The sequence below is a fragment of the Carex rostrata genome, chromosome 33 (genome assembly GCF_964058835.1).
Source record: "Carex rostrata chromosome 33, lpCarRost1.2, whole genome shotgun sequence".
NCBI classification, from domain to species: Eukaryota; Viridiplantae; Streptophyta; class Magnoliopsida; order Poales; family Cyperaceae; genus Carex; species Carex rostrata.
Genome location: NC_135950.1, coordinates 464,771 through 536,859, shown reverse-complemented (window position 1 = coordinate 536,859; position 72,089 = coordinate 464,771). Strand labels below are relative to the sequence as shown.

Genomic DNA, 72,089 nt, shown 5'->3' with positions numbered 1-72,089 from the left:
TTTATTTTGTGAGGTTTAAAAATTAAAAGTATTAATAAAAATGATAAAAGATATAGAATAAAGATGCTAAGTTTTAATTTATATACCCGTCTCTAAAGCTCAATAAATAGACTTTACAACCGTTCCTGAAGCTACATGCAATCAAGTTTCTTTTTACGTGATATTGTTAAGTTTTTAGATAAACATGAAATCTTTAAATATTAATCAGAATTTTTTAATCACATTTCGAATATACGATCTTCCTTGTGGAAGAACATTATTTTAATCACCAGAATAAAAATTAGTTTTCAAGATATTAATATTTTAGCAATAACTTATAATTATATACTTTTAATTATGATCAAGGAGAACTTTAATTAGTTTAAAATTAACGCTAATACTCAAGCCTAAGCCACAAGCAACAGTACCCAAATGGTCCATAAAATAAAATAAAAAAAAATGCAAAATGACATTTAGTTTGAGGATTTGTCAATTTGTGAAAATAAATTCGAAAGAAACCGAAAACAAATTTGAAACTTGATAAATTAGATCTAATATTTCCACATTTTACTCAATAAAAAATAATTTCTTTTTAATTCAAGATAGATTCAAGATTGTCCAAAGATCAGTTAAATAATTTATTCTATGTTAACATTACATAGTATTGGATCATAAGTACTTAAAAGAAAATTAAACTAAAATTTAAACTAGGACCAAATTTATTGTTTTTTCTCTTTTATTCTTACTAATTTAATAGTTGATAAATTTCACATGAAAAAACTCAGCTAGCATGAATAATGTGGTACTGTCAAATTTTTGTATCTAATATTACTTTATTTAAATTCTAATTAGTAGTTGATTTACTCTAATATCTAATATTAAAAATTATAGATTAATATATCAATTATGGCTAACAATAAAACATGCACATTTTATTTTTCACATACATTTCATTTAAAAAACTAAAAGATATAAATAGTAGTCTTTTTCGTACACAATTGAGTTTATTTTTCAAATGCATTTCATTTTAAAGACTAAAAGATATAAATACTACTCTTTTCATACATGATTCATTTTTATTCATGACATTAGTGTTGCATTGATTCTAAGATTCACATTAAAATCACGAGATGAATCTAATAATTAAAAACTTACATGAAAAAGAGTAATTACAAAAATAAACATGACTTGTACAAGTAATTTTTATTTGCAAGTTGCAACTTATAATGACATGATATATTATAACTGAATCAAAGATTAACACCATCTTATGCTTTGTTTTCCCTCATACTTAAGTTTTCGATGAAAGATCTTGCAAACAAAAAGATGAGCTCGGATCCCGATATGAGACAAAAATACTAAGAGCAAAATCAAGTTCGATTCTAAACCAAAAATATAACAAAATGAAGTACAAATTCTTATCAACCCTAAACACAACATAAATTCAAACTAAACCAAAAAAAACATTGTTCCAGCTTTCTAACTCTCGGTCTGTTCTCTCAGACGACGAATTGTGCTCCTCACTGTCACGGCACTAGCAGTGCTGCAAATGCAGAAATTACATTATATAAATGCATTGAAGAAATCAGAGCAGTACATAGATTGCAATTTTAAGTATGGGTCAATATGTAAAAGAATTGGGTAGAATATATAAAAAAAAGCACATATAACCCTTGTTAATCTCAAAAGATCACATTCAACCCTGTAGATGGAGAATATCATTACAAAATTATCTTATTAAACTAGTGAATTTGATATCTTATGAAGTGGTCAGACAAGAAAAGATAATCCCAAATTTTCACAAGTAGAACAAGTCGTGAATTTGATATCAATGAAAAGGGTTGAACAAGAAAAAAAAAACATACTTCAAGGTATAAGCACCACCGGCCTTGATTTTGCCACAATCCTTGCATCCCCATATTCCTACTGCCTTTCTCTTGACAGCATACTATACAAATTTAAAAAATATAAAAATAAATATATATAACTGACATGCACTTAAGACTGCCACTAAGAAAAGTAAGAACGCAGTAAGACATGATTTCTCTGTATTAATCCAAAACAACAAACAAGAACATTTATACTTACAATACAAAAACATATGTGTGTATTTTTTTACCTTTTTGTTCTTTATATTTAATCAGAAGAATCCACCTTTACATAATTTTGTGGAAAAGTACAAATGATTGAGAAAATCAGGTACCTTCCCGCAAAACTCGCAGAAATATTTGGCATGTTGAGAGACTTCCATCTTCTTGATTTGCTTCCTCAAACTTGCACCATACCTGGTACCTTTTTTGTTAAAACAAAAAATAAAATTCAATAAATAAAGTTTGACAAATAAACAGTAAAATGGGAAAAGGCATGACAGTAAATATTCTTCTCAAATTACATACCATATTTGCCAACAATTCCAGCCTTCTTGGTGCGCTTCGTCTGGAATAAAAAAGAATTGTAATTTAGAAATTGCCATAGAACAGAAAAAAAAAAGAGATAGTCATATATATATATATATAAAAAGTTGTACGTAAAAAACAGTTGACATCTGTCCAAGAAGTACAGCTAGAATTGATATCAAGCAACATATTGTATACCAGTAGGTACTAAATTTCATTTTGATACCACAAAAGTGCAAATAATTCTGACTAAACAACTGTTCTGGATAGTTATCTGATGTTTAAATTTGCAACACTATATTACAGATAACAGTACAAAATATATATAACATAGCTAAATACCCAAATCAAAAATCTGATAAAACTATCTTAATTATGTAAATACTTTTGAAATCTACACAACCCATAATTTACAACAACAACAAATGCACTTTCGTGCATTTTTGCCACATTTTTTTATTGCATTACGAACTTCACGACAAGCTCCTCCCACATCCAATTAGTACTACCGATAGCATATTGAAACAACATGAAACACTAAAAGGGGAGAAATTTCGAGAGAAATACCATGTCGTAGATCTGCGATTAGCAACGCCTGACACGAGAGGAAGAGAGACGGAGAAGAAAGAGTGATATTTCGGCGCTCGTTTTTATTTGCTTTAGGGTTTCGAGCAGATGCAAAAATTACTAGGTCTGAATGTTGGTCAGATGGGCATCGGACATAATTTGGTGTGGTACCTATAAGAACCGTTTGATCGGACTCAATATTCGTGTAACTTTGATCCATCCGGGTCTTAAAGCCGTACGTGCAAATCTTGTCGCGTATTGAATGGCTTTGCATGAGCATCTGACCGAATTTAGCATGATACCCATCGGATCACTCACGATTTCTTAAAATAGAGTTTAGGGCCCAAAATGAAGGAAAGATGGGCTTCTGGGATTGACATATTTGGGCTTTTCTTGTTTGAAAAGAAAGCCGGAAAAGCCAGTGTTTGGAAATGAAACTTGTAGTGGGCCTGGGCCTAAAATTGTAATTGGATTATAATCAAATTGTTTTGGATCAGTTACCAACTTCAACATTAGATAATAAAGATTGTATTTAAAATGGTTTCAACCTCCTCCTATTTTGAATTCATCCCTCAGATGTCAGATAACTCAAACTTTGAGTTGATCTGTAGAAAATCTGGACTGTTCAAATTTGTTATGTACGAATCTCAAAGCACAATGAATAGCCACCTAAAAAAGTTTGACTTGCCTTTAGATAAATTGAAAATAAATAATATAATTTCTAAAAATTAGCTCCTCAGATTCTTTATTATTGGTCAACTAAGAAGTGTTATTTTTCTTTCTTATGGTCACAAATATATCATTTTTATTTTGGAACAAAGAAACATGTGTACTTGAAATTTCGTGAATGCATTAGATATTTGAAACATTTTGCCGAGTTTTTATTGCAAATTGAAATTAAGAAATGCTTTGAATGCGTATGGCGTGTGAGAGATGTTTTTGTATGATACATCATGCATATTTTATGATCTATGTATTTTTCGATTATATAAATTGAACAAATTATCATATGGATATATGTATTTTCTAAATTATATAAATTATACGAAAAATAATTTGTTTGTATGCAGAATATTTCAAAAATCATTAGTCTAGAAGTTTATATTTAATTTTAAATAAATAATTGATAAAAATGCCTTTAGCAATTGTATTCAAGATGTTGTATTCAACTCTGAATTTTTGCAATAAGATATTATAAAATATCAACAAATCTCTTCTGGTAGATGGAAAGTAAAGTATGTAACGTATGCATACAATTACTTTGTGTGAACCAGCCAGCAGGTGAAAACCACCAATTTTGTGAGAGATATATATACTATATATATATATTCAAGATGTTAACATTATTGTATTATCAACTAAAGTTTATCATGAAAAAAATTTTGTGCCCTTCTGAGATATTAAAGCAAGTTAACATTGTTCAGATAGGGCCAAATCTAAATTATGGTAAGGTTTCAGATCCAATGATTGATTAATTTTCAATTGTTTTTAAGTTTGTTTTGAATTCTGTGTTGTAACAATGTGTTTGTTGATTTATTTTTCTATAGGTACTTAAGGAAGCTGAAGGAGGTGATTGGATATTGTGCGGAAAAGTAAATTCTAAGTGAAATTTTCTCAAAGTACATAATCATATGTTTTAAAAATCTCTAATTGACAATGTGTTGTTGTGTAACAATTTAATAAACCTTTAAGAAAATATTAATTAAAATAAATATTTTTCTTTTTGTTGCTATGTTTTTCAAAATTAATTTTGATTTCTCTAGATTAAATATATGTTGAACAATTAACAAAATTTGAAAGAAAAAACCCCAAAACACGTACATGAGGTGATAAAACTAGTTTATACTAAGCTGAAATAATTATAGTCAGATATTTGTCTTGTAGGAAAAAAAATCTAAATTTTAGATACCAACAAAGCTAGTCTACGATGTAGAACGATGAATGTATTTTACATTTTAATTAATAAAAATTATACTTGACAGTCACTGTCAAGGTTTGAGAAAAAAAAAAGCTAGTCTACTATTATTCCACTACCGTTTCACTTTTAACTTCTATTTCATAAATCTTTTCAATGTGACATGAAGTTTGTAGGGAAATATCACCGACTGTTATTATGTTGATTAAAGTTATCTGTGTTCTTTTTTCAATTAACATAATCATTTCTAAGAAAGCATTTTTCATGATATTTTCTCGGAACTCATTATATAATTATTACTTTTTAAAAAGGTTAATATCATGATTATTACTAATGCACATTGACTGATGGAATCTTTTGGTTGAACTTGTATTAACAATAGAAACAACAAAGCAAAAGAAACAAAATATATAAGGGAAGCATGATTTCTTGAAAAAATGAATTCCGAGAAGAAATTAAAAAAAAAACAAAAGAAAAAAATTTAGAAAATATAAATGAAACAACGCAATCCAAGTATTTTGAGAAAATGAGATTAATAAAATTATATATATAGATATATATTTTTGTATAGAGATGATGCATAATACAATAATATTTGTACTTTACTAAATTTTCATAATATAAATTAGTTGCATTAATTATTAATTTTTTCTTCTTTTTTCTTTTTTCTTTTTTCTTTTTTTTTTTGAATTTTTTTTATCAAAACACAAATTAGGATGTTAACGACACATTTTTACCAATTTATCTGATCCGTGCTGTATTTGAAAAAATAGATAAGGTAAGTTTTTTTTTCGTTAACTTATCATATATAGGTAAAGGTAAAAAATGTTTGTAATCATGATGGAGACAGATATGAAAATGCTTCCACCAATCGATATCATATACGTTGACACCCTTACTCAAATATCTCAAACTTTGAGTTGATATGTGAAAAATCCAGACCGTTCAAATTCTTTCACTACAAATCTCAAAGTACAATAATACTAATCCCTGCATTCTGAATACAGACTCTAATATTATTTCCCTTCATTTTAGGAAGAATTTTCTTTTCACGGAAGCCAAGCTTTCAATGTCATGTGTGTTTGTGTGTGTGGGGTTAATTCAAGCTACCTTTAGTTTTAAATATGAAATATTAAAATAAATGATTGCATATATTTTGGAGCAACAAAAGCACCGAGGAATCAACGACCTTTTTGTAGATATCATTTAGAACACAAACCAGGGGGAAAATTTTTAGAGTGGAACAAAATTAAATAAAAAAAGTATAATTAATTAATCAAACATTTTTAACATATTTTACCTACATAAAAATATAAGAATTCTCATAAAAATAAAAATATTATTTTGCAATGTATTTTTTTTTTATCTATTATTTGAACCGTCATAGTAAAAACAAAAATCTGTATTTTTTTTTAATCTTATTCTAATCCCATATAATCCCCCTTCTATTTTAGAAGAAAACATGAAAAATACTTTGCTGATCTACTTACCACAAATTTTGTACATTGTAGTTATAAGTACTCTCACGTTTTAGTTATAACTTATAATGAATATGATGTCATTATGAGTCATTTCACTGGATCTCAATTTATGATTAATAATTGATTAGAATAATAATGCATTATTTTTGGAAGTGGTCAATGGTAAAAAATTTATAGAATTTGAGCATATATAATACTCCTGATTAATTATTAAAAGTAATGCTATGCATAATTAAAAATAAATAAATTGGAAGACTACAAAGTAGCTTTGAAATTGTACTTAACTATTTCTTTATAGTTTATATTAATCTCCTTTTGCTATTTATTTATGATCTTTGTCTTTGTCTTTGTCTTGGTCTCTAGTTTTTAAAACCTCTCAATTCTTACTACTCTTGTATTTTTCTTTAATAATCAAATTTTACTAAGTCCTCCTTCCAATTAAAAGAAAAAAAAGAGATTGGAATATTTTATTTGGATAATGTACAGAAGTTTTGAAAGCAATTGAGCTGTTTGTAGAAATGTTCATCTCAAAGCCACTAATCTTAAAAAAGAAAAGAAAAAATAAATGTTCTTCTTCTCTATTATATTTTATATGTGAGGCTTAAATAGTTGTTCATGGAAATGCAGAGTAAAATGGTCACAAATTAGAAAGCAGTTGCTGAAGTAAAATGCTTGTATTCAAGGTACAAATCTGGTTGTCTCCTAAATTATATAAACAATTTCAGTATATTTCAAAAATATTGTGATTTTTCTTTTTTGGCAAAAGTGGGTGGAGAAAATTGAGATAATGGTGCAATTACAAGTTAACACAATAATTCTCATTCGTTTTCATAGTTGTGTTGTGTAATTGTAGAATTATAAGATTATAACAAATAATATGCAACAATTACAACTATCACCGTAGATATAGACAATGGAAACACAAATATCTTATTATCTAAAAATTAAGTGCTACTAACATGTTATTAATTGTTGTAATTAACATATTATAATATAGAGTAAAGCTAGGATGTGACATGCTCACCAAGAAAGTTTGGTGAGCATAACTCCAAAAGTATATCGGATCGACGTCAAATGCCGAATCCAAACTGTTGAAATCCATGTACTTCATGAGTGATCCATATACATGCAAAATTTTGGAAGTTTCGAGTTTATTTGCTACACGGTCAAGTGGTTAATGAAATAATAAAAATTGAATATATAAAATAACTTATAATAAAATGTTCATTTCTTTGACCACTTAATCGTGTAGCAAATAAACTCGAAACTTTCAAAATTTTGCATGTATATGCATCACTCATGAAGTACATGGATTTCAACGGTTTGGATTCAACATTTGACGTCGATCCGATATACTTTGGGAGTTATGCTCACCAAACTTTCTTGGTGAGCATGTCACACCCTAGCTTTACTCTATAATATAATATGACAGGTTCCATTATGAAATTGAAAATTTTGCTTACTTGATGGGGGTCCAAACGGATCAGATACATATTGGATATTAGACAGATACTGATACAAATACGGATATCTATTTTTTATAATGATGAATAACATTAATTTTTTCATAATATATATTAAACTATATGATATTTATCAACTATTTAGATATGGATAGTTAAAATCTAAAATTATATCCGTATTTGTATCTACACAGATATTCAGATATCAAATATCCATATGTAATTTTCGAATACGGACATATAATATCCGACCCATTTGCACCCCTATTTCTTGACAAATTTTTTCTTGTCTAGAAAAAGGAATGAGAAATTTAGATTTCTAGGACGATTTTGAACGTAGATGCGATTTAAGATTTGTTCACAATTTTCTTTGTGAAGATTTACACCACACATTATCATTTAAAAAATAGTATTGCATGGTGATAAGGATCTTGCTTCTTCATATGTACCTTCTAGATTATATTTCAATTGTTATTATTATTACTATTTTTTATGTTCAATGTCACTAGACCCACCTTTTATTATTTTCATATTTGCATCTTAGGCGGCCTCAAATTGGGTTTTATTTAATTGAAAATCGTTTTCCAGATAACTTCTTAGAAATTGACAGAGTCGTTGATATTTAATAAAAATCGTTTTTCATATAAAATAATAGCAACTTTGAAGAAAATTTGCGGATGATTAGGAGATTATAAATGGATGCAAATGCAAGTGGGGTATTTGTTGTTACACACAATTTGCTGGCTGTTTTCTATTAATTCAAGGGAAAAGATTTATGTCACCAAGTGTTCAATTTCTCAAATCAAGCCTCAAATTATTATTTCTGTTTTTTTTGTATATCAACCTTGGATTTATGTCACCAAGTTTTTATTTTTATTTTAAAAAATATATTATTTTGTTGGAAAGGAGATAGATGGAAAAAAAAAAATTTGATTCCATGAAAGGAACCAAACATTTAAACATATATAATTCGGTTCCTTTATATATTAATACATGTAGGTAAATTTGATCACAAACAATTCGAAAATTGAAGAAACCTAAACATTATATCAATACATAATGCATAAAGAAATCAAATTATTGATTTGGTACCTTTAGAAATGCTACTTTCTCTTCCCATTCACCTCCCTCAAGAGACCACCTTGGTCCATTTAGTAATAAATAGAAGATTTATATATAGAGTGAGGTTGTGGTACTTTGCAAAGCATAGACCGGTCAGTGTTGTAGATAAATATCTCCATTAACAGAGTTTAAATAATTGTTTTTAATATGATATTCATATAAAAATGTACTTAGAGATCAAAATTTACATTATTTTTAGAATTTTTTTACTATTTTTTTAAATAGATAGAAAATCACATGATCTAAAAATTTTGAACCATCCAAAATTAATGATATATACCGTGCAAGCATAAGGGTTGCCGATTAGAATTCAGCAGAGGACATTGTTTCTAAATAAATTAAATTAATGATTTGGTTCTTCAATATTTCATCATTCTTCCTCCCGATAAAATATTTAATATATTTCTAAGAATAAAAGTTTTTCAAAATTTGAATAGAGATCTCTTGTGAATACTAAATAGTTTAATAGTATAACCTCCAATTTTTTTTTTTTTTTTTTTTTTAAAAAACATTGTATTGTATATGTAGTGTCATTATTTTGTTCTTTTTGTAACTTATTATAATTAACAATCACGTCATGGCATAGGTGGAGCTCAATTTCCATGTAGTTTGACTACAACTACTGATTTGTTTTTTTTTTCTAAGAAACAGTTGGTGTGTACATTGGTAGACGACAAGTGTATATTATTAATTAAAATTTAAGCAATTTTGGCAGCTAGCTGGGGAAATTCTAGGTGATTTCCAACTTGGGAACAGATGGCAAACCCATCATACGAAATTGCAACTTAATTTATTAATGTATGATGTCAGTAATATACGTATCATATTGTCATGCTAAAAGGAAAATACATATCATATTATTTTTTAGTTTAGTAATTTAGATTATGTTATTGTCACTGTGACTTATATTTAGAGAAAAAAAACATGCCCTTTTACCCTTTATGAATCAATGAATTAGCATTAATTTTTCATTAATATTTAAAAAATCAAAATAATAAGACAATCGGAACCATTAATTTGATTTTTTTTTCATGAGACATGGTCCATGCAAAAATTTGATGCATATATATATATATATATTTTTTTACTTTGTTTCGTATAGACCATTAATTTATAATAAATAACATAATTTAATGACAAAATAAAAGTTTCAATTTACAGGGCATGTCTTCTCCTGTGTTTGGTGGCTCATTGGCTCATTGCTAGGATTATTAAAAATGTACAAAATTGACCATAAATAAATATTACATTTCGTCGTTTGAATTTTAAAATTTAAAATAATAATAACAATATGAGAATTTACATTTTGTGACACTGAAATCCTCCTTGTTTAATAAAATATAAAAGAGCTAGTAGTATATTACCTCTTGAAATTTAAGTGTCCTTTCAGTACCTTTCAATTGTCCATCTGTGGTAGGTAGAAAATATTTGTACTTTGAAGCTTTTGCAAGTAATGTTTCATTTAACATATAGAGTGAGTCTATGGTACTATGCATATCACGGGTTGTTACCATGCTACGGCTCTATATTCGAGTTTTCAAATCCTAACGGTCGATCCGAACCGTTCATCTTGTTCTCCATATTAATATGTGTTTGGAGACCAAATTTTACATTTTTTGAAATTTTTTTACTATTTTTTTAGATTTATTGAAAATCACTGTTTTTGGATAGTCCAGAATTTTCAGATCAAGTGATTTTCTAAATATCTAAAAAAATAGCAAAAAAATTTAAAAAAAATGTAAAATTTGGTCTTCAAACACATATTAATATGGAGAACAAGATGAACGGTTTGGATCGACCGTTAGGATTTGAAAACTCGAATATAGAGCCGTAGTACGGTAACAACCCGTGATATGCATAGTACCATAGACTCACTCTAACATATAAGCTAGTTGATTGATTGGAAAGAGAAAATCAGCATTTTCTATGCAGGAACGGATTAAAGATTAGCTAAGAATATTTACCCACCTTTATAATTTTAAAATTTTAATTATGTATGTGTAAATTTAATTCAATTTTATTCTTTTTTTATATAGTCTAGTCCCCGTAAAGCATCTCGATATATTTTAGTTACCACCTCTATGTCTTGAAATTTGTACATTATCATTAATTTCTCAAAAATTAAAATTTTAGCATGTGTGCAGATCGCAATAGCACGCACATGTACGTGGTAACATTTAAAATTTTCAAAAATCAATAGTAAGATCAGAATTTTGATAACTAAAAAAAATTCATTAAAACATCAAATGTTTATTTGTAGTTAAGTAATCAGAGCTCTATTTTGTGGTTGTTGAGACTTGAATTCAAGTCATGCTTATCACAAAAATTAATATAATATTTCAGATCCAAGAACACAAAATATCAACATTAGATGTTAAAACACAAAATATCAATATTAGATATTAAAACACAAAATATCAACATTAGATATTAAAATTTATACGCATCGATCAATCGTTATCTATCTCCGCTCAAGTTTGCATATAGGCATATAGCTAGTTATCTAAACTAACATGGTTCACAGGAAAAATATATTTTTTAAATTGCATAAAGTCGTGTCATTTTATCTAAAAAAATTGGGAATAAAGTTCTAGGTTCGCTTGAGAAAATAAATAATAGGGGTTATAAAATAACATTTTCTCCAACAAAATGGTTTTAAGATCAACGGTTAATTAGAACTGACTTACAAGATAAGGAGATAAAAAAAAGAAAGCCAATTTTTTTAGGTGAAATTTGGCTATTTGTATGTATAAGTTTCCAATTAACCTTAAAAATATTTTTTTTCCTAGTTATCCAGAGAAAACCGTTTTTGCTTCTTCTCCTAGATTCAACAGCTAGACAGTAGCTAAGTTGTTGATTGGTAAGTTGTTGATTGGTACGGTTTTTAACTATTTAATCAAATAACTGAGTGGTTTTATTTTTGAAAGGTTGTAATATACCGTGTTTTAAAATGCGGTATTGTTCATGCATGCGAAAGGCCACTGCATACTGCATATGCAGCATGCAGTTGCATATGCGAATTTGTATGCAAAAGTATATATGCAGTTTTACTATGCTTTGTTAAAGAAATATAGAAAATATAAAACTAATTTACATCTAAATACTTGTGAGTCTAGTGATTTGTGCTCTTTACCATATTATAAAGGTTATATATTCTAATTTTCTCCATCGCAAATTAACTTTTAGGTTTTTTTTCAAGTCCGCATAGACTGTATATTGCTCGTATATTCAAAATCGCATGAACTTGACTGCATGAGATTATGTATGCCGAAGACCACTACATAAGCATATGTCGACGCATATGCGGTCCATGCGACCGCATTTTAAAACACTGGTAATATAATAAGGATGGTTCACAAGGATAACACAATGATTGCCACAGACAATCGGTTGACTCAACCAAGTCACACTTTAATACCTAGATAATAAGTCAAGTTGATATTATTAACCAATAGTATAGCTAGGAGGCATTCTGACTGATTTCCCACTTATCCAACTTTAGAATTTAAATAGACACAATTCTAAATTTTAAATTGCATCTACCAACTGGTACATGACCTTTCAAAAGTTTATTTAATAATTTAAATAAAAAGCACCTATTTCTTTAAATATTAGTAAAAATATAATATATATTAAGATTCACATTCTCCGTAAAAATATTAGTAACTTGTGTGTGAATTGTGACATAAAGTTCAAATTTTAAGATAAAACAATATGACTTATCAGTTTACTGCAGTGCATAAATAAATTTCTTCAATAATTCAAACTACAATCATGTCCTAATCATACCCCACATCTTTATCTTCAATTTCAAAATCTAAACAAACAATCCAAATATCTTAATATGATATTTACATATGTTTGAAGATCAAATTTTATATTTTTTAGATATTTTTTAAGAGAAGTACAAAATCATTGTTTTTAAGAAAATTTTGGACCATAAAAAAACAGTAATTTTGTACCTATCTTAAAAAATAGTAAAAAAAATTCAGAAAAATATAAGATTTGATCTCCAAGCATATTTTAATGTGGATATCATGTTGAGCGGTTCAGATCATCTGTTTGAATTTTAAAATTGGAGATAAAGATGTAGGATATGATTGGAGCATGAAAGTAATGGAGCATTTAAGCCCGATTTTTTTTAAAAATACCCAAAACAAAAAATAAATTATTAAAAATAACCAGGTTTTGGACAAAATTTTAAAAATGCCCAAACCGCCTCAAAATTCGGCGGTCCGAAATTTTAATTCCTAATCGCCCCAAAATTCGGCGGTCCGGAATTTTAATTCCTAACTGCCCCAAAATTCAGCGGTCCGAAATTTTTTTTTTTTTTTTTTTTTTGCAAATCAAATTGTTTTATATATTCAGATTTTTTTGCAATAAAATGTACCTCTGATTTTCTTAGCAAAACAGCTTCAAAAATCATGAAAATGTACCGACATGTAGTCTCGACATCCTAGAACAGCACTGCCAAGTTTCATGTAGAATCTTTGAACAGAACGTGAGATATAAGCTCGTAAAAATAGCCCCAACCGATTAATGTTTCATCCGGGGTCCAACTTTGCACTTCTGGTTTCCTTGGTAAAAAATCTCCAAAAATCATGAAAATTTACCGACATATAATTTCGACATCCTAGAACAGCACTGCCAAGTTTCATATAGAATTTCTGAACAAAACATGAGATATAAACTCGCAAAAATAGCCCCAACCGATGAATGTTTCTTCCGGGGTCCAACTTTGCACCTCTGGTTTTCTTAGCAAAACATCTCCACAAATCATGAAAATTTACCGACATATAGTCTCGACATCTTAGAATAGCACTGCCAAGTTTCATGCAGAATTTCTAAACAAAACGTGAGATATAAGCTCGCAAAAATAGCCCCAACCGATGAATGTTTCTTCCGGGGTCCAACTTTGCACCTCTGGTTTTCTTAGCAAAACATCTCCAAAAATCATGAAAATTTACCGACATACAGTATCAACATCCTAGAACAGCACTGCCAAGTTTTATTCAGAATCTCTAAACAAAACGTGAGATATAAGCTCGCAAAAATAGCCCTAACCGATAAAATTTTCTTCCGGGGTTTAACTTTGTGGTTATTTTTATTAGTGTTTTTTTGTTCTTATTTTTGTTGTTGTTATTTTATTTACTATTTTATTTGAGTGTTATTTTTGAAGTATTTTTGTGTTCTTATTTTTTTAGTGTTTTTTTTTTCAAAATTGTTTAATATTTTTTTATTGTACGAATACTAAATAAAACTATAAAAAAAACCCACGAGCTCTAAAACATAATAAAACTAACTAAAAATAAAACAAAAAAAACTAAGTGCTCAACGATACTACGAAGGTGTATATCGGTCAGCTGGTTGGCCCCTGTTCTCTTTGGTGAAAACCCGAGCCTCATGCCAATCATTCCACTGTACTTCTCCTTTTTGCGCCACGCGAGCTGGTGTGATCTCCTCCATGGGCTCAGCCTCTCTGCTCATCATGAGTGCTGATATTGCTATATCCGACCTATTGTTTTGACCAATTTCAGTACCAAAACACGAATTCTGAGTCATCAAATAACATCTATTATAATGATTACGTGTAGAATTTGGTACTGCTGTGCTTTCATTCTTATCTTGCAGGAAAATTGGTGAAATCAAGCGAATTGCTGAAGTTGAGAGACCTTGATGCGACCCTTATCAGGCTTGACGCGAGGCGCATCAACCACTCAGAGCCGCACCAGCAGGTCGCAACACCATTACATGCGAGGCGCATCCATCATACTCCAATGCGGGTCGCAGCAATGGTGATGCGGGTCGCATCGCGAGCTTCCAGAGCAGACAGCAAAGGCCCAATAAGGGCCCAGAATTGAAGCAACCGTTTTGAAAGGTCTATAAATAGACCACCTCTGTCACCAGAGAGGGAGTTCCGAATTTGAAGATTAAAAACCTCAAGAATTGGAGTGTTGATCAAGAAAGAAGGGAAGATCCTTGCTAGATTGCTACATTGGGTTCTATCATGATCTCTTCTCTTCTCTCTTCTTTTATGATATTGTTTGAGTAGATCTTTCTTGTTTCTAGGGTTGATGTAGTCTAAAGCTTTGATTGTATATATTGCATTTGAATTTGAGTTGTTCTTGTGATCAATTGATTGAGTATTATTCTTTCATTGCTTGATTTTGATTGTTTGAATCTTGATTGTCTATTGTTGAATGTTTCTTGCATCTCTTCTAATTTCTTGACTTTGATCCTTCTTGCAACTTAATCAAGCACATGAGGTAGGTTAGAAATCTGAAAAGATAGATCAATTGAACCGAAAGGTGAGATTTCCATTTATTGAGAGATAGTGGATACCTTTAGCAAACCGATCAATTGACTTAGATTGAACACGAATAAACGAGAGTTGAAAGTTATAGATCTAAGAAGGTGAAATTGCAATTCCTTACTAGGTTTCTGGTGCTAATAAACGAGAGTTGAGGCTCAGGAATCGTAGGTAGGGTTAGTAGAACCTTGCACAATCGAATAACTCAGAAACAGGTGCAATGCTGCATTCACTCGAGGGCCATGCGAGTCGCATGGGAGACCATGCGGGTCGCATCACTAGGGTCGCATCAGAGATGATGCGAGTCGAGTGAGGGTCCAGAGAGGCAAAGCTGAGGATGAAATCTGAAACCCTGGAAACATCCTTCTAAACTTGACTGAAACGAACATTTATTTTCTTTTGCAATCTTTTGTTATTGAATTTAGAAATTGAAACCAATTCAACCAAAATTTGTCACTTCTAGTACCTAACTCGGATTTGTAGGAATTTAGAATCGAATTATACCGTCCCTGAGGATCGATACCTTATTATACTATACGGATAGGATTGTGCACTTGCAATCTTAGACGAGAGTTGATTCAAGGTTTAAACTGGTACAACTAGCTGTACCTGAAACTTTGTAGCATACCTTTGTAAGCGAACAAGTGCTGTACCCCATGGATCATCGGCGGTGTGGGTAGCTGGCGGTGGCGGGGGGGGTATGGAACAAGGATGCCGCAAGCTGGGAACCGTAGTCAGGCTGAGTCCCGCTACCAGAGGCCTCCCAATCATGAGACCTCTCCGGATATGGCTGACGCGGTGTCGGGGAGGCGGCTGTGTCCAACTGATACTCTGGAACAAAATCTGGAAGGCTGAAAGTTAAGCTCTCATCCTGCGTAGGGTGGATCTCAGGAGACTCCCGCATAGGCTGGATCTCCGGAGACCCAGCCTGGTGCTCAGCCGGTGTCGGCATGTAGGCAGGACCCTGCAAAGATACCAATAATTTAATAAATTTTACCTAACTTACTTTACCGAAGGAGAAAAGTGTAACTAATTTGACATAAAATATAAAATGCCATACCTGGGGAAGAACTGCACGTCCATGCTCATCCCAGAAGCCGTGCCAATTGGACATGCCCAATACTCAACGATGGTAGTCCCACTCTGGCTGGGATGTGGGCTCCGGTGGCATCTGACTAGCATGAACAGCGGGCTCATCCCTCTGTACTCTGCGCCAATCGATGTCCTCTCCAGCGTCTCTGAGCATCGCGACTAGCTTGGCCTCATGGCCGTGGCCCTCAATGCAAGGGGCAACCAAGTTCAACATCGTGTGCCCAAAAGCCCTATAGCCATGCCTTCCAAGACAAACGATTGAATGCCCGGCACCTTTAATTGCCAGTAGTAGCTAAAAAAAATAAAACAAAAGTTAGACGAAAAAAATACATTAGGAAAAAAATGAATTGTTTGAGGTGCATTACTTACATCGCGAGCAACTTTTCGGCCTGTAGGGGTATAACCATCATCCTCGAAGATCTTCGCGCGAAGATAATTGCCGTAATCTCCCTCAAGATACACAGATGCCGTGCCGAACCGCATGTACCAAGCCTGATATCGCAGTAGGGGAGGCCCCTGCAACTGCATCTCACCAACCTCCGACATCTGCCACAAGTTCTCACTCATGCTCGCTGCTCTGTTGTAGTGGTCCAGGTAATACGTACTCCAATCTCTATCGTTATGATTACCGTGGGTCATCCTGTAATTATTATGTTAGATTCAATTTAAATGCAACAACTAATATTAAGTACAAAATGCAAGAAAAACATAACTTGTACTTACCCGTATAGTCCCATGATGATAGATCTCGGGATGTCTGGATCTGCTGGGATGAGTGGAGGAAGTCCAAACTGACGGAGCACCCGGTCTGGATAGTGGTGCTCCACTATCCAGAAGCAAACCAACGGACCCCTGTAGAGCCACATCCCCTCACCATCCGATACAATCTGCGGCAGCCTCCCCTCATGGTATAACTCACTGTACGGAGTTCAGCTCACCTGCGTGTCACCCAAACTCTGCAACTGACCTTGGACTAGCCTGATACCTACTGTCTTTCCATGAGGCTGGTTAACATAGCGGTGATCTCCGTACCATTTCTTGCCAAATGCCGGGCGATATGCATCATCGGGCTCATTCGGCACGGGAACAACCACTGGTATACGTGACCATGACCAATGCTGCAGTAGAAGTGTCGGTCCATAAATCTGCTTACTTTTAGGCTGTATTTTGAAGAATATTAGTCATCAGGAAAAAGTTAAATAATTAAAATAAGAAAATAATTACATGACAAGTTAAATAATCAAAATAACACAGCAATAACATACTCACTTTGCAAGCACGGCACAAGTTGGAGTAAAGATGTGTTAGGACAGCCCCACCCCAGTTGTACCTTCTTGATGTCCCAAGGTCTCGCAACAGCTCCAGATACATAATCGGGATGGAATCACCGCTCGAATCAGTGAACATGACAGAACCAAATAGATCCATCACGAAAGCCCGTGTGTATCTATAATGTCGAAATTACGGAGCACCTCATTTTTTAGTATGAAATATAGTACAAAATAACTATATATAATGGTTTATATGAGTACCTCTCAATGTCCTGCTCCGTGGATCGCCAATGCAGACCTCGATTGGCGAATAGAGCTTGCAGTGCTGTCTTCTTCACATGAAACCTCGACTTCCCGCCATTATCGCGTATAGCTGGCTCCGCTCCCAACAGCTCTGCGAGGCTGGCATTAATCGTGTTCTCATCAGTGGAGTCTAATATGCCACCGACGGGCACGCCCTGGATGGGCAAACCCCAAAGGACACTCACATCCTGGAGAGTCACTGTCATCTCTCCAAACTAGAAGTGGAATGTGTGCGTCTCGGGGCGCCATCGCTCCACTAGTGCCTGGATGAGGGATGCATTGGTAGCCTTGCTCTCCGTCTCCAAAATATCGACCAAATGGTACAACCCCAAATTTCGTAGATACGGGTCCATCAGAGAGTAGTACTGCATGCCATATGCCCGATTCTTACATTCTAGGGGGTCCTGATTCTGTGTTGAAAAAAAAAAAACAACATAAAAACCTAAAAAAAATGAGCAATTAGCAAAAATTTAAACTTTAAAAAAAGAAAGGAAAAAGTAATCAAGTACCTCTCGGGATGCCAGTGAGACTCGATGCTCACTATGAGGTATCCATAATAATGGACTAAAATGCTCCGTGTTGTCCACGGAAATGGGATCATCAGTATGGTCGGGTGGTGGTGGTCTCCTAGGCCGTCCCCTAGCCATCCTACGTTTGGAAAAAAAATTAGACATTAATATGAAAAAAAAATTGTTCTTTGGGCAAAATATATTAAAAAAACATGTTATTCGGGCAAAATATATTAAAATATGCTAAAATACGCTTATCACGGTAAAATATGCTAAAATACATTAATTACGACAAAAATATACTTAAATATGCTAAAATATACTCAAATATACTCAAATATACTCAACTATCACTAATTATAACTAATTTTGTACCTACATTAACACTAATTACCACTAAATTGGTACCGTAATTAATTAATCCTAATTATAACTAATTAACACTAATTACTATCAAATTTTGGACTAAATAATCCAAAATAAAATTACGACTAACTTTGGCCTCCTCAATTATCACTAATTAAAACTAATTTTGTACCTACATTAACACTAATTATCACTAAATTCAGTACTTTAATTAATTAACACTAATTACCACTAATTAACACTAATTACGATCATAGCTTGGACTAAATAATCCAAAATAAAATTAAAACTAACTTTGGTACCATAATTATCACTAATTACAAATATTTTAGTAACTACATTGACACTAATAACCACTAAATTGGTACCGTAATTAATTAACCCTAATTATAACTAATTAGCACTAATTACGATCAAATTTTGGACTAAATAATTTAAGTTAAAATTAAAACTAACTTTGGTATCATAATTATCACTAATTATAAATATTTTGGTACCTACATTGATACTAATTACCACTAAATTGGTACCGTAATTATTTAATCCTAATTATAACTAATTAGCACTAACTCAACTAACTAAAAAAATAAATACTAATTTTGGTACCTTACTAACATAATTGGACTAATCTACAACTTTTTTACACTACAAATGAAATTTCAAAAAAATATAGGGACTTACTTGCAAATTGGAAGAAGAGAGAAGAAGAGGGTAGAAAAGAGAGGAGAAATTCGGGTGGGGAGGAGAGAGAGTGAGATTTTGAGAAAATGAATTGTGAGGAGAGAGAAACAGCCATTTGGGGGTATATATAGGCCTGGACCGCCGAATTTATTGGCGGTTTAGAATTAAAATTTTGGACCGCCGAATTTATTGGCGGCTAGGAATTAAAATTCCGGACCGCCGAATTTTGAGGCGGCTTGGGCATTTTTTAAATTTTGTCTAAAAATTTTAGCGGTGATTATTTTGAAATTATTAAAATTTAACATCATTTGATATGTTGCCAAATCACTTTTAAATTGAGCAAAATTCGGTCAATATTAATCTTGCATCTAGAGAATATTCTCACGAGTTAATACATAGCTCCTTTAAAAATTGACCATGAAGCTTAATCATAGAAAACTTGATCTCAGAATCATCACCACAAAAAAAATTTGATATTGAGGCTCCACCATATTATAAGAGAATGTCATATATATTATCAGCTTTAATTTCAGATATATTTCTTCAAAGTTCAATTAGAGATTATTTTTTTTGTACATACACAGTTAAAATTTCTTTTTATTTGCACAATTCATGCTGCCGAACATTGAGACCTTAATTTTTACAATTGATGTATCTTTGAACTGCTTTTAATTCAAAGAAATTAACTAGTAATTATTTTATGAATTTTTTTGTATAAAATTAATGCATCATGAGTGAGTTATTCTTAAAGGTTTAATTAAAACTTACTATGAAGAACTTGCCTTTGATCTGAGTCTGCATCGTCTGCATTAACTCAAAAGAGCATCTTTTGAGTTAACGCATCTCGGTTGTCTGATTTTAAACGGAGCTAACAATTTGGCTACAACCTATAATTCAAGAGCCTTTTAACATTAGTGTGGATCTAGTCCGCACGATCTTAAAGCAGATTGAACGGTCCAAATGCATTAACTCCAAACATTTTTTTTGAGTTAATGCAGACTCCAAAGATTCTTTTTTGAGTTAATGCAGAGGATACGAATTCCTTTGATATAATGACAAATGCACATAACTCTCATGTAAGAAGATGTTATGAGTTCAAAATTCACAAAGTGGAGAAATCCTTTGTAATATATACAAGAGTTTGAAAGTGTGTTAAATGGTTTGACCTCTAAATCATGATTTCAAAAAAAAAAAAAACTTACTATGATGCCTGACTACACAGAAGACCACACAACAAGTTCGACTTCTAAATCCTTTAATTTTATGTAGACTTGTGAACCACTATCACATAAAATCCGAATAACTAAAGAAACTGAATATACAATTTAGTTTCTTTAAAAATACCTAAATTTATTCGGTTCTTTTTAAAAAAATATGGATACAATCTATATAATATCCGATACTGATTTTTACTAATTCCTACAAATAAAAAAAAAATTCAGAGCTCTTGATGTGGTGTGGTCACATTCTGTCATGCACAGAAGATCTGAATGCATGACATTGACCATTTCCCTTTAATCACATCCAACCTGCATTTGACTATTGCGGCACACAATTAATTACGGCCATTTTTATTAATAACCCACAAAAAAAAGTTTTTTACAAAAATAACCTCAAAATCTAATTTTTTTCAAATATAACCAAACCGCCAGGGTTGCTGGCGGTCCACTTCTATAGCAGACCGCCACTATTCCTGGCGGTCCACTTTTTTTTTTTTTTTTTTTTTTTTTTTTTTTTTTTAATATTTTCATTTGTGAAGTTTTAGTTTTTTTTTGTTTAGGGTATTTGTCAAAAAATTAAGGACTTGGCATTTATTAAAATTTTAAATTTCAAGTTCTGACAGCTTGGGCGGTCCACTAGGGACCAGACCGCCAGTATCCCTGGCGGTCCGCTAGCTGTCTTATAAGCACGCTTTCTCTCTTTCTCCAGCACACAGTCTCATTTGTTAAACCACAGAGAAGAAAGAGAGAGCGATTTTGGCGATTTTGAAGCGATTTTAGGCGATTTAGAGGCGATTGCTACAGGTATTTTATTTTTTATTTAATTATTTTCTGTTTAATTTTTAATTAATAATTATTATACCCGCAGTATGTAAATACTATAAATTAGTCTTTAATTAATATTATAATTAACTTTTAAATTGCAAAAAATAATGAATCTATTATACTGTAATTCTTATGAATTTTTTTTTTAAATGTAGTTTGTTAAGGAAAAAATGCTGGTTGCACTGTACGTGGGCGGTAAGCTAACTAAGGGTGTAGAGGGCGTGTATTACTCGAAAGATGCCTCATTCGGCTTGCAGGTTAATGAAAGAACCACATTTATTGAACTTAAGCAACTAGTATACGAAAAGACTGGTGTAAACCCCAACCGGTATGACTTAGAATTGGCTACCCGAATTGACACACAACGGGCTGGGGCGGGTAAACCTTACTTTGTGAGTTTTCCTATAACAGATGAGGAGTTGTGGAAGGCTGTGTACCAACAATTTGAGTCTAGGGGGGTCGCGATGATAGACTTATATTCCAGGAGGGTTCCCCAGGCCGGGGCTAGACCTTTTAGTGCGGCTGGAGCTGGACCTTCTAGGGCTCCCCCTGTTGGACCTTCAGGTTATGACAATTCGGCTTATGACAGCCAGGGGTACCACCACTCCCCTCATGACAGCCAGGGGTACCACCACTCCCCTCATGACAACCAGGGGTACCACAGTCCCTGTTATGACAACCCGGGGTACCAAAACTCCTGTGAGTTTACTGAAGTTGTACCACCACCACCACCACCCAGACAGGCACCCATAATCCCTACATTTCCAGCTATACCAGAGTCAGTACCGATACAGTTATCCGTTAATCGAAATGATACTAATATTGATGTTGATGCTATTGATGCCATACCGGAAAGAGAAATGGAAACTGGAGATGAATACCAAGGAATTTGGGAATCTGATGACTTATCAGATGGTGATGCAAATGTACCAGGTTTGTCCAGGGAAGAAAAATTCCCAATCAGGGGTCGGGGGAATAGGCATCCTGTCGCCACATTCAACGATACCACAGCTTTTGAAGAGGCTGACATTAGTTTCTTTGGTCCTCGTGTTGTATACAATCGTGAACTTGCCCCAGGGCAAGTCTATACCAACATAGATGAACTTGTAAAGAAAATTCACGAGACTCACGTTCACGGCAACTGGGAATGTATATTAGAAAAAAGGGAATAAAAAAGATTGGTTGTGATATGCAAAAATGCCCCTTGTTGCGAGTTTCGCCTTTATGCAACCCCTGCGGGTTCGGGGGAAGCATGGATAATTAAAAAGTGTGAACCACCTCATACATGCAAGTCTGCGTCCACAAGGACAGACCATTCAAACCTGACAGCATCACTAATTGCCGATGCAATTGAGGCAGACATTAAGTTGGATCCATCGATGAGCATCAAGGCGGTGGCTATGGCCGTCAGACACAAATACATACATGTAATCCCAAAATATAACAGGTTGTGGAGAGGTCGTGAACTTGCGATTTGCAGAGTATTCGGTAGTTGGAAGGATTCATACAACTATCTGACACCATTGCTCCAGGCTATGGCAAGTACAAATCCTGGCACCGTATTTCAGCGGTGGCATGGCCCCATTTATGACAAGAATGGAGTACTAATAGAGGGAGTTCAACAATTCAAGGGCATAGCATGGGCTTTTGGTCCTTGTATCCAAGCTGTGCCATTCATCAGACCCGTTATCAGCATTGATGCATGCTTCATGTCTGGCCGTTACGAGGGGAGGCTACTGATAGCATGTGCATATGATGCTGAGAACCAGTTGTTGCCTTTGGCGTTTGCAATTGTTCGGAAAGAGGATGGTGAGAACTGGGGATTCTTTATGCAGTTTTTAAGAAGACGGGTGGTTGGGCCAACAAAGTTTTTCTCTGTAATATCAGACCAGCACAAAGGAATAAAATATGTTTTTGATCGTGAAGAATACGGTTGGTCAACACATACTGGCGAGTGTGTGCACAGGTTGTGTATGCAACACGTTGCGGAGAACCTTAGCAAGGCAACCGGAAACGATAGCTGGGTCCTAGAAACATTCAGACGTAATTGCAAAAAGAAGAAGCCGAGAAGGGTGGAAGAGATGAGTAGAGAATTTGCAAAGGTATGTGTTTGTTGATTGTTTACATGTCTTATTGTACTTTGTTAACATATTTTTATTTTAATTGTTTACTTATATTATTTTATTTCCTTATTTATATGTAGTATATGCCGAAAGCAAATCTCTACTTAATGAAGGTGGGCAAAAATAACCCCAGAGATGTCGAAGAGCCACCAGCATACGAGAAAATATTTCAAGCATGTGATGGAGGTTACCGTTGGGGAATTATGACCACCAACAGTTCTGAATCGCTGAATGCAGTCTTCAAGGAGAGCCGGACGTTGCCTGTGGCTGCAGTTGTAGAAGACACTTTCTACAAGTTAAATACCTGGTTTCAGGAACGGCGTGCTAAGGCCGCAGAATTAATAAGGATGAACCAGTCATTTTCAATAAGGGTGGAGGAGAAACTAAAAAAACACAGGAACAAAGGTGCAACTATGACCGTGATCCCGATGGGTAATGATGGTACAGAATTCGAAGTGCACAATCCAAATGAGTACGTTCCTTCCAGCCGTAGAGCAGATGGCACTATGGAGTTTGTGAAGAGGGCTTTCAAGTACGTAGTGCAATTCCGAGAGGCAAGAGAGGTGACCTGTACATGCCAAGGACCCCAACTATCTGGAATTCCTTGTAGTCACGTGATGGCGGTATGCCGAGTGAGAAACTTCTGCGAGGATCACTATGTCGCTGACATGTATCGTACCGATTACCTTGCTTCTACTTGGGGTGGATCTTTCCATTCTTATCCTAACCAGCATGAGTGGCCTGCGTATGTCGGTGATAGAATACTCCCTTCAGAAGGATGGATAAGGAAGGGGAGGAGGAGACACAAACGTGCTATAATGACCATGGACGAGATGGGTGGTAGGAGGCCATCGGGAAATCAGGCTCGCCGTTCCGTTTCTGACAGGCGTAGGGCAGGTATGTAGCATTTTTCGGAATTAATTTATGATTTTATTATATTAATAACTGAATTCTGTTGTTATGTTCAGATGCCATAAACGAACACAATGAAAGAGAAAATGCGAGAGTTGTTGCTGAAGCAACTGGTAGAACACAACCACCTCTTGCGACCCAATCATCTAGTAGCCAAGGGTCTACAAGTACTGCTGCTCCTGCAGCTGACACCAGAAAATCTTCTCGTCTATTGGGTCTATTCCGACGTCGTGAAAGATGAACTTATTATTTTGCTTAGGTGAACTAAGTTATGAATATTTGTGAACTTCAGTTGTATCGTTGAACTTTAATTGTATTTGTGAACTTATTATTCCGACGTCGTGAAAGATACGTTGTAATTTCAGAAGACCATTTCGATGTAAAGCAGAAAAAACATAAAAACCAACATGAAATATAAAATAAAACTGCAATCATAATAAAGAGCTACAGTCCAAAATACATCATAAAAAAACTGCAATCATAATAAATACATCATAAAAAAACTGTATATGTATATATGTATGTGTATGTGTATGTGTATATGTATATATGTATGTATGTATGTATGTATGTATGTTTGTATATATGTATATATTATACATATATTATAAAAACCGAAAAAAAAAAGACCAACAAGCTGTCAGAACTTGAAATTTAAAATTTTAATAAAGGCCAAGTCTTTAATTTTTTGACAAATACCCTAAACAAAAAAAAACTAAAACTTCACAAATGAAAATATTAAGAAAAAAAATTAGATCTCTCTAAAAAAAAAAAAAAAAAAAAAAAAAAAAAAAAAGTGGACCGCCAGGAATAGTGGCGGTCCGCTATAGAAGTGGACCGCCAGCAACCCTGGCGGTTTGGTTATATTTGAAAAAAAATTAGATTTTGAGGTTATTTTTGTAAAAAACTTTTTTTTTTGGGTTATTAATAAAAATGGCCGCAATTAATTATCTGCCTTATTTCTTTTATGAGAAAATATTTTTCTCACCCTTCATCTCCCAATTCTATTAATCCTTGATGCAATTATTTTCTTATAGTGATTTTTCATGTCTCAATTTTGTTTGTTTTAACATAATTTCGAACTTCCACACTCTATTTCTTTTTTTTTAGGGGCAAAATTATTTTTGCCAACGCTATCCATATACATAACAAAACACATGAAGTTTGAATATAAATACTATAGGGACAAAATTGGCACTGTGAATACCAATTTGCACAAATATAAACCCATAATTATATTTTAATATTTTATTAACATTTAAAGAGTTTTATGTTCTAATTATGAAAATAACGAGAATATAAATTCCAAATCTTAAGTATCTGAGAGTGCAAATATACCTAATAAAAATATTCATAACATATAGTAGAGTTTCAGATGTTAATGCCTAAAGTTACAGAATATGATAACTAAAATTTCAATGAGTGAGACTATGGCAATATGCATATTACGGGTTGAACCGTGCTAAGAATCTATATCTCGATTTTTAAAATTTAAAAATTCAGAATGAACTGTTAAACATGATCGTCATATGAAAGAAAACTTGGAGACCGAATTTTACATTTTTTAGAATTTGTTACTAATTTTTTTAAATGAGTAGAAAATAATTTGATATGAAAATTTTGGATCATCTAAAAGTAGTAATTTTCTACCTATCTAAAAGATAGTAAAATAAAATCTAAAATATGTAAAATTTTATCTATAAATATATTTTTATATGAAAAATATGTTTAATGGTTCAAATTGACTGTTTAAATTTTAAAATAAGAAATTTGAATCTATAGTATATATAGGTCGATTTGTAATTATGCATATTACCATAGTCTTACTCAATTTCAATTATGAACATTTGAAAGTGTAAGAAATCGATTCATTCTTAACACCAAAAGTTTATGATCTTAATCCATATAATTCTAAACTTAATTCAAACAATTCAAAATATATATATACTTAATTTCTTAATTGGTAGCTTTGTGATGTCGCTCGGCATGAATCTTTTTACGCCATGCAATTAGAAAAAAGAAAAAGAATACAAAATTACTGCAAACCCAAATGACTTTCTTACTGAAATTGGAATAGATTAGGACAACAAAAAGGCAGGGAGATGCTTAATTTATTTCTGTTGCATAATTTGCATTCTTTATTCAACAGAGAACACTGATCACTAGTCACCAATAAAAAAAGAGAGAAAAAAACAACAGCACTTGCTGAGTGTCAGACAAATAACTATTAAAAAACAAAAACAAATTAACTGTATAAGATTCTATTAATTGGTGCTCATGTCAGCATCCAATCCTTAGTTATATTTTATGTATCATGTCTTAGCTCAATGTTTCTCTAAAGTCATAATAATGTCCATATATAGTTCATATCTTTCAAATAATAAGCCAAATTAGACAGCTAGCTAAGCAGCCAGTGCTATAATAAATTAAACAGAAAGAACTTTCAATCACCATCACACAAATGAGCAATTAGTGATTAGTACTTCAGTCATTTTCATGATTCTTTCATTTACACAGTTACATACATGCACTACTATCTTTTGAACAAAACCCTGTATTTAATTTAGTTGCTCTCATAAGTACATCCATCCTTTTCTTTCTTTCCTACTCCTCTCCCACTAAAACTAACTGCCACAAGCTACAAACCACCACTAACCAACCCCTTTAGTTAATTTTTTTTTATTTACTTGCATCTAACCAAATAGTATATATATATATATATATATATATACTTTTGTACAATACTGCTATATATATATGTTGAAAAGACCCCACCCCCCTCATACACTGGTATATACAAGGAACATTCTCTTATGCTCTTATCTTCTTGTTTTGAAGACACTTTATTAATTCTAACATATGATATGTGGTGCTTAATTTTTTTCCCCTAAATTAATCTATCTATTAATTAAACATTCTCAATAGCTCCTTCAACACTGCCATACTTTGTTTCAATTACTACTGCTCCATTGCTCTCCTCATCTCCTTCAATGGCAACATCTTCTTTCTTTTTAGATTCACCATATACGTAAGAAGAGAACCCCCATACACATAAGACCATGGCAATAAATTTCTCGGGCCCGAGATCATCACCAAAAATTGCAACACCTGCCATTACATTAATAGGTAGAAGTGCTGTCATGCAAATACCGCTATGTAGAGAGGTGGTTAAAAATATCATCCCGGCCGTGCCTATGAAACAAAGTTGCCACGTCAGCACGGTCGCTCCTAAGACTACCCAGTAGGTGGTGGGGCCAAGGTCCCAGTTCTCTTGCCAGTCGTCACTCACCATCCCCATGCCAGTAGCTGCTAAAGCAGTGGCAACAGCCTCCATGACTATCTGCAATTTGTTAATGAAAAATCAGATTAATTGTTTTTCTCTTGCTAATCACTTGCTTAATGTTTTATTTATTTATTAAAGGACGGCATGATATTATATATATTGCCAATGAATGAAAAAATAATAGAGGAAATTTAGCACAAAACATGGCATGGCTTAGGTCAGGTTGGTCGAGTGATTTTGACCAATCCAATGTTTTGTAAGGAAAAACATTCCTCAAAGAGATCATAGTTAAAAGATATAGAGAAGGAAATAAAATGTAAAAATAAAAAAATGAGCAGGCGAATAGGTCATTAATTCCCACTTAATATATGTGCATTAATTCAACAAGTTAAAATTAGAAAAAAAAAAGGGGTAAAAGAAGTTCATAGAATAGTTCTTTTCAAATTTTTAAAGTTGAAACTGATTAACCAAAATTAGTTCTTCAGGGTCTTAAAACTTCAATAAAAAAGACAATAAAACCAAGCAAAGTTTTAAATGCATGCCAATATTATCTTAAGGTCATATATATATATCCAACAACCAAACATATATAGTAATCTTATTTTGTTCCCAATTTGAACATAGTAAGTAGGTATATATCCTAAAAGGGCAAAAAATCAATGATACTATCAATTGAGTTTAACAAAAGTATTCCACTAATTATGAGAATTCCCCTTCCCAATTTAATTGCCCCTCTCTCTTTCATCATGTACTAATTAAATTCGTAAAGGAAGGAACCTTTATCAATAACTTTAACAATACGTGTAGAGCACTATATATATCTACCAAATGCTAATGAGAGGCGCATATCATAGCATGAAATAACAGACATACAACTATAAAATAAATGCATATATAGACAAAAAAAAACCATTTAAAATGATCATTTACCTGCACTTCCATCACCATGCGAAAGCCGGTGACGCCTCGGTACACAATCTCCATTATGGGAAGATACAAGGCAAACAAGAAAGCGGCACCAAGCGTAGCAAGAAACCCCAGGTAATACTCAACCTGACTCTCTCCAGGCAATTTATCACCACCGGACGACTTCTGAAATGCGAGGAGCATTGAACTAATCGTGAGCAAAATAACCGTGTTGAGATTCGTAAAAGTCAGCGGCGTTTTAACTAGAACCGCCGTGAACACAAGCGTGAATGCTAACTGAGTGGAGAGGAGAAGAGACGACGTAGACACCGGGAGGTACGATGCTCCGCAAGCATAGAGTAAATTATTGACACCCAACAGGAGGCCGAGGAAGAGAGAGCAGATGAATAGACGGGGAGAGATGTTAGCGAAAGGCCGGGATGTAGAGGTAGAGGAAGGAGAGAGACAAATCGGCAAGAGGAGAAGAGGGAATCCGACAGATTGAACGAGAGTTGCTAGCCACCGGTTTGACCCACCATGTTTGAAGTAGAATCGAGATAGTACACTTGACCCGACGGTCCCCACAAAGAGACATATGTAGTTTAAAATTCGGAGGAGGCGGAGATATTGATTTTTTTCAGATGCTGGGGAGGTGTTCTTGCACCTCTCCTCTGGACGGAGGAGGTCGGTGGTGGTGTTTGGTTGCTCTTGGAAGGGGATTGCCATGGTTGTAGAGAATAGAGGTAGAGGTAGAGAGAGAGAGAGAGAGAGAGAGAGAGGGAAGAGAGGTTGGATTAGTGGTAGTTAGATGTGATTTGGGGGGGATAATAATGAATTAAGTAAAGGGGTTAGTGGATATTTTATAGTTTATAAGGAGATCTTTTCTTCTCTCTATTGATATAATATATATTCGATGTCGTCTTGTTTGCTATTTTATTAATTGGTTAGGAGACTAAGCAATGTGTTATACTTGGTCAGATAGTATATAGAGCGAATCATTAATTTTATGAGATTAATTAAACCATGACAAGATTTTGATAATGATTCTGTGCCTTTTATTTCAACCAAACATCGACCCATTGGCCATGGCATGTGAGAAAATGATTAATGACTAATGATATATGAACTAATGATGTAAGATTAGATGCTATGGAGCATTCGCAATAGTGCACGTGGGGGCTATATAATGTATTCACAAAAAGTTTAGAGCCATAAATTATGTAATCATGATTTTAAAAAATATGAAACATAAGTGTAGGAGAAGTTTTATTTGTTTTCTAGCTTTGTTTTGGTGGGAAGTTAAAAACGGTTTCAATTTTCAATTTTTTCCATAGATGAATTGCTAGTAAAACAATTAATCATTTAAATGAGATTTAGTTACAAAACGCCCAAAATTGCTGATAAGAAATTTTAATTTTGGGCCGGGCCTACTTTGGTCTCCAATTTAGGCAGCATTTTACCTATCAAATTTCAATGTAGTTCAGAAGCCGATCCAAAACACTAGCAACAATTTATATTTTTATTATTACAGAGAGAAACTTTTATTTTTGGTCCCTCAAATATTATATTATATTCAAAACAAATTACAATTGGTTATCTTGTGCATCATGACATATTTCTCATGATGAGCATGCTTGATGGCAAATGGGAAGATCTATCTAATCTAGGCCACTTCATAGTTCATCACCTCGTAAGATTCTCTACCATCCAAAACAGTGATTTTGTATCTATTTAAAAAAATAATAAAATAATTGTAAAATTTGGTTTTTAAACATCTCTCCTCTATATTATGCATCTTAAATTAAATTGAATGACAGAAAGTTGTGTGGCTGAAATTTATTGATCGAAAATCGGATTGAATCTGAGCCATTTAAAAAAATAATCTGTCTTCTTTTGATTAAATACATCCTTTCTTTGTGTAGAAGTCTAAATTTAGTGAAAATTAGACCCGTTACATGTGTAGCCACACAACTTGTCACAAATATTTTTGTTCTGCACCGTTGGATCTGAATCAAAAATCGTGCAGATTGAATGTCAGATGTGCAATTTTTTTCGCTGGGAGCGCTGCGCCTCTCCCCAGCAAATTATCGTTTTGCCCGTCTCCCTCCTCGATCCCGATCCCTTCTTGCAAAGAAAAAAAGAAAAAACCCTAGAGCGAGCGAGACAGGAGGAAAGAAGGAACGACGATTCTCTTCGGAGCGAATTTTTTCTGATCGGAAGGAGAGAGCGAGCGAGAGAGAAGGAGACAGCGAACAACGATTCTCTTCCGAGCGAATTCGTCTGAGCGGAGGCCCTTACGTTGGAGAGATTTATGCGCTCTCTCTCCTCTCCTCCTCCTCTCCCTTCCCCCTTCTCCTTGCTGGTATCGGATAAGACTTACTGCTGTATGATCTCAAATCTGGAAACCTACGCTCAACCCGATCCACCAGTTTCTTCTCTCTCGGGTTTTCTCAGGATCACGCTCTCCAGGTTCAATTCATTACTTTGCATTAGGGATCTTCTTTTTATTTGGTTTTTTGCGGTGAGGAGCATTTGATTTTGAATTTCTAGCATAAACACATTATATGAACTAATTGAGTCTCAGTTGAGTTTAGCTCGGTTGATTCTTATCTAAAACAGTTGTTAGACAAGGTTTCAGTTGGTTTTGAAGAGAAATTCAGTGTGTCTGATTTTTAATTTCCAAGTATTACATATTTGATTTACCTAGGAGTACCAGAACCATTTTTTGTACATTAATTATTTTTGTGTTATTCAATTGGTAATGTATCATGTGTTTATTAGTTAAATTAATTTGGTTTTATGGAAAAGTGGGATATTTGCTACATGCACTATTAGTCTTTGTTATAATATCCCTTAGCATTGCTATTCTAATAAATGAGAAAATGTGTCACCATGACATACAACATAGATTAATATAAATATTATTCAAGTACAGGATTGCTTTATATTGAATTTTGTATATGGGAATGATGGTAGTTCTTTATTGCTTTGTACCAAGTTTTTTCAATTCCTGATGTTAGATTTAGGGTTTTCATGCAAATAGTACAAATTGATCGTCCTTTTTTGCAAAAGATAGAAGAAAAAATTTATTTGATCCAAAGCATTTTTGGTGTATCTGTTTCAGGTGGCAAGCCTACTTCACGATGATGTATTGGATGACGCTGATAAAAGACTTGAATCATTGAATTTTATCATGGGGAACAAGGTATTCACCTCCGATTTTTTGCATCAGTAGCATTAAAAAAAAAAGAAGAGAATTCCATCCATTAATCTTATCAAATTTAGATTTTATACCAGGACCGCTGAATTATGCAGCGGCCGAAACGGTTTGACCGCTGAATTATTCAGTTCTTGAAATCTGAGTTGTGAAAGAGCTGGTATTTGTTGAAATGATAACACAGATTTCAACAGCTGAATAATTCAGCGGTCCTGGTATAAATAAGTACAGTATGATATTGTATCTCAATGCCCGTGGCGCCAAAAAATACACCTCCAAAGAAAACTTGGTACCAATCGCTACAAAGATGACTATTAAGTAAATGGTGTTGACTACTGGTATATTAATTTTCTGTGGTTATTCAGGATACAGTCGTAGATTCCGGTATGTATGATGGTACACTTGGTATAATTTGTGCAATATCTGCTGTGAAGGCTTTAAAGATGAGCGGACAATTAGAGAAATTGCAAAGACCAATTGAGGTATATATTAGTTTTATCATGCATGGTTCATTTGTAATGCAATACGATTCCTCTTAATTTGTTCCGTGGCTAACGGGTAAATAGGTCAAAAGACAATTCTAATTTAAAATGATATTATAAGAGAACATATTATGTAGAGGCTACCCGATTACAGCAAAAGAAAAAAAATGAACTTACATCCATGCATCAGTTCCCTTTTCTACCAATTACAGTTCTTGTACCAGATTTATCTGACTCACCCATACTTTGCCTATATACAATATCTTGAACCTTCCCATGCACTTAACCCTTGGTAACAATACCTGAGCTATAGTTCTGCTTTTGACATTGCCTTTTTATCTGTCCTGTTTGCTAGCAAGCATTTCTCCTCAAAGATTTTGGTGTTTTTATGACGTCCAATGTGCCAGTAGGTACACAAAAATTAATACCAGACCTCTAGAGCTCCAATTCCGGTACCTGTACTACATCTGTTTTAGAGTACGTCTCTTATCTCTTGTTATTTAGTTATTCAGCTATGTTGACAATGAGTGTTTTATATTTTTATTTTTCAATTTTGATGTTTCCATTATTAATTGCATCCTTACCAGAAAGAACCAGTAAATAAGAGGAAAATAAAAAAGTCAAACTTCTGTTTGGAATTGATTCAGTAAATTCATAGATATATAAAGCATGGTTAGACAAGCATGATTGCACAATTTTTTAATTTTTGGGTTAACAAAATATTTCAAATGAATTATTATGAGTGTACATCAATGATTTTTGGTTTCATTAAATATGCATTCCAGTTTTTTTTTTCTTTTAATATATTTAGGCTGGTATAAGAAGTTTGTATAACACTCAGCAGCTTCTGCCCAGTTTTTTTAAAAAATGAATATTTTAGTGATGTGCTATTTGCAATTTTAAAAGGGAGGGCTTATTGAATATAGTGTATTTGGAATTTACTATTTCTTAATCATTGAGAAGCTTTGTTTCTTCTTATTAGTTGCTTATGATAATTTACTATTTTAGTGATGTACTACATTCATTGTAATTGAGGTTAATTAGGTTACAAAGGGGCGCTGTAAATTGGTGATTTCATTTTAATTTCCTGAGATGTAAATAAATGATTGTAAAAAATTATTCTTTATTAATGAAAATGTTGGTAGGTCAGGCTTACAGACCTTAAATAGGTAAATATGTAATTTTGAAGTTTTTTAAGGGTATATATGAAATTCCCCCTTACAGAAATGATGTCTGTATTAGTCAAATAAATTAATATAAATAAAAGTCTTTTTATATACTTTTCAATTTTATAATATGTCAAGTGATGTGTACATAAAGTCTATACTGAAAATATATGCACTGATCTGCCTGGCCCAACCCTGGCTGGCAATTTTATTTAGCAATCTGTCATTTTTCTTACTTCTCTTTTTTGCATTTGGGGGTGAGGGGTTTGCATAGTTTCATTGTTCCTTTGCTTTTCTCTATAAGAATGCACTCCCCATAACTTTCTAAGCTTGATCTTTTGCTGTTGTTATCACTGGCCTGTGAATTAATTTTGAACCAGTTATTTTTTTTAACGAAATTGATTAATCTGTTCAACATGAATTATGGATGAATGTTATAATTTTATATTGACTTGAATTCAGTGAAGAAGAGAGAAATTATTAGCATTCATGCATAGCTCCATTCTCGAGGTCAATAAGGTGCAACACCGCTCGGGCGCTCTTGGAGGTATGTTCATCGGATTTAGCTTTTCTGTTGTCAATTTTATTTCTCTATTCTCATTTAATTTGATAACTTTTGTGTCCATTTTTAGCTCCATTCTTGACTCCAATGGTACCACCATCCAGTTGCAACAATTTGAAATGAAGTGGGCCAATACCAAAAAAAATGGCATGTACATTCTGGGAAGCACATTATTCATTTTATATTTGTAGAATCCATTAGCTGGTATGGTATCAGTACTGATCATACTTGGGTGTAATAAAAATATCTACCAGAAGATGAGAAAGAATCATCTCCTTTGGTAAATCATAGATCTGAAGATTATGTATAAATGTAATGTTTGCATCCCCATTCTATCATGTCAAATTCTATTTCAGACAATTTTGTGATATCATTACTTTTTTAACAAAGTAATTATTATTTTCATTGAAATGTTTTTTTAATAAAAATATGTTTTTGTTTTCTTATAATATATCCCGTTGCATCGCACGGGCACGATACTAGTATTTTAATATGAAGATTATGATGAGCATTTCGTATTGACTGTACCAGTATGTGCTGATATAGTAGCAATAGCTTATATTGTTCTCATGGTGACAATTTCATGATCCGTTTATATATGACATGGATACTGACCAGCAGAAATTGCAATTTGAAATTACAGAGATATTTGTTAGCAATACCTGACGGTAGGAACATGGATGAATTCCAATTGAAGATGGAGGTTGCCACTAAAGACGGCATTATTTTGCAATCATCTTAATTATTGCCACTATAGCATATAACCTTGGCCTATGAGAAGCTAATTAAGATGATTCTCGCCAGAAGAGACCTCTGTAATAAAATTTGCATCATTTGCCTATAAATCTCTCATCTCAACTACATTTTCAGTGAAGTGAAAATAAAAAAAAAAGACGAAATTTATGTCTTTAATTCATGATGGTCTCAATTGTTTAGCATATAGAGCAAGTTACATACTTAACATAAATCTATGAATGTGTCGCAAATCAGCTCTTTCAGAACCAAATAAAATTTATAAGACTAAAATATCTAAAGGTGAATTGTCCAATCACATTGTCATTATATAATGGTGAAAGTAAAAGAAATTATAAAAGAAAATTATTTAAATTTTGGGACCACAACAGAAAGGATCAAGTCCAGATTCAACCCAGATAAACTACAAAAACAAACTAAAGGGACCTTGATGCACAATCTATCTTATTGAAGGAAATAAATTAAGGGGTCCATTTGAAATGATTGTGACCGTTTGATCTCGATCTGACACTCCAATCCCTCATTCTATGGGATTGTGTTAGAATCATCTACATCATTGTATTTCTCCTCTTTCAATTCCACAAGGCCAATATGGAAGATAGAAACTTGTATGAACAGAATGACACATCCAATATGCACATTTCCTCTCGTATGGTCATCCAATGCAATGCAGTCGCTCGCGATGAATGCAAGTGTAAGAGCTAATATGATTAATAAAGTCGATGCTCGATGTTATTTCTTTATGTCGTCATTTAGTTTCTGAGTTTTAGCTTCATTCTGTTGCCTAGCTATGCATTTCAATTCTCTGATTTTGGAGCAGCACCCGACCTATAATGTAACGACCACATTGAGCAATATGCCCAAAACCAACAAGTGATTTTCATGATATCGGCTGATGACCAAAATAACAGTTGTTGGAGTGTACATCAAGAACTTTTCCATCCTTGTGTGGTTAAGCGGAAAGAACTTGAAGTATTTCCTTAGTACCGACTCTAAATTAATACACAGAGACATTTGCAATAGAAAGAATAATCGTTGTCAGTTTTGAATTTATGGTCATGCATGTCCCATTCAGAAAATAGGGTAAATTCTCATTTAAAACTAATATATAGAAAATAGGGTAATTCACACTGTTCTCACCTTCAGAAGAGCCATCAGATGTATCATTCTCTGTTGGCAATTCAAAAGAAGCGACATAGATGAGCAAAATTAAAACCAGCAAGAGGCCAATCCCCACATATAGCAAGCACCTTCGGTACCAGTCCATCTCGGTATGTAACGAGATGGGAAGAGTTAACACCATGAGGCAGTAGATGAAAAATACAATCCTGTTACGATATGTTAATTCTTTCGACGTACATTTTGAATAATCACTGGTTGTTAACCGCAAAAGAAGCATAACGAATACCAAAAAGATCACTTCACAAAAAAACTTCCAATCACTCTCCTCAATAGAAGTAAACGGATATTATCCAATTTCGTCCGGATTGAAATCGAAAAATTACCTAGATTATTCGATCTGTATCCGTATCTGAGGAGTCCGTGTTCCCCCGGGTACCTGAGATACAATTAAAAAGAATGAACGGTTCAGATTAATCTCAGCTGGGTCAAACTCAATCCGGAGCTAGTTGGAACTGTAGGGTGTCTGCTTTGAGATTTGTGCCACATGAAAAGAGCGGTCCAGATTTATGGCTTGCACCTCAGGTACCTGGGGTGATACGAATTCGTATCTGAGACTATCTGTATTCGTACCTAAAAAATTATAACGGATAAGAATACTTTGGTGAACAATATAACAATATGGCATAATTAGTGACTAATATTTTAATAATATAATAGATGTTTGTAATCAACAAACTAATTATGAAAAATATTCATATCCGTCCGATATCCGTAACATTTAATATCCGATCCGTATCCATATCTGAAACTATCGACCACAAGGATATATTAATAATTGATATCCGTATCCGACCGTTTACACCCCTAACTGTATCCCAAGGCCGACCTCAACTGAATCATCCAGTTAGCAAAATCAAACGGGGAAGAATCAGCTCTCAGCCCAACTCCTCATCGGAACCACTTCAATGCTGGCAATTCAGCGGCTTAAGAGAAATGGGCTTCGGCCCATTTTAAATTTTTATATGGGCCCAATAGACAAAGATAAAAGGCAGAGAAGAAAAACGGTTTGCCCAGTGAGCTAATGTTTCCTTCAAGAAGTCTCTTCCAAATTCCAATCCAAACTGGTCCTCTGTATACCCAATTCAATTGTAAATCATACATTTCACATCTGATTATATCAGATATAATCAGGTGTAATCGGGAAAGAATACTTCACATATATGTTTACTGTAAATAGCACCTTTAGTACCATACTAAAATTTTTCCTCCACGAACAATGTAACACAGAACATTTTGGATATTTTTCGAATTTTAACTAAACGAGTGCTCACTTGATTTTTTTGTTTTTGTTTTGGAGGATATGAATAAAAAATTTCGGGATCAGAATGCCTCACGGAGGATTTTTTTGATAAACCATAATTAAGAAAATGTTTTTTACTGATCCAGCATGATTGCTTTTTTTTTTTTCAAAAACCAGAAGGACCGGAGGAGCCCTCCGGTCTCACTTTTTTTCTTTCCTCAAGACCGGAGAAGCCCTCCGGTCTCCCTATTTTTATTTCAAAATTTAACGAAAGCCACAGAAGATCTCACTAATATCCCAACAAAATTTATTTTCAAGACCGGAGCCTTGGTCCGGTCCCATTTTTTTTTTTTTTTTTACTTTTTTCACTTTTTTTTTTATAAAACAGAAATTTGTTTTTATTTTTTATTTTTTATATTGAAATATTAGAAATGTTGGATATATTTCTTTGAAAATAGATGGAATACAATATAATTTGATTTATTAGAAAGACTGTAACAAATAACCCGGATCAATATTTTTCAGGCCGGATTTTTCGCGGTTGTAAGAAAAATTAATATATTTCTTTATGTGTTATTGTAAAAAAATAAAAATGCTTAGATTCTGAGTTATTGATCCCGGTTCAAAAGTCACTTCTATGTAATCTAGAAAATATTGTAATCCTTCTAGGACATTTAATTTATGAAAAGTTCTATCTATTTTTGAAAAAAAACAAAAACTTTAAGTTATTTAATAATTATTATTCAAAAAGAATTCTCAAAATAGATAGAACTTTTTATAAATTAAATGTCCTAGAAGGATTACAATATTTTCTAGATTACATAGAAGTGACTTTTGAACCGGGATCAATAACTCAGAATCTAAGCATTTTTATTTTTTTACAATAACACATAAAAAAATATATTAATTTTTCTTACAGCCGCGAAAAATCCGGCCTGAAAAATATTGATCCGGGTTATTTGTTACAGTCTTTCTAATAAATCAAATTATATTGTGTTCCATCTATTTTCAAAGAAATATATCCAACATTTCTAATATTTCAATACAAAAAAAAAAAAAAATTTCTGTTTTATAAAAAAAAGTGAAAAAAGTAAAAAAAAAAAAAAAAAAAAATGGGACCAGACCAAGGCTCCCGTCTTGAAAATAAATTTTGTTGGGATAAAAAATAGAGATGCTACACAGATCACCGCACGGAAAAAGTGGAAAAAAATATATATATATATATATATTGAGACCGGATGGCTCCTCCGGTCTTGAGAAAAGAAAAAAAGTGAGACCGGAGGAGCTCTCCGGTCCTTCTGGTTTTTGAAAAAAAAAAAACAATCATGCTGGATCAGTAAAAAACATTTTCCTAATTATGGTTTATCAAAAAAATTCCCTCACGGAGGCATAATTAGTTCAGAAATTGTATCTGGGTTCCTAAATAAAAAAAGAATGTATCTTGGATAATGTGAAGTCTGAAATTGTATGATTTTATAATTTAAAGTATAGTGGATCAGCTACAATGTAAGCTGATTCAAATGATTATTTTATTTTTTATATATGCATGTCCGATCCTAATCGATACTGGTGTCTTCCCTTTTATTTTGCTATCTACAATTATTTATTTATTTTTCTTAATAAAAGGAGGATCTTTATTTTTCATAAATTTCAGTTGGCGTTGAGTTACAAATTTATAATCTCCTACACACTAGGCGTTTATTTTTTTCATTGGTATTGAAATTGTATTCTTTCTATTTTTTAGATATTAAAAAAATCAATTTGTTAGAAACATGATAAATTGATAAAATTATATCAAGGATTCGGTTCTACTGGGAGAGACCAATAGGATTGAAATATATATATATATAATTCCTTTTTTCTAATAATTTCATTTTTTTTATTTCTAAAATATTTTTTTTTATTGAAATTGACCGCAATTTCAGCACAAATTAAAATCCTTATTTGGTTACAAAGATGCTTGATTGCACCTTAGTCTATGCAATGATGAGCTATAGTTCATGCAGAGTCATATCATGATATAAAGAGAATAAATCAATAAAATATGGGGAACACTCATCAATTATCCTAGTGATTGATCCATGGTAGGTCTTGAGCATGCTACTACATGTTCAATTTTTTATGATTTTTCTTTTGGATTTTTACTGTTTTATGATTGGAAATTGTACTCCAATGTTATAATTTACTCAAAAGTTGGGAATCAGAGGTGGTCCGATGCAACACTAGCTAGAGCCACCCGATTTGCTTTAAGATTCGTGCGGATTAAGTATGTGTCAATCTTGATGAGGATCATACAACTCCAATCAAATATCAAATCGTATTTAGTCCGATGCTTAATCTGAATTTGATCTGATGTCCAATCTGCTTTAAGATTCGTGCAGATTAAGTATGTATCAATCTTGATGAGAATCATACAACTCCAATCAAATATCAAATCGTATTTAGTCCGATGCTTAATCTGAATTTGATCCGATGTCCAATCTGACTGTCTCAACTTTAAAATAAAAATGCATCGAAGTAAATTTTAACAACATATCCAATATGAAATATCAGAATATTTGATTACAGAAAAGTCAAGTACATGCAAAATTAACAGTAACTTTTCTGGAAATCACACTACTCAGTATGATAAAAATATAGTATATAAGTTTTATCTTAGATTGAAGCGAGGGGAAGAAAAGAGAGTAGAGTGGAGACCAAGACCGTACTCGGTTATTTGTTTCAGAGCAACAAAATCAAAAGAAGAGCAGAGAAGAAAAAAAAAAAAGTGGAGGTGAAATTGCTGTATATATAACTCTAGTGACGAAAGGGCAGTTCTCAATTATTAGTTTTCAATTTTCAATATGTATATGTACCGTTCAATTTGAACCATATATATATTTGTGACGTGATGAAAAATAAAGTATATATGAATGATGTATTCTCTCTAGAAGACTAGAAGACTAGAAGCAACCCCACCACCTCTGATCTCTGGAGCCCTTTGTGTTTGCACAGGTGATACAGAGAGCATCTCCCTTTTGACTGAGTACTGTTCAAGGTACATGCTAGCTACCTACACATGCATGAGAAATATGGGGCATCTGACAAGTGCTTAATTTGTTCCCTCTTGTGTTAACCTCATGCATGCTGTTTCTACTTCCAGTTGATTGCTACCATATATGCCAAATTTTGCTTGTCTATTTTGTTTTGTGCTTTCCTTACTCTACACTATCAGAGCAGTAGCAATTTTCATGACCAGCAAACATTTTTTTATATTTTGTTTTTGGATTTTTCTTGATTGCACCCTGAGACCAGAAACAGTTTTTGCTATTTTGTTTTTGGATTTTTGTTTGCTAAATCTTGAGACAAGACAATTTGCAATTCCATAGTAATTTTTTTTTACACAAACATAGGGAGATTTTCATATATACCACTCAAAAACTGTAAAATTACATATTTACCATCCAAATTTTTGTAATTACATATTTGTCATTAAAAAATTTAATAACTCGCATATTTATCCAATATAACTTTATTATATATCAAGTATACCCAAAACTCATATTAATTATATATGTTTAATTTTCTTAAAACTATAATTAATCGAGGATTAACTTAGCGCCCTCTTTTTTTTTTTTCCTTAGAACCGTTCTATACCCAATATAAAAGATTAAAAACATATATTTCAAATTGAGCCAGTAATAAAACACATATTCTCAAATTCAGTTACTACTTTGATAATGGATTGCGATATCATCGTCGAATTCAGTATGAGTTATTTTGTTGGAAAAGTTAGAGTGACGATGATGAGAGTTTGAATCCCCATCATCCTTATATCCTTAAATCCGAGTTTGAATCCTTAAATCCGAGTCTACTACCCCTTCTCTCCGAGTTTAAGCAGGAGTGACGATGATGAGAGTTTAAGCGAAAATGGGAAGTTACGTTTTTTTGGGGATGAAAATTTATGTGTAAAAGAGAAAGGGGCAGAGAATGAGAAGAGACTAAATAACTTATTAATTATAGTTTATATAATCTTAAACTTAATTAATCTCATTTTTTTTATTAATTGGGTGAATATGTGAGTCATTAGAATTTTAGATGGCAAATATGTAATTATAGAAATTTCGATGGTAAATACGTAATTTCACAGTTTCTGAGTGGTATATATGAAATTCTTCCAACATATATACCGAGGAGTTACTACAACAAAGTAGACATTTTTTGCGAGAGAAAAAGCGCTTTTACGACGGTCGTCCGTCGCAAAAAGGAAAAACTGAATAATGAGAGTAGTTCGTCGCAAAAAGTCATTTTTTTTATCCTCGCGAAAAGTGTCTCATTCTTATTGCGGCCCTCTCAAATTGTACGGATCTCAATGGATAGTTTTGAACTGATCTGAGCCGTAGGTTTAATTAGTTTTTTCATACAATTTTTTAATTTTTAGATTCTTTCTCATAATTTTGTTGTGAATGTTAGAATCAATATACACTCTTAAGTCATGAATAAAAATGAATTGTACATGAAAAAAATGTTATTTATATATTTTAGTTGTTAAATGAAATGTGTGTAAAAAATAAACTGTTCATATTATATTGTAAACCATTATTGATATATTATCTACAATTTTAATATTAGATATTAGAGTAAATCAATTATTAATAAAAAAAATTAAAATTTTCAATATTAGATACAAAGAATTAATTGTCTGTGTCGCATTTTTCATATCTTCAACTTATACCGATTCAAAACACAAAAACCCCTTTTTAAGAGAGTTGTATTTACTTTTATTTTGCTTATTAATATATTTAATTGTGATAATGTGATCTCATTTTGATTGTTTATTAATGTATTTTGAGATTTGAATATGTTTTCTAATTTTTGTTCCATTAGTAGCCGAAAATTTTGCTTTATCGATAACACAAAAGACTTGAGTACTGATAAATACTAGTTTTATTACTTTACCCAAGATTAGAGACATTTTTTATTTTTTTGTTTTTGGAATTTTCTTAGTTGCACTATGAGACCGAAACATTTTTTGCTGCTTGTTTTTTGAAATTTTGTTACTAAACCTTCAGACAAGACAATTTACAATTCAACATTAAAATTTTTTGATACAAATATACTGAGAATTGATAAATTTAAAACTAATCTCAATGGATAGTTTTACACGTACATTTTGTACAACTCATACGGTGGACATTAATATTTGAATTAGAAAAAAGATATAATCGTTGGTCATTTTTGTACAAACTAGCAGTTGAAACCAACGTACAAGTGGCTCAAGCAACATGCTAGCTAGTGCGACAGTTGTAATCATGGTTATGATTAGATTAAAAAATAATAATAAAATAATTATGAAATGAGCCTGCACCAGGTAGTGTTACTTAATAGTTTTTTACGTCATTTTAAATTTTATTTATTTTTATTTTTATTTCAATATTTCAAAATTCAAATATTAATTAAAAATGTCGATCTTGTTTATTTTATGAGGTACATTGATGTTAAATTTATTATTTTTAAAATTTATTTTACAATAAATCAATATGTCAAAAGATATAGTATAAAATAAACTCTAAAAATAGAAAAAAGTTTTAATTACATGAATTAATGCATCTCTGGTGAAACTGAACAATATCAATGATTTGGATTCCATATTTGGTTCTAATTATATTTTGAAATATAAATAAAAGAATGAGTTGTGATATTTATTTTCTTATACCAAATTTTTGTGATAATATTGAAACTCGAGTAACGTTATAATTTTAACCTAAGTTATAACGAGTCAGTTTTTGAGATTTCAAAGTCCGAATAGCCGATCCGAACCGCTCAACACAATCTCCATATTAATATGTGCATGCTTGGAGACCAAATTTTATATTTTTTGGAATTTTTTCACTATTTATTAAGCCACTTTGAAAATCGCTGATCCAACGGCAATAGTAAAACCAAAATGCACCGTTGGATCAGCGATTTTCAAAGTGGCTTAATAAATAGTAAAAAAATCTCAAAAAATATAAAATTTGGTCTCCAAGCACATATTAATATGGAGAACAAGATGAACGGTTCGGATCGGCTATTCGGACTTTGAAATCTCAAAAACTAATACGTTATAACTTAGATTGAAATTATAACGTTATGACATTAGCCGGACTCTTGAAACTCTTCTTATTTATTATTACAACTTTTTTTATACAATTCTCGGGGGGCGTCAAATTAAAGTAATCCATGCAATGCTATTAAAACTAGACCGGATATTGATCCAACAAAGATTCAGATAAACGATTTATTGGTCAGATCAGTGAATTAACCGGTTCAACTACTATTTTTTTTTTAAAAACAATTATAAAACATATAGCAACAAAACAAAATAATTCTTCACAGATTCAATGCAATTTTTAAAAGTACAGTAATTTTCTATCACCATAACTGATTTTACTGATTCACTAATTTTAAACTTCTAATAATTACTATTTTAATCCTACGATATCTTATTCGGAGAGAATAAATAAATAATAAAGTTGGAGGAATGAAAGCAACTAATTACTGTGAATCAACTAATTACTGTGAAAGCAACCAAATTTTGGTGGGAAAAAACAACTAATGAAATAATACCATATACTAATTATATTTTGTAATTTCACTTTACATTCTATTTCTACAGAATTTAAATGATCAATTAATGCGATTTAGATGTTGAAATTTTATAGAAAACAAAATTTCACATTTCGTTATATAGATATTTTACTGTTTTTGAATCAGATGGTCCAAAAATTGTAATATAATGAATTTCCACTCTTCCAGAAAAAACAGTTAAAAATATAAAAATATATAAAATTTAATTTTATACAACATTTCGATAGAGCCGTGTCCTCCCGGTACCTGAGGTGCAATTGAAAAAAATGAATGGTCCAGATTAATTCCATCAAGACCAAACTCAATCCAGTGGCTGTTGAGGTTGTAGGTGTCTGCTTTGAGGTTCGTGCGAAGTGAAATGAATGGTCCAAATTCACCACTTGCACCTCAGGTACCTGGGGTGATACAGATTCATTTCGATATACACATCAGTGTTGTTAAAAATGACCGTTTAGATCGATTAATCATTCTGTTTGTAAAAAATAGCTGTTTAATAAAATCTTATTAAACATTCTGTTTACGACCTGAGACCGCTACAGGACAGGTGAGAAGAGAATCTGTTTCCAAAATTTGTACTGGTACAGTGAAATTGGGTTGCTGACAAAAGCACTATATATGCAACTATAGAAGCAGAAATTGGGTTGCTGACAAAAGCACTATATATGCAACTATAGAAGCACCATCTCAGGCGAGCACTATATATCCATGTCAATTTACTGTGGTCGAAAAGATGTTTCTTTGTTTCTCTTTGCAAATATATATGGATATATATATATATATGTTATATATTTCATTTCTACAAGCATGCATGTCTCTCTCCATGCTTTCCACAGTACCAATCACATGACTGCACTGGAAGAATTATTTGTGTTTAAAAAATATAAGATAGATTTGGTGCGAGTCGTGCGACTTTCCTTTTTAATTTAAAAATTCAAAGAAAAAGAAAAACAACATTGGAGGAACTATCGGATAGATCTTGTATCATATTTCTTTCTCTAATTTAAAATTGTTTTATATAACAAGAATGAGACACTTTTCGCGAGGATAAAAAAATGATTTTTCATGACGGAGTACCGTCATTGTTCAGCCTTTTCTTTTCGCGACGGTACTTTTCGCAAGGGAGTTCCATTATAAATGCGTTTTTTCCCTCGCAAAAAATGTCTACTCTGTTGTTGTTTGTTTGATGATGTGTCCAAGGTGTAACGTGATTTTTAAAATAATACGATAGCTAATAATGTTAATTGTTTAACATTAATTAGAGGCATTTTCCAAATTTTTAAAAAATATTTATTTTTGCTTAAAATTTTGTAGATAAAATTTTCAAAATTATGTATCGTTTTAAAAATTAAATTTTTAGTAGATTTTTTTGAATGAAATATAGAAAACAAAAAAAATGACATACTAATTTTTAAGATAAATTTCTCCAGATGTTACTAAACTTTGTACTTTGTCACAAATTAGTCACTCAATTTTGATTTGTCCCAATTGCAAATCACTCAACTTTTCATTTGTCCCAAATTGACCACTCTATAAGTTTTACATCCAAAACGCTAACGGTATATTCTCATTCCGTTAGTATTTTGAACAGAATATGCTTATTCCGTTATAATTTTAGCCGGAATGAGCATATTCCGTCAGCATTTTGGACATAAAAGTTATAGAGTGACTAATTTTGGACAAATGAAAAAGTCGAGTGACTTGATTGGGACAAATTAAAATTGAGTGACCAATTTGTGACAAAGTACAAAGATTAGTGACCTCTGACAAAATTTACCCTAATTTTTAATCCATATACTGACCATTCTGTCTTCATCAATTTAAATTGTTTTACCAACAAATTTAAAATGTACCTTTTTTTTTTTCCGAATGCCAGTGATTCAAAATAAAGGAAATCATAATTGTAAAAACCTTCCTTTGTATTACTCTATTATTTTAACATAAGATTAGAGTTAAAAGTTTGAAATCATTTCTATTATGAAATCACTCCTTTGTATTACTCTATTATTTTAACATAAGATTAGAGTTAAAAGTTTGAAATCATTTCTATTATGGATATTGATTTTAACTATATAGTCTCCTGAATTATCTGAAAATAGTGATTTTGTATTTATCTAAAAAAATAGTAAAAAAGTTCTAAAAAATATATAATGTGGTCTCCAAGCATATTTTAATATGGAGATTATATTGAGCGGTTCAGATTGATTGTTCGAACTTTAAAAATGCAAAAACTGACTCATTACAACTTAGGCTAAAATTATAAAATTATAATTTTCAATTTTTCAAATTCATTTAGTATAAAGTCAAGCTATAAAAAAAAGTTTTATGACTTATTTTAATGTATTTATTTTTCATAATTTTGTCTGTGTTTGACTTTGAGCTAAATGGATTCCAAAATTTAAAATAGGACATATATATAAATGCTATTTATCCATTAATCAATCAAGCAAAAGCAACGGTCCCTTGATTTGTTCCCTTGTCAAATGGAATTAAAGTTCTTCTGTGATACTTTTTCTTGTATTAATTAGAGAAATATTCTCCAACAATTCATGAATCATGAGCATGCATCAGCTAAAATCCTGGATGCATTTTCATGCAATGTACAGACAACGCACAGCTGCTGCTGCTGCTTCATCAGTCATCACCCCCCACTTTATAAGCACTCATCAGTAGTTATCATCACTTTACCCTTTATCTTTTCTTTTCTCTACAAAAGAAGAGAAAATAAATCATATATCATATAACCTCACCATGCCATACATCTTGTACAACAACACTCTCACAATCTATCTCCATGGCTTCTTCTCTCCTCTTTCTCCTTTGCCTTCTCTTTCTCTCTCCTACCTCTCTCTCCATTAACACCCTCCTCTCCAAGAGAAAACAAGCTTCCATTTTGGTATCTCTAAAGAATTCTCTATCCACTCCAAGCCCTGGTCTTTTCCAACCATGGAATCTCTCAAACCATACTTTGCTTTGTTCATGGCCAGGTGTGCATTGTGACCCGACAAACGAACAAGTTGTAAAGCTTGACATCTCGAATTCAAACCTCACCGGTTCGATATCTGTTGTAACCTCTCTTACATCACTTAGATATCTCAACATATCAAATAACCAGATAAACTGCTCATTATCTTCTTTCAACTTCTCTTCCTCATCACAACTTGAAGTTTTCGATGCTTACAACAATAATTTCTTTGGCACTTTACCTTTAGGCTTTGTTTCGATTCCTAGCCTCCGGCATTTAGACCTAGGCGGTAACTACTTCTCAGGGGAGATACCAAAGCTGTATGGTTCCTTTCAGTCTATAAAATTTCTCTCTCTTGCGGGTAATGATTTATCGGGTCGGGTGCCAGCAGAGATCGGTAACATTACAACCCTTGAGCAATTGTTTTTGGGCTATTACAATCAGTTCGTCGGAGGTATACCGGCTGAAATTGGTAAGTTGATGAACTTGTTTCATTTAGACTTATCGAGTTGCGGGTTATCGGGTCAGATTCCACCCGAATTGGGAAACCTCAAGAACCTTGACACACTCTACTTGCAAACTAACCAGCTCACTGGTGAGATACCTAAGCAGTTAGGTAATTTAACCAGGTTAAGGTTTCTTGATTTATCTAATAATGGGCTTAATGGTGAGATACCAGATGAATTGTCACAGTTGCAGGAACTTGAGTTACTGCAAATGTTCATAAACCGGCTTCACGGGCAAATACCAGGGTATATAGCCGACTTGCCGAACTTGTCAGTACTAAAATTGTGGCAGAACAACTTTACGGGTACCATACCCGGCAAACTCGGCCTTAACGGGAGGTTGCGTGAACTTGACCTATCAACCAACAAGCTTACAGGTTTGATTCCTAACTACTTGTGCTATGGAAGGAAATTAGAAATTTTAATTTTGCTTAACAATTTCCTTTTTGGGCCTCTCCCTGATGACCTTGGAAGGTGTTTGACTCTGTTCCGGGTCCGGATCGGGCAGAATTACCTCACCGGGTCAATACCAAAAGGGTTTCTTTACTTGCCGGATTTGACCTTGCTAGAGTTGCAAAACAATTATTTCAATGGGAGTTTAGAGGAAGATTTATTTAACAAGCCAGCACGGTTGGGTCAGCTCAATCTGTCAAATAACCGCCTTTCAGGATCACTACCGATATCAATCGGTAATTTCTCTGCATTACAGATTTTACTTGTCAGTGGAAACCAATTTACCGGCCAAATCCCTTACCAGTTGGGGTATCTGAAGCATGTTTTAAAAATTGACATGAGCCAAAACAATTTAACTGGAAACATTCCCGAGGAAATCGGTGATTGTTCATCATTAACATACATAGATGTGAGTCGAAACGGGCTAACGGGTTCTATTCCTGCTGGAATTGCCCAGATTAAGATACTTAACTACCTAAACGTCTCTTGGAATAACTTGAATGGAGGCATTCCAAAGGAGATTGGATTTGTGAAGAGCCTTACATCTGCCGATTTCTCACACAACAATTTATCAGGATGGATCCCACAAGTCGGGCAATTTGTATATTTAAACTCGTCATCATTTGTTTCAAATCCCGAGCTTTGTGGACCGGGTATCAACCCGTGCAATCTTACAAACCCGTTTCTATCTCAAGGTGGTCAAGTCGGTATAGGCGCTAAACTGTCTATGTGGCCAGGCAAAGTGAAGCTTTTCTTTGCAATCGGGCTCTTGTTTTGTTCGATTGTATTTGCAGTAACCGCAGTATTTAAGACCCGGTCTATGATGCTAAAACGACAATCCAACGTGTGGCAGCTTACCGCATTTCAGAAACTTGATTTCGGGTGCAATGACATCGTAGAGTGCTTGAAGGAGAATTACGTGATTGGTCGTGGAGGCGCCGGTGTAGTCTACCGCGGAACAATGCCGAACGGGGACCTTGTGGCAGTGAAACGATTGCTTGCAATAGGTAATATATACACCTAAACATGTTCTACTAGTTTCATGCATGATAATTAGACTAAAAATTTGTGAATAATTACAGGGAAAGGTTCAGCGCATGACAACGGCCTATCTGCCGAGATACAAACCCTAGGAAAGATACGACACCGCAACATCGTTCGCCTGCTGGCCTTCTGTTCTAACAAAGAGACGAACCTACTTGTATACGAATACATGATGAATGGTAGCCTAGGCGAGGTTCTCCATGGTAAACGAGGTGGCTATCTAAACTGGCCGATGCGTCTAAGGATTGCAATTGAAGCGGCAAAGGGGCTGTGCTACCTTCACCATGATTGTACGCCTCCGATACTGCACAGAGACGTGAAGTCGAACAATATTTTGCTCGACTCGGATTTTGAAGCACATGTCGCAGATTTCGGACTTGCCAAGTACTTGAGAGATACCGGAGCTTCGGAGTGCATGTCTGCCATCGCCGGGTCTTATGGCTACATTGCTCCAGGTCAGAAGCAAAATAAATTAATTACCATCTAATATAAGAAAGGATAGTTAAAATTTTGTTTTCAATATAAGAAATATGAAGTTAGTACGGCTAGTTTTGTTTTGAAGTGACAACTTGATCATTGAATAATGGAGATCTCCATTTACAAAACTGGAGAGAAAGGAACAGAATAGAATTTGCTTATAGTATATTAAGGTTATCATTAGAAGAGGTGTGACTGACATGATAGTAATATTTCACTTAGACCAATGTCTTATGGATACTGAGAGATCTCCCTCATGTTGATTCTTTTCATGTGCATAGAGAGGGGATATACTGAGCAGGAAACAGTACCAACTGGGGTCCCTATGCCATGCTTTATCAGAATCTGTTTCCTTCCCATGACACCAAAAAGAAAAAAAGCCATTTCTATTTCTTCTTTTCTTTTTTGTTCAACAAGGAAAATTCTTTAATTTTGGTTTATCAGGTACTGGTCCATGCCCCCTCAATCAAAGAGATAGCACCATTCTCATCTTTCTTTTGTCTATCAGAAATTCAGAATTCTAGTTGTCAGATTTGTGCCCCATTTAACAGTATTTTTCATTTATAGAAACAATATTAAAATAATATAGGGCTCTAGATGCATTACAAGGTATTTCATTTATAAAAATAATTTTAGAGGTGGGCCCACTACAACCATAATAGCCTTAATAGTTCTCCTTGTTTATGATTCGCCACATAGTTAATCCATGTAATCCGTCTCAGAAGATCCAGTCTATTCTTTTGTTTCTTTTTTTTTACTTTTGTACACGCCTTGCAGTGTACTTTTAGTTAGTTTTAATTCCTCTTTTTCTTTTTGGAGCCCCCATTTGCCTTGAACATGCTCAGTTTGGTCTGAATGTACAATGTACTGAGTCTAAGACCTCTTTTTGACCCAAAATACACCATCATTCTGTCAATAACAATTCTCTGATTCTGACAAAGTTGGCAACAAGGTACACATTTTTTTTTTTTTTTTGAGGAAAACAAGGTACACATTTTGCTTGGGATCTATGCACTGTCAAGTTTACATCGTTGCATAATTATATACAAGGTACCCTAGCTAGGGAAGGAATTTTATATACATGCCAAATAAAAAGAAATAAACTATGAACAATTATATACAAGAGATTTTAAGTTTCCACAAAACAAGAGATATTGTTTGGTCCAGATTTTCGTTTTTGCAAATTTAAACAAAAGGGTGTGTGTAGGTCATGGAATTTGAAATTTTCCTGTAACTTCACCTGTTTCTTTTGAAGGAATCTAAGAGAGTTTAAATGAGACAACTTTTAATAAAGGTCCTTTTTTTGAAAAATAAAAACTAGCTTAATTTTTTGGTCCTTTCTATGCTCACATTAAAAGTATCATCTCACTTGTAAAAGCATGTCATTTCATAAATCAGTCTCCTTTTTTCAGACTTCACATTTTACCTAAAGGGTGACCCTAGCTATTTGAAGTACTATACATGTTAGAAGAAAAAAGATAAAAGATAAAGCAAAGCAATTTCTTTACAAATATTCCACCTTTATCTAATACCATAACAAAGTGTATTTCTTTCCTAAAAACAGAATATGCATACACCCTAAAGGTGGATGAAAAGAGCGATGTATACAGCTTTGGAGTAGTTCTTCTAGAGTTGGTAACGGGTCGAAAACCTGTAGGAGATTTCGGTGAGGAAGGCCTAGACTTGGTCCAATGGGCCAGGCTCAGCACAAACTGTTGCAAGGAAGCAGTGGTAAAGATCATCGACCCGAGGCTTGTCAACGCACCTATAAATGAGACGATGCATGTGTTCTTTGTTAGCATGCTCTGTGTGCAAGAGCAAAGTATCGAGCGGCCGACCATGCGGGAGGTGGTGCAGATGCTGGAACAAGCGAAGCAGCCGTCGTTGTCACGTGGGTTCCCGACTTGTTGATTATTGTCAACTATAAACTTGAGGGAGGTTGTACACCCTTTGGTTAGAATTTTGATGTCTTGTAAATTATAATTATGTGATGAGTGTTAGCTGCATTTAGAATTAGTTAATATGGTGCAAATTAATTAGTCATTGTTTGATGGACTTGTTTGTAAAATGACTAGTGCAGGAAGTTAATTATAGTTTTAAGAGCTTAATATGGTGAATGGAAAGTGACTTGTTCTTGTACACTATAACTTTGTTATTGTGGAAACTTATAATTATGAACCAAGATAACATTAGAGGCTAAAATATTGACAGTTTTGTTTTGGCTTCATGCAAAGCAACAATAGAGTCTAAATGAAAAAGTGTTTGTCTTAATATGCTGTATGAAGTTAAAACAACTGATCTGTTAATATTTTTATCCAAACGTTAGCAAATCCATATCATATTCTTTATTTTTTTTATTGCCAAGTACCCGTTAGAGATGAGTCCATGCATCTGAGAAAGCCACAGTATAATCAGACTAGTGTCGGTACCAATAGCAAGCTGCCGCTGTTGCAACTTGCGAGGAACAATGACTTGAGATAAAAGAGGTGTTTGACACTTAGCTGTCATCACTGTTCCAAGCAAGGATTGATAGCTAAGTCCTGCTCCCTGAATTTTTTAAATATATCGTAATCGAAAAAATGATAAATCAAAACAAATTTCAAAAAATAGCATGACTGCTTTTTCTGGATGCAGACACTTTTCTCTGGGCCGCATCTAGGCAAAGCGGGTTCAGGATGCGGCCACCACCGCCATTCCTATAAAACCCAGAAATGGAGAGAGATCTATTTCACGAGTCGTTTTCATCGCGCCTCTTCTTCTTCTCAACTAAATTGTAAGTTTCTTATTTATTTCTCTTTTTTATTATTTTTTCAGTATCTGTAATTAATTTAGTTAATTTGTAATTTTAGATTTCTTTATATACTCAGACCAAAATGGCTGTTATAGTATCTGTTTACACTGGTGATGATGTCTTAATAGGCCCTAATGGGATTTATTATAGTATCGGGCCTCTTTCTGTGATACCGATAATTTCGGGTACTAATTTGTTGGTTCTGAAATCGATTATTTCTCAGAACCTGAGATTGAATCAGGATCAATATGACCTTGATATTCAGACCAAATTAGCATGCCGACTGGTTTAGGACAAACCTGGTTCCAACTATTTCCTGTTCAGAATGATGGAGTTTGGCAGGTACTGTACAACCAGACCATGAGTTTTCTTGGGGGTGGATACAAGGTAATTGAACTCTTTGTGGAGATTAACCGAGTCCATCGTCCGAACTCCTTGCTAGGTTAATCCGGAGTGCTACTCAGGGTAATGCGTCAACCTCCTCAAGTCTAGTGTCCCAACCCCCTTTCCAGATTGACATGCTTGAGAGTAATCATGCCCCAGTTTAGGAGGGCCGGCGGTCTACTAGTCGTCCCTCCCGTCGGTCCCGACCCCAGCTTGACTAAATTGCTAGTAGTAGTTGGACTGCTCATTGGGCCCAGCCTTGTGAATATTTATTTATGAGAGACAAGCAATGTATTCTTCAAAATACTAAAGAATATTATTTATGAGTATTTTTATTGTATTGAATATTTATTTCATGTTTGTTAGGTGTATCTTAATTTAATATTTATAAATAAAAACAAAATCAAACTACTTCTTCGTACATATGCAGTTAACGAACAACATTTTCAACATAATATCTTTTCTGACAAACGTAAAATATTTTCATACACAACTATATTACAATTATTTTCAAAACAAAAAATCAAAACAACAAAACAATAAAATCGGCGTAAAAAAAAAGGCCGCAGACCCTAGAAGCGACCCACATCCTGGACCCACTTTGTCTAGATGCGGCCCAGAGAAAAGTGGCCGCATCCAGAGGAAGCGACCGTGCTATTTTTCAAAATTTCGAAAAATCATGCTGATTTGGTTTATCATTTTTACGATTATGGTACATTTAAAATAAATTATTTCTTTTTCTTTTTTAGATTTTGTGAAATGATTGTTCCCTTACAAGTGGACCTGTTTCCGCTACCCCAGGTCGGCAGGTCCACAGGCCACAGCTGTTCTCTGCTTTCAACTGTCAGAACGGCTGCACTTGAACGCCAAAATTAAATCAGTCTTTCCATTTTTATTTTACTCTTTTCCTTTTTGCTATTTATTTCTCTTTTCTGTTTCTTTTTTGAAAGGAAGACCTTGCACAATTAATGTTTTTCTTTGTCCTTATACTGGGATAAACAATATATATATATATATTTTTTTTTTTGGTTCTGACAACAACAATATATTTTATAAGCCATAGTTTGGTACCTAACTTTTTTTTAAATGATCCGTACTACTTTTTAAAGATGATTATAATTTGATAATAAATTTTACTGCTAGGAACAGTATTAAGGTCATTTTTATACAGAAATATTGTCAAATATATGTTTAAAGATTTAATCCACAAAATCAAAGGAAAGAATATACGTTGGGGCTAGTGTATTGTGAAAGCACAGTGTGTCGGACACTGATAAGTCAAAATTATATCTGTTGAAATCTAGGGTTGGGTATGAAAATTAAGCCGAGTTTTGATTAAATTAGGTTTAATTAGGTTAGAAATGTCCAAAAATTCAAGTTACTGTCCTAGTTATGTTTATTCTACAGGTAATCAAGTGTTTGGAGCTTAACGAAGCAAAACGGGTGAGTTAGCACGAAGATTGGAGCTACTGCTAGCATTCATTGCGGCCCACAACACAACAGGCCAAAGCTTCATCTCAGCACACCCATTGCGGCCCGTAGCCACATGCATTGCGGCCCGCAATGATCTCTCCAGATTTCTTCTGCGCAGTCTGTTAACTGCCTCCATTCATTGCGGCCCGCAATGAATGTATTGCGGCTCGCAATTAGGTCGGTTCAGAGCCTGAATTTGCTGTTTTTAGTTAGTTATTTCTAGGTTTTAGAGGAAGGTATAAAAAGGAACCTGTAGAACATATTAAGTACGTTTTGAGAGAGGGATTTTCTGGTTTTGAACAAGGAAAAACAAGGAAAAGCAAGAAGAGAGAAGAAGGGAGAAGAGAACATCATTGATCAACCGGTTTTATTATTTTCTTTCCTTTGGAACTCTTTTGATTTCATTTGTGTTTTAGCCATGACTGGCTAAGGGCTTTTCTAGGGTTGATTAGGGCTGTACTTGAAACTTTTGTTATGATTTAGTTGGTTTTATTCTGTATGTTCTTGTTCTTTGTTATGATCTATTATTTATTTTAATTGATTGTGAAGACTTAATCGAAATCGCATGAAATCTTAGGATTTGGTATTTGCAATTGAGAAATTGAATATTAGGTACAGACCATAAGGAATAGGGTATTTGATAGGCTAAGTACCGAGAGGTGATGCTTGTCTTATACGGGCTTTACCTAATAGTTTAGAAAATTGTGCCAAGTACCGAGAGGTGAAACATAGTTTTCTAGATCAATTGGGACAGTAAGAACTTAATGACTTTAGATTAGAGTAGCCAAGTACCGAGAGGTGACGTTTATTCTAATTTAAAGATGGTATTAATATAAATATATCACTTTGTACCTACAACACCAAACTGTGCCTTCATAAATATAAGAACAGAAATTTATAAACCAATTAGTCGTGACATTAGTGGATAGGAACCCTAAGAAACCCTAATTTCTCATACTTGTTAAAAATCAGATTTCGCTTTAGAGATTTTAGTTTAATTCAGTTTAATCGCAATCAACCCAACCTTTTGAACAAACAAAAACATTTTTATTTTCTTTTACTAAATTAAATTGTTAGGTTAGATTTGATATTCCAACTTGTCCATGTAGAGACGATCCCTAAGTAGTACTCGATAAGGTTGTATACTTGCAACCGGATTGAGTGCAATTTAGGATTTATTACTTGTATTGCAAACATCACATCAGACACACGTGTCCGTATGCACAGCTAAGGATATGATACAATAACACGGTATGTATTGTTAGGCGTGTCATATTAAGACGTGTATGTATCATGCTAAGTACGGAACTGTTAACAGTGTTGTGTCCAAATTTTTTAAAATGGGCACTGTTAAGTACAGCCCGTCTAAGAACAGGCACGACACAGATACGGTACCACACACCGTGTCTAAATTTTCTCTCTTTTTTTTAGTTTTTTTTTTTTTGTAAAGCTTGTTTCAAAGCACAAAAATACTATAAAATTTAAAATAAAAATGAAGCTAACTTAATTTATTTCTGATTTTTTTGATTTTTTTCTATATTTTTTTTGAACATTTACACAATTTTTAAAATAATAATTTACCAAAATCTAAAAAAGAAAAAAAAATAACACGGCACGTCGTATCAAACTGTACCGTAATATTAAACATGTTGTGTTCATCTCCAGCACTGTATAGCACAAGACAACACCACATGTCTAAATTTTTTGATATATTAATACAACACGATCTTGTTCCGAACACCTAAACACTGTACGCCAAAACACGGCATAGTACTGCCGCAATACAATTAGGTGGACCTCTTTGAGCCTCACACCTGTTTTGAGCTCTCCAATCTCTATAGGGGAACTTTTGAGTCCATAAGCAAAAATTAACGGAAGACGTAAAAGAAAACTTAATATTTAATTTGTTCACAAAAGACAGATCCAAATATATATTTTTTTTCATATTTACTTTGATTAATAAAAAAATTGAAATTTCAATATGTTTCTAATTAAATTCATATTTTATCACTACAAATTAGAATTATATTTAAATATGTGCTCTCTATTATTCAGACATGTCACATGTTACATATGTGATTTGGTATAATTTAAAACTTAGTCTAACCCTTCGGATAATACCTTATTTTTCGATATGCCAATTATGATGGCTCATGATTAGGGGTGTTCAAATGGTCAGTTTGGTTGAAACTGAAGTATCAGAATTAGAATCGAACCGAACAACCGATTAACCGAACCGAAGTAAGTCTATTGATATTATTATTAACAAAAAAATATACATTTCCATACACAAGTTGTTCAATTCCATACAAAATATATAGATATTATAAAATAGTTAAATTAAAATGAAATAAAGGAAGCGATGATTGAACCAAACAAAATATAAACCATATTTAAACCATTATAATTCAGTTGGTTCGGTTTAGTCGGTTTTAAAAAATCTAAACCGAACTAATTCATTTAAACCAAAATAATTAAAAAAAATTCAACTGAACCGATCCATGCTCAATGATGACCACATATTTTTCAGTTGTGGTATAAAATTTAACCATTGTTACAAAATAGTAATAGTTATATCTACAATTTTAGGTTTGCAATCTTGTGAGTTTTGAGCTCAGTATTCAACTTTTGAATAAATTGAATATTAATATAACATATCTCTTCAATTTCAATTGCACCAATTTCAATTTTTCATATTTAAGCTAATTTTATAAATTCTAATTGTGCCTGTATAGGCTTTTATTTGAGAGAGAAAAAATGCCCATGCTCCTCCATATTTTAGTTCAACGATAGGATTCAAATTTTCGTTGCTGGTGTATCATTTATTTGCTAGTTTCTTTTGGTAACTTAGAAAAAATCGAAGAAACTAGTATGCGTTTACTTTCTTTAATAATGATATCATAGAAATAGTGGTTATCTTACGTATTTCCTTTAGTTTTTTTCTCAACAGAGATGTTAGGTTTTTTTGTGTAACCATCACTTTAGGGCAAGGGCAGAACTAAGCACAAGCAAAATGAGGGTGTTCGGTTGAGTATGATTAAATTTTAAGCTTTGCTAAGGAAGAGGTGTTTGGCAACAAAAAGTTAAGAAAGTGAAGGCTTAGTTTTTTTAAGGAGCTTCAAGTGCTTAAGCCATATAGAATGGCTCCTTAAAAATTTGGGCAAGCTTAAAAATGTAGACAAAAGGAGACTTAAGAAAGTGACTTTGAGCTTTACAAAGGAACAAGTGTTTGACAAGCTTAAGACTCCTTAGATCACTAAGGAGCTCTAAGGAAGCCTAAGCTACTCTTGCCGAACACTACCAATGGGGTTAAGCAACTCCTATGAATTAAAAAATTTCATTTTGTCTTTCAAACTTTTTAAATTTTATAAAAATTATTATAATTTACCTCTTTCATAAAATAAAATTACATGATACGTATTCATCTAGTCTTTACTTTCAATTTTTTTATTCCACCCCTGCTTTACGATGGGATAAAACAAAGAAATGTAACAATATAGTTTTTATAAGAACTTGTAAGAAATCATAATCTTGTTAGGTTCATTTCATATACACTATTTTTATCAACTATTTTCTAACTATTAAAACAAAAACAAAACAATGTAACCAATTCGTTTGAAGTTAGTTAAGATATCAACATTAACTATTTTTTCTTCACACAAAGCACGATTAAGAGAGACAAATCGCTTCACAGTGTTTGTTAAGTCCTTTGTCTGTTTGCCTACTATAGTTCACACAAATGCATACTTAAATGTCACTGTGTATAACTTCTGCGAAGGTTTTCAAAAAAAAAAAATGTTACTGTATATACATTACAAGTAGAAAATGAATTATTTATTTTTAAAACAACTAGTTAGAACACATTAACATAAAGACTACATGTTTTTATTTATTAATAAAGAGTAAAATTGGTGCTTTATAAAATTAAAATGAGTTTTAATGAAAAGAAAAGTCAATAAATTGGATAAATTTGTGAATTTTTATAATTTATCAAAATAAATATTATAGTGTGAATTTTTAAAATTTAGAAAAAAAAAATTTATAGTGTGAATTTTAGAGGAGGGAATGCGTAATTTTGAGGTTTCTGAGTATACATAAATTTCTCAATTTTTTTTTTTATGATAACAAGTAAAGTCAGATCTAAAATAATATATACTAGGGTTTACAAATTACATCCCAAAGTTTGTAAATTTTCCCTCCATTAAACTCGTTGGAGAGCAAGCTGCTGTTCAATTGCTTAATATTCATTTGTAACAAAATTAATCTGTGCAAGTGATCCATAAACCAGTGTACTTCTTGATTGAATGAAAGACACCCACAATAAACTTTACATAATTAACCACCAGCTTCACTTTTTGATCCAGGTGCCAAAACTATTTGAATATATAATCCAGTAATACCTTAAGTGTTCATTAATTCCCTCTAAGAACTATGACCAACCACCAATTACCAAGCACAAGTCATAGAGATTGCATTCCAAACTAATAACAATTGTTCTTTAACAAGTCAAAACTGACTCTCTCAGTTCACCTGTTTCACCTCCAATTTCCAAAGTTCTTGCATAAGCCCCTCAAACTCCTGGTACGAGCTCCCGCCTTCCCTTACTGCCTGAGCCGCCTCCCTTCCCATCTCCTTTGCTCTATTTTGCACCTCTGTTCCTTTTAATGATACCGTCTCTTTTAAGACCTTCACCAATTCCTCTTCTTGTGGCACCTCACTGCCACCTTCCCATACTGGTATCGCCACCCCTGTTGATTCCACCAGAAGCCTTGCATTCACAAACTGATCAGCTGCCATTGGCCACGTCAGTATCGTAACTCCAGCAGTCAATGCCTCCAGCACCGAGTTCCACCCGCAATGCGTTATAAACCACCCAACAGCACAATGTGACAGTATTGCGACTTGTGGGGCCCACCCTTTTATTATTATTCCTTTCTCTGCAATTCTCTCTTCAAACCCTTCTGGAAGTATGGTACTATCACGCATTGCCCATACAAAGTGGACCTCACTTTTCTCCAATGCGGTGGCCAGTACCGTGGCTTGCATCTGAGGCAATACTGCTTGGCTACCAAAACTGATGTACAACACAGATTTTTCATCCCACCTATCCAGCCACGTTACCACCTCAGAAGCCGATACTGACATGGCCCCACCACGGTTGATGCCACAGTCAATCGGGGTTAGCGGGCCCACTGTCCATATTTTTCTGAAACCGAGATCCACAAGCGGGTGCTTCAAGTAGGCCTCCTCGAGCACCTTGAAGGTGTTCGACACAAATCCCCAACTCTCGAAATTCCAAAGGAAGTTCTGCCTCACAGCCGCTGAAACAGGGTCCCCCTCCTTATAGCTCCTATACAAAAAGCTCAACTCCCTGAAAGGAAAAACCGGCGAGCCGGGTATTTCAGCAAATGGAATCAGTTCCAAATCATCAGTCGAATCAAGTCTTTGAGGGAGCCGGCGAAACAAGGAATGTAACACGGCCGTGCCAAATACCGCGGAGGATGAGAACACAATCCGAGGGACACCAACCTCTTTTGCAAGAGGTTGAGTCCACCCTTGAAAGAAATCTGATACGATTGCTGACACAGGGTTATTGGTCTGGGATTTGATCCAAGAGAGGATAGGGGAGTAGAGACCAGCGAGGGTGTGGATGAATAGGCCTAATGAGGAGGGAGGTAGATCTTTGGAATTCTCGACGTTGGGAGGGAGGTGAGGGGAGGACGGGAAGGGGAAGGTTAGGGTCTGGATGGAGGGGGATAAAGAGAGGAGAGGGGAGAGCAGAGTAAGGTTAGCTGGGGTTACAACGATTGTCAGAGAGAAGTTTTGGAGGGAGAGATGGTGAGAGAAGTCAAGGAACGGAATGACGTGGCCTTGTGCTGGGAAGGGGATGAGAAGGATGTGTGGCGGCTGCTGCAGCTTGGCCATGGCTGATGGCTGGTAGGATTTGACGTGGTACTGGTAAGTAGTAACCGCTCTCTCCCTATGTCATAGTAGTTGTACTGTGAATTCAGTCAAGAAAAGGAATTGGCAGCTGTGTGCTGATGCTCTGGCCCTGACACTCTTGCTTCTGTGTTTAAGAAAGGAAAAAATGCATTTTTCCATAAGAGAAAAATGAAAAAAAAAGGCACCAGATTTACCAACAAAGAAAATTAATATAAACCTTTTCCTTTTTGAGTTTCAAGTCTGGCAGATTATTTCTACCTAGAATAATTTTTCTAGCTCCACCCCATTCTAATGTGAAGCTAATCATTCAAGTATAACTACTGACTGTATGGTACACCAACTATTTCAATGTCAAAACTTCACCAACAATTTGTTATCATACTTCTACATTATTCCTTCCATGTCTGGTATCACAACAATAAATTATTACAATATACATACTGGTACACTGCCGTAAATTCCAGGTTGCTGTTGCAACTTTTTTCTTTCTTTTTTTTTTTTGGTTTTTTAGTGTTTAGTCAAAGTTTCATGTATGCATAAAAGCTTTAACTGAACCACTCGGAAAATATAGGCATATACTGGCAATGCTGCAATGGCAAATAAATATAACTATACAAAAGATATTTACCTTATGAAGATGAAAAACTGCTTCACCAACCTTTACTATTATATCACTTTTGAGTCTTGTTGTGCAATACCTACAACATCATTTATAGTGATCAATAAAAGACAATCAACTACAAAAAATTTAAAAAACAAACAACCAAAAAAATTATATGAAGCAATTGTGAAGAACATTGCACATGTATCTGTAAGATAGATCGGCATTTTTGTATCGTTAATCCTGATTAAAAAATAAAGAGAGAAAAAATGGGAACATTATCAATTTCTTCCCCAACAAAACAGCAAAATATCATGCATTATTCAGCATTACTAATTAACACTGATAAATGGCCAAAATTAAAACCATTATTTAATATCCTAAATTGCAAATTAGAATGATTCAAAATTGGAAAGGTAAAAAATTCTACGTTTATAGGTTCTATCAGATTTCTTATTATTTGGATATGCTACTTTGGTATCAATCTTTTAGGAATAGGTTTACATAGCTACGGTTCATTTGGGTTTATACAATAATTGAATTTTTATATTAGAAAACAGACCAATATCTATATATAGAAATTAATTCTATATATTAAGAAAAAAAAAGTAAAAGAAATATAGAAGTAAAATATTTTTTGTAAGTTTTTGATAATTTAAAAAAAAATTAAAAAAACTCAACATATATCTTATCTGATTAAAATTTCGTTCATTTTGGATAAAACAAAAAACATCTTTTATTATACTTATATCTCTTTGAGATGTGGCACACTTGTATAAATACTGACCTCATCAATTCTAAAATTGGTGGCAGGGCGTGCAATCTGATCTGCAACTCTACAAGCTGGGGAAAAACATTCATAAGATAAATTGATATATATAGTGCATGGTACACTTTTCTGCTGTTACACTTATTAGATATTTCTGATATCGTTAATATACCCAGTTGAGTGCAGAGGGGTGTTCATCGGTTCGGTTCAGTTAAAACCGAAATAAAATTGGCAAACCTTCCGTTTTCAAAAATTGAACCGAACGGATAGAATTAAATTATGAACCGATTAAAACAGAATCAAGTAAATTTTGGTTCGGTTCGGTTGAACCGAACAAACCGAAGTATGTGAGTGGTACTGTGGTAATGCAAAAAAAAAAAAAAAAAAAATCTGATTTCCATTCAAGCCCCTCTGACAAGGGGTTATCACTCATTTCGGGTATAAACCCTCTAAACTTACCCATTTGCATTTAAATCCTCACAGAAAATCCAAACCTTTAAGCAGTACCAGTACCAAGAAAAATCAATATATACAAATTACAAACAGATTCTAACTAGCAAGCACAGGAAAAAGACATAAGTTGTGCAACAACGAAAATCAACACAAACAAATATTTTTGTATTCACAATTCTAAATGTTTTAACCACGACAAGCTTCAAAACAAGATGTTATTTTATAAAATCAGAAATCTCAGTTAAAAAAAATCAAACCAGGACTGAATTCACAACAAAAAGGAAACCTAAAAAAAACTCAGATCTAGATCTCACACAGTGAGCACGACGGCACCAGCAGCTGTTGATCTTTCTTTCGGCGATCTTGGAGATTAGCTTGAACTTGATCTAGATCTTACCTAGCACCTCTAAGTACCGCGTCAGTGTGAGAACGATATTTTTGGAGCTGATGGAGAGCAGAGGAGGATTGAGGTGGCGAAGATTCGGAGTCAGTGTCCCCCAGGTACCTGAGATACAATTTAAAAAATAAACGGTCCAAATTAATTTCAGTCAGAACAAATTCAATTCGGTGTCCATTGATATTGTAGGGAGTATGTTTTGAGATTCGTGCCGTGGTAAGACAACGGTCCGAATTTGTAACTTATATCTCAGGTACCTGCGGTGATACGGATTCGAAGTAGGAACTAGGAAGCACGAGTACAGACTACAGAGAAACGAAAGAAGAATGGATATTTCGACAGAACTGCTGACAAGTGGGACCCGCATGGTATAGATTCGATTCGTTCTTCATCCGATCTCTTACGTCATAATCAACATAATTCTTTATAGTTATTTCGGATAATGATCATTAGGTAACTTTTTGTTGTTTGTTCTATTTTGGGACTCCGAATCCTCTGTTTCAGTGGGTGCATGAATTTTCTGCCCCCTCAGTTATTGTGTGTGGAGCCAATCATTTTTAATTTTTGAACTGGGTCCCATCTCGGACCCACACGTAGTGACTCTGGGGGCAGGAAATTCCTGCCCCAGAATGATAGAGGATTCGGTTCCCTTTTTTGGTGGTGATTGAGTGTGATTACCATTTTCTATTTTTTTTTAATTAGATCATTGAGTGAGACTACGCTATTTTGCAATGTGCGGATCGTTTCGTGCATTGAATTTATATCTTCGTTTTTAAAGTTCAAATAGTCGATCCGAACTGCTCAACATTATTATCATATGAAAAAATATATTTGGAGACCAAATTTTATATTTTTTGGAACTTTTTCCTATTTTTTTTGGTAGGAATTGAGAAAAACCCAATCGGGTGGTAACTATGTTGCATGGATACGGGTACGGGTATCATGTCGGATACAACACGGACACGGCGACACGATAATTTTTAAAAACCTCCGACACGATACACCTATTATATATATTTTATTATTTTAATTATAATATTAATTCAATTATATAAATATAAAAATACATGGTACAATAACGCAAGTATACAATATATATAAAAAGCTATTCTAATTTGACAACAAAGAGAAGGTGGCCGAGTGGTAAACCAATATGTCATTGAATCACATACCTAGAGTTCGATTCCTGCATGCTCTAAAAGAAAGGTTTTTGATTGCGGTTCATGCGCGGTCCACGGAGAAGTGCTGGTGCATGGGCGTGTGTCGGAGACCGTATCAGGAGGGTAGGGACACGCCAGCTGACGTGTCTGACACGTATTGTGGCTGTGTCGGTGTCGGATACGTGTCAGACACTAGTACGATGGCTTCATGGGAGTGTCAGGGTAACATAGGGTGGTAATCAACTAATTTTGATTTAATGGGGGTGCTAACTAAAAAAATTTCAGGTAGAAAATCACTACAGATGGTCCAGAATTTTTAGATCAAGTGATTTTTTAATTATCTCAAAAAATAGTAAATAATTTCCAAAGAATATAAAATTTGATCTCCAAATATATTTTCATATAATAATAATATTGAGCAACTCAGATCAACTATTTGAACTTGAAACTCAAAGCACGGAACCATCCGTGCATTGCAAATTACCATAGCCTCACTTTAAATCATTACCATTTTCTATATTTTGTTAACTTCTTATTTTTTGCTTTTAAATATCTCTTGCAAAATCTTAACCATGTAATTCATTGTGTAGTCTTAATGTCAATCTCATAGTGATGAATTTAGATTTAATAATAAATTGATTACATCTAATATTCATAATTCGAATAAAATACGAATATAATTCAAAAATAGTTTGTTTAGCTTTATTTTTCACTTAGATATTCTCTAGTTAAATATTTTATATATTTAGTTTATGTGTTTTATTATTTAATTTAAATGATTATGTTGGGTTTTTATCAAACCATCTTAAAGATTCATCAAAGCAAGGTTGAAGATTTTGCTTCTTTATGTTTTGTTAACTTGTGCACCTCAAATTCTTCTATTTGTTGATGCCAATTTTAATCCAGAAAAAGTTTTATTTTTTAGATACTTTAATCATATTTTCCAACCGAGCAGGTATTCCCAGACCAAAACCATTCTTATTTTAGGACTCCATTGTAATGAACTTTTACCATATTTTACAATATTTTATAATGCTCCATAAGACTTCAATTCATATATAATACGGACATAATTCAGAAATAGTTCTTATTTTATAACATAAACAATAAATTATAAAAGAGGAGGGATCCAATTATACCATTTTATGGTGATATATCTTGGCACCATATTTTTACAAGTTATTTTTGCAATTTCAAAATTCAAATAGTTGACCCGAACCATTCATTATGATGTCCATATTAAAATGTATTTAGAGACCAAATTTTATATTTTTTGAAAATTTATTACTATTTATTTATAATTTTTTTAAACTGTTGTTTTTCAATGGTCTAAAATTTCCTGAAAACAACAATTTTATACACATCAATAAATACTAAAAAATTTGCAAAAAAATGTGAAATTTGGTCTCCAAGCACATTTTAATATGAAGATCGTGTTGAACAGTTCGAATCGTCAGTTTGGATTTTTAAATTACAAAAATAATTTATAAAAATATGGTGTCAGGATGTGTCACCATAAAATGGTGTAATTGGATCTCTCAAATTATTTTTGCAAAATTAATAAATAAAAAACTTTGTAAATTTTACGAATAATGTGAAACATATATAATGTTGTATATAAAATTAGAAAAATTAATAAATATTTCTGATATATTTCTAATGTATACTGAAAAGAAAATAATTCAATTATAATCTGGATAGTATACGAAAATGATAGAAATGTGCTATAATTCTTCATTTTCGCTTTATTTTCATATCGTTTTCTTGTCAGAGGTCCTCTCCTATAACAAGCATTTAAACCGTAAAATTTCCTAACAAAAAAGGAAAATAAAAACTTTCGGTATACCAAATTATTCGGTATATTATTCGGTATACCACATTATTCGCTAATTTTATAAATTATTTACAAATTTTACAAATTATATTCGAATTATTTCCTAGATCAAAAAACTTTCTTATGAAACTAAGATCTCTGATTCAGACTCAATGTATAATTCTGAATTATATCTGCATAATTTCTAAATCACAAATTTTTTATCCAACCAAATCTTTCCCAAATCATCATTTAAGTTGTCGCTTTGCTTGGAAAAAAATGAAAAACGGGGGCAGGTAAACATTATTAGATGATCTGGAAGGGTAAATTTGTCTTTTAACTTTTCCCTTCAGCTAAGTTGACAGATAAGCCAACCACCTAAATAGCCAAGTAGCAGTCCGGATCCTCTCAAGCAGCTAAAAATTTGAGTTTAGATCCAGACCGTTCGATCAAAATCTGAGCCAATCCGACCGAAGGAGAAAGCACAGATTACGGTGTCGATCCAAACTCCAAAATTTGAGGTACCTTATTAGCGGGACCCATTTCCCGGCATCTTTAGTTCTTCTTCGACTTGAATAAGAAGAAGAAAAAAGTAAAAACAATTCGGAGAAAGCGAACAGCTTCATCACCAATCCTCAACGCAACTCGTGAAAAAATTTCAGCTCATAGATATCTCCGCCTCATAGTTTGATCGGATCCACTACGGAAATTATCTCGTAGGTAACTTCTCTTTCCCTTTTATCATATTTTTTTCCTATTTCAGCTTTAATGTTTGCTTCATTTAAGTTTAGCTTTGCTCAAACTGTTTCTCCTGTAAAATTGTTGTTTTAAAAAAATAATTAATCAATATAGTTTAATTATGGTTGATCACGTAAATTATGTACTTGTGAAATTATTCTTTATTTGTGATCCTTATGATAATATTCATTTCAGTAAGACTGAGTTGAATACTTACCATTTTTGCCATCTCCAGCTGTACCAGAATTGAATTAACATCTAGTAGGTGTCTAAATTCGCTTTCGTATAGAAAATTAGAAAAGTGTTCAGCTCTCAAATTGTGATTCTGTGTTTCTGTTTGATTTTGGTCATGGTTTTGTTTCCAGTTACTCACGTTAATTCCTAACAGTGAAACTTAAATATGAGAAAGTATGCTTACTACATTTATTTATAGATTTGAAATTATTTTGTGATCTAATAACTGCAACTTCTTTTATTCCGTAATTGTTAGCTAACTGTTTATCCCTTGCTTCCTCTTTCAGAATTGAGATTTTCTGGTGTGAAGGATTCAGTGATGTGTTTCATGCACTGTAAGTTTGAAAATTTGCTTTTAGTTAATACAGTATGGATTCCAAAAAAAAAATACTGAAATAAAGTGCTGCTAACAGACACTATCAGTATTTTGTCAAAATTTATTGTTCTGATAACTGATACATTATCACAAGTTCACTAGTGAAGCTAGCAATAGGATAAAGTTTTCACTCATGTTTACCGTATATTAACTCATCTGTACCAGTACTGAGTTGACTCTTAATATGTTAAAAACCTGAAAATGAAAGGATTTTTTTGCAAATTGCCCCATATATTTCATCTTACACTCTGAGGTGCCAAAACAAATTGATTGAATTAATGTGAAAAGTTAGTTGTAGTTATATCTTGTTCAGCTTGACCTTAACCATACTGTTTAGCTGTTTCTTTGCCAATGTCTAAAATTGATTAGTGTTGAACTGCATCTATGAAATATTTGGGGCTTTAACTGCAAATTGCCTAAAAAAGAATCTAACTATTAGTCTTAATCACAAAGAATACAGATCGAATGCATGATCTACATAAAAGTGAAAATCATGTCAGTTGTTCTTGGCAAAAGAATTTTGTACTTAAAAGTAAAATTTACCGTAGGTTACTAGAATTGATATTGTATATTTGTTACAAATAGGAAAAAATAATTTCAATGGATGGTGTACATGGAAAGGTTGAGGTTTTCCCGGAGCACTTCCAATCATTTATAGATTCTTCCGATAACTCCATTTCTGATGGAAACTCAAGAACAGATACTAAATTTAGGTTATAAATCCTTTTTAATATTTCTTTTACTGGCAAAAGATGTATTTGGAAATAGTCAATGGTGCCATCATGTACCCATTATTTTTTAGGTTTTTACTGGCACAAACATAACAGCAAATAGACAATCGCACCATCATGTCTCATTTACGATGTACCAGTACTATTAGGGAATATACCAGTAGAGAATATTCAGTACAATTTGTTGAACGGAAGTCCAAGAATAATGAACATGATATATTTGAAAATCTATCACCATTACCATACTAATAAATTTAAATGACATGTGTAATTTGTGTATATTGCAGACATAGCAACACAGTATCTTTAAGGAGTGTAATGGGGGCGGCATCTATTTTTAATCTTCTTAACTTGTCTCGATTTCGGTGGCCTAATAGTTCTGATGAAGACGACAAGGTTATTATTAGCAATTTTTTAAATTCAAATCAAAATGTATTTGTCATCCATCATAAACATTTTTTAATATCTCCACTTGACATCCAACATATTTGGGGGAAATTTGCAAAGAGTTCTGAGCATTTAGGATATTCAAATGCATAATGGATCATATTTTGATGTGTGTTCTATGATTTATGTGAATAGTATTTAAGTGATTTGGTTAGGTCAGTGTAAAAGGATTGGGACTATTCATTCAGTCACTTTTTTCTTGACACGACATTGGTTTTTTGAGAAATGTCGGGTGCTATGTGTAAATGGTATAAAAATCCTGGATGTTGTTTGTAAAATATTATTTAATAAGGTTAATCTAACATAAGACTAGTGCTGGGATTCGAACTCAAGTCTCCATAACCACAAAGTGAAATTCTAACCACTAGACTACAAACACACATTTGACATTTTATGAGGGGACCAAACTTTATAAAAAAATTAAAAAAACGAAATTTTAATTAAATTTCTATACACGTAATGAATTTTTTTTAAATAATGGGGGTCGCTAAGCACGCCCTACTCTGCCTTAATATTTGCCTCTGCACGCACCATATCTCAGTGAGCATATTTTGAGCACCCATTACTTTGGAGGTGGGACCCATGGCATTTGTACTTGAACTGTAAGTAGTTTACCTTTTTCAGGTCATCTTAACAAAAGCAGAGGTGGAAACACTTCGATCTGAAATTGCAGATGCTGAAGATAGAGAAACTCATCTTAAAGCTCAGTAAGATTGACTGAGTTTATTTTTGTTATCTTTGATTTTACTTTGGTTATTTTCTTATACTATGCTTTCCTATTCAGTTTAAGAGAGTACATAAGCTTTTTAGGTAAATAACTTTCTGTTTTTATGTTGCAATTTCACTTTTTCGATGGATATTTATATTTTGCTGTATTTTTGTTTTAGCTTATTTTATACTGGCATATCTAATATTTCTAAAACCGGAAATCCGAATCTAATTTCATTTTTCTTGTGATTTGAATATTACTTTTCCACATTTTTTAACATTGATGAATCAGGCTGACATGATGTTATCAGGGGCCCGCTAATTACAACTGGAGTCTCTTTTATGCAAATACAGCAGCAATCTGTTATTTTAATTATATTTTACATGTCTTGATAAGTGCACTTATTGCAGGCTTGAGAATGTTGATGAAGTATTGAGATCGGCTCGTTTATCCGGCTACCTCTACATTAGAACTGTATAAAATTTCTTCTTGATAAATAATACTTCTATTTTCTTTTATTTTTCTCTGTTTATTGCTGCACAGTTTTAACTTGAAGCTAAACGACCTTCAAAAAAACTTGAAGCTAAACTGAGGCTGATTTAGGTTAAAAAGCGAGCAGTTGAAGTTACATGGAAAATTCATGGTTAATTGGACCAAGTCTGTTAAATTCAGGTTATGAGTGTGGCTATGTACCTATGCATAGTGCATATTGGTCCATATGATGGATCAATATCTTCATTTTCAAAGTCCAAACAATCAATCCGATCCGTTCAACATGATCTCCATTTGAAAATGTACTAACAGACTAAATTTTATATTTTTTTAGATAGGTAGAAAATCACTACTTTTGAATGGTATAGAATCTTTAGATCAAGTGATATTCTACCTATTTAAAAAAATAGTAAAAGAATTCAAAAAAAATGTTAAATTTGATCAACTGTTTGAACTTTGAAAAGACCAATCTGCGTTATGCCTGGTACCGTAGCCTCACTCTTCAGGTTACAGTTACATGGTAAACCAGTAAATTCTGTCAAGTTGGAGCAATCAGTGCCATGCTATCATTGCCTTTGATATTGATCCATCTTTCCCTCTTATCCTAATATAATTAGCGTTGTATAAAATTTAATGTTTAATTAATATTAAATATAGAGATGGACACAGCTACCGGGAGAACCCCCAATCTTAGAAGATTCAGATATTGACGATTTTCTCCCTCGATTTGTTGTTCTTCAAGGCTCATGCCTCTACTATTTTCTTAAATCCACTGGTGACTACTCTTTGCCTTTCTAATTTGACATTATTTTCTTTCAGAAAATATTTCTGCATAGTTTTTTTACGAGGAGGAGACCAAACGTCGATTAAATGTGACACTCTTGATGTAGATTTAAGCCCACAAGACACAACACTGCTATCTGATGTGACTGAAATTGGGACCCAGCCAAATTTCAAGCAAGAAGATGGCCAGACTAGATACACCTTTTACATCCTCACTTGTCAGGGTTTGCGGTTTGAGTGTTGTAGTTTATCTGAAATTCAGGTACAATTGTTGGTCTAAAATACCATGTGCCCCCGCAAAAATATATTACCTTTATCTATTTTCTTTTCATTGTATTCTCATCATTTTTTATGATAACGTTCCACAAAGTCTATAGACATCATGGAATTGCAAACAATAAAAATTATGTCCTCTTGTTGGTTTGTTAGTGGTAATTATTAGATCAAGAATTATTATTTAAGAACAGGCCATAATTTAAATATTTATCATTGATGTTTACTATTGCTTTCAAAAATTTAGTTTTATAATCATGTATCACATCTTAATATTAATATATTATGCATGAATTAATGAACAGATCTTTAGTGGAGCTTAATCATTAATCTTATAAATAATAGTTTGCATCATTTTGCTATTAAATTGGTCAAAACTTATCACGGATGATGTTGAGGGGTTCTTTTACAAATATCAGAAGTGTTATAGGCTCTCTTTGCAATTCTATTAATTTTGTAAATATTTTGTTCTATATTAGGTGGAATTATGGATGAGGGCATTAAGAAAAGACTGCAACTTAGATGGCAAGACAGCTATTCAGTCTGAGTCATAGCAAAGGACTCATTCATAGTGTAGATAAACTTTGCAACTTTGTAAAAATCAAATAAGGATTTGTATTAAAGGGCTTTATAACTTTATAAGGGACTTCATGGTGTGCTAGGATTTAACTCTTTCTTGCACATAGTTATAATTTTGAGCAATTGTGATATATAATAGCAGAGTTACAAATAGTATTTGATTTTATGCATGGGATGTAATTTTTGTAATAGTGTACGTATTAGATCTAACCTTGTGAATTTACCAGTGATATTTTATAAATTTAGATCCATTAAGTATATTCAATACAGTGTATTTTTCATGAAAGTGTGATATTGATGGTGCTTAATACAGTGAATCACTTACGTACTAAGTAGCTAAATTGTTAGCTTCCCTTCCTACCGAACTAATTAATTCAAGAAGAACAAATTGTAATGGAAATATTGCCCTAGGAATTTCTTTACCCAAAATCTATAGCAGCAAGTTGCTACCAGACTAACTTAGTACATTAATTCTGGAATTTACATACACCATAAATAACAAATGTAACAAGTAGCTACACAACCTAACAAAACACCAACTCTCCTACCAACTCATTGATCAAACATCCCAAAACCCCGCTCTCCAAACACACTGCTACTTCCTGTTGCTCCTCCTCGAAGCACCTAAATCGGACGATTCTGCCACAATTGTCCTGTTGCTCCTCCCAGCAGTTGCTTTGACTTTCAATCCACTTGTTTGCAGCATCTACCAATTTTGTTGCAAAGGAATCATTTCGAGTCTTACAATTTAGACCTTCTTCATTAACATCATCATCATCGTCTGATGCTGGAAATTTTAATTGTTGAACTGGTACCATGATACTGGTACTTTAATTGTTGAAGTGATACTGGCAAAGCCATGATACTGGTACTTTTAAGTTTTAAGTCATATAAATTTACACAGTAAAGAAGGCACTGGCACCTGAACGTCTTGCTGAACTGGCATTGATTGATCCTAAACGGGCCAAGAGGTGCATTTCTTTACTTTTTCCATGTTTGTCTGGTTTTTCTGCAATTATATGATTATATTGTGTTTTTATTGTAATGAAGATTATAGTATATAGCTTAGGACTTTTAATTTGCTTAATTTACTAAGGTTTTGTAGATTATCATAGCTATGGCTTTGACTTCTTTTTTATGAAGGATTGAATTATGATGTAATTGCTTTCCTTATCTGGTCTTTCTATCTAATTCAGGGTTTCTTATGTTCTGGGGGCTCATTTCACAAACTTTTCACATTAAAATTTTCTTTTCCGAAACATGCAATCAGGACATCATGTAGAACCTTCTCAGCCATCAATCAGCACTATAGACCTTGCTGAGTTGTTGTGCCTAACTTAGAGCTTATGACTATGTTGTTAACTTCCATGTGTTATGAAAGAGAATTAGAGCATCAGCTGGTACTGTTTCATCGTCTGTTGATATTTATAGACACCAAGCAGATTTTCTGGATAAACATCTGGATAAACCTAGTTATAACCTGAAAACTTAAGAGTTTATGAATCATGTAGTTTTAATTGCTAAATTAAATTGGCTGTATTTTTAGGATTCTTGAAAATAGACTGT

At 33.2% G+C, this 72,089-nt stretch overlaps 5 protein-coding genes and 1 long non-coding RNA gene across 9 annotated transcripts in view; 3 read left to right on the top strand and 3 right to left on the bottom strand.

Annotated features, from left to right (window-relative positions):
- LOC144548272 (large ribosomal subunit protein eL43) overlaps positions 1 to 3,068 on the bottom strand; it is a 6,436-nt gene extending 3,368 nt beyond the window's left edge. Inside the window, exons 1-5 of one of the 2 annotated variants that reach the window (XM_078296959.1) lie at positions 2,943 to 3,068; positions 2,376 to 2,415; positions 2,183 to 2,271; positions 1,845 to 1,927; positions 1,459 to 1,522 (exon numbers count right to left, since the gene is read on the bottom strand). In XM_078296959.1, the coding sequence (XP_078153085.1) occupies positions 1,459 to 1,522; positions 1,845 to 1,927; positions 2,183 to 2,271; positions 2,376 to 2,415; positions 2,943 to 2,945 (279 nt within the window). In that variant the 5' untranslated portion in view covers positions 2,946 to 3,068. Of the gene's footprint in view, positions 1 to 1,273; positions 1,523 to 1,844; positions 1,928 to 2,182; positions 2,272 to 2,375; positions 2,416 to 2,942 lie in introns of those variants that run through there. The other variant, XM_078296958.1, reaches the window with a different exon arrangement.
- Positions 3,069 to 27,073: 24,005 nt separating this feature from the next.
- On the bottom strand, positions 27,074 to 29,565 carry LOC144548759 (putative purine permease 4). Its single transcript, XM_078297476.1, has 2 exons — positions 28,749 to 29,565; positions 27,074 to 27,875 (listed from the first exon to the last, which is right to left on the bottom strand). Exons 1-2 carry the CDS (start codon positions 29,448 to 29,450, stop codon positions 27,444 to 27,446), a joined length of 1,134 nt encoding a protein of 377 aa, XP_078153602.1. The 5' UTR covers positions 29,451 to 29,565; the 3' UTR covers positions 27,074 to 27,443.
- A 1,249-nt stretch (positions 29,566 to 30,814) lies between these two features.
- Positions 30,815 to 34,995, top strand: LOC144548613 (uncharacterized). Of its 2 annotated transcripts, none has more exons than XR_013509398.1 (6): positions 30,815 to 31,193; positions 31,849 to 31,929; positions 32,307 to 32,423; positions 32,779 to 32,900; positions 34,052 to 34,136; positions 34,795 to 34,995. It is a non-coding gene; the product is annotated as an uncharacterized LOC144548613 (long non-coding RNA). The 2 variants fall into 2 exon arrangements; XR_013509397.1 differs by lacking the exon at positions 34,795 to 34,995 and adding an exon at positions 34,222 to 34,519 and having other exon boundaries at positions 30,817 to 31,193.
- Positions 34,996 to 46,708: 11,713 nt separating this feature from the next.
- Positions 46,709 to 51,516, top strand: BAM3 (Leucine-rich receptor-like protein kinase family protein). The gene is made up of 3 exons (XM_078297381.1): positions 46,709 to 48,863; positions 48,939 to 49,355; positions 50,942 to 51,516. Exons 1-3 carry the CDS (start codon positions 46,727 to 46,729, stop codon positions 51,286 to 51,288), a joined length of 2,901 nt encoding a protein of 966 aa, XP_078153507.1. The 5' UTR covers positions 46,709 to 46,726; the 3' UTR covers positions 51,289 to 51,516.
- A 6,643-nt stretch (positions 51,517 to 58,159) lies between these two features.
- LOC144548625 (flavonol 3-O-glucosyltransferase UGT89B1-like) lies at positions 58,160 to 62,213 on the bottom strand. The gene is made up of 4 exons (XM_078297333.1): positions 62,106 to 62,213; positions 61,357 to 61,412; positions 60,597 to 60,666; positions 58,160 to 60,092 (listed from the first exon to the last, which is right to left on the bottom strand). Exon 4 carries the CDS (start codon positions 59,948 to 59,950, stop codon positions 58,547 to 58,549), a length of 1,404 nt encoding a protein of 467 aa, XP_078153459.1. The 5' UTR covers positions 59,951 to 60,092; positions 60,597 to 60,666; positions 61,357 to 61,412; positions 62,106 to 62,213; the 3' UTR covers positions 58,160 to 58,546.
- Positions 62,214 to 65,717: 3,504 nt separating this feature from the next.
- Positions 65,718 to 70,788, top strand: LOC144548458 (uncharacterized). Of its 2 annotated transcripts, none has more exons than XM_078297129.1 (9): positions 65,718 to 65,881; positions 66,421 to 66,468; positions 67,095 to 67,222; positions 67,528 to 67,636; positions 68,312 to 68,394; positions 68,807 to 68,870; positions 69,546 to 69,663; positions 69,779 to 69,933; positions 70,424 to 70,788. In XM_078297129.1, exons 3-9 carry the CDS (start codon positions 67,110 to 67,112, stop codon positions 70,496 to 70,498), a joined length of 717 nt encoding a protein of 238 aa, XP_078153255.1. In that variant the 5' UTR covers positions 65,718 to 65,881; positions 66,421 to 66,468; positions 67,095 to 67,109; the 3' UTR covers positions 70,499 to 70,788. The 2 variants fall into 2 exon arrangements, with proteins under 2 accessions (XP_078153255.1, XP_078153256.1); XM_078297130.1 differs by having other exon boundaries at positions 65,724 to 65,877.
- Positions 70,789 to 72,089: the final 1,301 nt, after the last annotated feature.

Bases quoted from the DNA above. Each gene is read 5' to 3' on its own strand.
- LOC144548625 (XM_078297333.1), bottom strand. From the start codon at position 59,950: ATGGCCAAGCTGCAGCAGCCGCCACACATCCTTCTCATCCCCTTCCCA.
- LOC144548759 (XM_078297476.1), bottom strand. From the start codon at position 29,450: ATGGCAATCCCCTTCCAAGAGCAACCAAACACCACCACCGACCTCCTC. The intron at 27,876-28,748 runs GTAAATGATCAT...AACAAATTGCAG, and splicing joins GCATGGTGATGGAAGTGCAG to ATAGTCATGGAGGCTGTTGC.
- BAM3 (XM_078297381.1), top strand. From the start codon at position 46,727: ATGGCTTCTTCTCTCCTCTTTCTCCTTTGCCTTCTCTTTCTCTCTCCT. The intron at 48,864-48,938 runs GTAATATATACA...GAATAATTACAG, and splicing joins GAAACGATTGCTTGCAATAG to GGAAAGGTTCAGCGCATGAC. The intron at 49,356-50,941 runs GTCAGAAGCAAA...TCCTAAAAACAG, and splicing joins TTATGGCTACATTGCTCCAG to AATATGCATACACCCTAAAG.
- LOC144548458 (XM_078297129.1), top strand. From the start codon at position 67,110: ATGGATGGTGTACATGGAAAGGTTGAGGTTTTCCCGGAGCACTTCCAA. The intron at 68,395-68,806 runs GTAAGATTGACT...CACTTATTGCAG, and splicing joins GAAACTCATCTTAAAGCTCA to GCTTGAGAATGTTGATGAAG. The intron at 69,934-70,423 runs GTACAATTGTTG...GTTCTATATTAG, and splicing joins GTAGTTTATCTGAAATTCAG to GTGGAATTATGGATGAGGGC.